This window comes from Stegostoma tigrinum, chromosome 7 (assembly GCF_030684315.1).
Source record: "Stegostoma tigrinum isolate sSteTig4 chromosome 7, sSteTig4.hap1, whole genome shotgun sequence".
Lineage (NCBI taxonomy): Eukaryota > Metazoa > Chordata > Chondrichthyes > Orectolobiformes > Stegostomatidae > Stegostoma > Stegostoma tigrinum.
Window position 1 is genome coordinate 105,854,182 of NC_081360.1, and position 71,794 is coordinate 105,925,975.

The window sequence follows — 71,794 nt, forward strand, 5'->3', positions numbered from 1 at the left end:
GGAGATGGGGGTGGGGTTTGAGGTGGGAGGAATGGTTAGGGAGGCGGGGATAGCTGGGCTGGTTTGGGGATGCGGTCACGGAGGGGAGATTTTGAAGCTTGTGAAGTCCACATTGATATCCTTGGGCTGCAGGGTTCCCAAGCGAAATATGAGATGCTGTTCCTGCATCTTTCAAGTGGCATCGTTGTTGTCTGAGGAGTGGGGGGTGGGGGCTGGGGGGTGCAGTTGAAATTGTCATGACTGAGAGGTGCAGTTGTTCATTATGAACCAAGCGGAGGTGTTCCGCAAAGCAGTCCCCAAGCCTCTGCCTGGTTTCCCCGATGTAGAGGAGGCCACAGCGGGAACAGCGGATGCAGTATACCACATTAACAGATGTGCAGGTGAACACCTGTTTGATGTGGAAAGACTTCTTAGGGCCTGGGATGGAGGTGAGGGGGGAGGTAGAGGGACGGGTGTAGCACTTGCTTCGGTTTCAGGGAAAATGCTGGGTGTGTTGGGGCTGGAGAGGAGTGTGGAGCGGACAAGGGAGCCACAGAGAGAGTGGTCCCTCTAGAAAGCAGATAAGGGTGGGGAGGGAAAAATGCCATCTTTACTTGTCTGACCTACATGTAACTCCAGACCCACAGCAATGTGGTTGACTTTAAACTGCCCTCTGGGTAATTAGGGATGGGCCATAAATGCTGCCCTTAGCCAGCAATGCCCTCATTCTGTGAATGAATATTTTTAAAAGAGCTTTCCACATCTCTGCGTTAAAAGTGTGACCCCTTACTCTGAGGTGATGCCTTCTGGCCTTTTCTTTCACAAGGGGAAGCAACCTCTGCACATCTCCCCTGTTAACTCCTCAAAGATATTTTTCTTTTCAATAACGCTTCCTATCAACAACAAGGCCTGCTTTCCTACTCCATTGTCTTTGTGATAAAAGCCAGCATTCCATTTACCTTCCCAATGGCCCACTGAGCTTGATCATTAACTTTTTGTAATTCATGTGTGTGGATGTCCAGATCCCACTGCCTGCAGCTTTTTGCCATCTTTCCCCAGTTAAATAATATCCAGCTCTTCTATTCTTCCTGCCAATGTGCACAATATGAAATCTAAATATTAAGAACAAAGAACAAAGAAAATTACAGCACAGGAACTGGCCCTTTGGCCCTCCAAACCTGTGCCGATCCAGATACTCGATCTAAACCTGTCGCCTATTTTCCAAGGATCTGTATCCCTCTGCTCCCTGCCCATTCATGTATCTGTCTGGGCACATCTTAAATGATGCTATCGAGTCCTCCTCTACCACCTCCGCTGGCAACGTGTTCCAGGCACCCACCACCCTCTGTGTAAAGAACTTTCCACACATATCTCCCTTAAACTTTCCTCCTCTCACTTTGAACTCATGACCCCTAGTAATTGAGTCCCCCATGCTGGGAAAAAGCTTCTTGCTATCCACCCTGTCTATACCCCTCATGATTTTGTAGACCTCAATCAGGTCCCCCCTCAATCTCCGTCTTTCTAATGAAAATAATCCTAATCTACTCAACCTCTCCTCATAGCTATCACCCTCCATACCAGGCAACATCCTGGTGAACCTCCTCTGTACCCTCTCCAGAGCATCCACATCCTTTTGGTGATGTGGCGACCAGAACTGCACACAGTACTCCAAATGTGGCCGAACCAAAGTCTTATACAACTGCAACATGACCTGCCAACACTTGTACTCAATACCCCGTCCAAAGATGGAAAGCATGCCGTATGCCATCTTGACCACCCTATTGACCTGCGTTGCCACCTTCAGGGTAGAATGGACCTGCACATCCAGATCTTGCTGTGCATCAATTTTCGCCAGGACTTTTCCATTTACCACATAGTTCGCTCGTGAATTGGATCTTCCAAAATGCATCACCTCGCATTTGCCTGGATTGAAATCCATCTGCCATTTCTGCACCCAACTCTCCAATCTACCTATATTCTGCTGCATTCTCCGACAGTCCCCTGTCCTCTGCTACTCCACCAATCTTAGTGCCATCTGTAAACTTGCTGATCAGACCATCTATAGCTTCCTCCAGACCATTTATGTAAATCACAAACAACAGTGGTCCCATCACAGATCCCTGTGGAACACCACTGGTCACAGGTCTCCATTTTGAGAAACTCCCTTCCAATACAACTCTCTGTCTCCTGTTGCCTAGCCAGTTCTCTATCCATCTAGCTAGCACACCCTGGACCCCATGCAACTTCACTTTCTCTATCAGCCTACCATGGGGAACCTTATCAAGCGCCTTACTGAAGTCCATGTATCTGATATCCAACACCTTTCCCTCATCTATCAACTTTGTCACTTCTTCAAAGAGTTCTATCAAGTTGGTAAGACATGACCTTCCCTGCACAAAACCATGCTGCCTATCACTTATAAGCCCATTTTCTTCCAAATGTAAATAGATCCTATCCCTCAGTATTTTCTATAGCAGCTTCCCCACCACTGACGTCAGGCTCACCAGTCAATAATTACCTGGATTATCCTTGCTCCCCTTCTCAGACAAGGGGACAACATTAGCAATTCTCCAGTCCTCCGGGACCTCACCAGTGTCTAAGGATGCTGCAAAGATATCTGTTAAGGACCCAGCTATTTCGTCTCTAACCTCCCTCAGTAACCTGGGATAGATCCCATCCAGACCTGGGGACTTATCCACCCTAATGTCTTTTAGAATACCTAACACTTCCCCCCTCCTTATGCTGACTTGACCTAGAGTAAGCAAACATCTATCCCTAACCTCAACATCCGTCATGTCCCTCTCCTCGTTGAATACCGACACAAAGTACTCGTTAAGAATCTCACCCATTTTCTCTGACTCAGCGCATAACTTCCCTCCTTTGTCCTTGAGTGGGCTAACCCTTTCACTAGTTACCCTCTTGCTCTTTATGTGTGAATAAAAGGCTTTGGGATTTTCCCATCCCTGTTTGCTAAAGATATTTCATGAACACTTTTAGCCCTCTTAATTCCTTGATTCAGATTGGTCCTACTTTCCCGATATTCTTACAAATCTTCGTCTGCTTTCAGACACCTAGACCTTATGTGTGCTTCCTTTTTCCTCTTTGCTAGCCTCACAATTTCACCTGTCATCCATGGCTCCCTAATCTTGCCTTTTCTATTCCTCATTTTCACAGGAACGTGTCTCTCCTGCCCGCTAATCAACCTCTCCTTAAAAGCCTCCCACATATCAAATGTGTATTTACCTTCAAACAGTTTCTCCCAATCTACATTCCTCAGATCCTGCTGAATCTTGGTATAGTCGGCCTTCCCCCAGTTTAGTACTCTTCCTTTAGGACCACTCCTATCCTTGTCCATGAGTATTGTAAAACTTAGGGAATTGTGGTCGCTATTTCCAAAGTAGTCCCCTACTGTAATTTCAACCACCTGGCCGGGTTCATTCCCCAGCACCAGGTCCGGTATGGCCCCTTCCCGAGTTGGACTACATATATACTGCTCTAGAAAGCTCTCCTGGACACACCTTACAAATTCCACTCCATCTTGGTCCCTAACACTGAGTGAATCCCAGTCAATGTTGGGAAAATTAAAATCTCCCAACACCACCACCCTGTTTCTCCTCACCTTTCCATTATCTGTTTACATATTTGTACCTCTGTCTCACACTCGCTGTTGGGAGGCTTGTAGTGCAGCCCCAACATTGTCACCACACCCTTCCTATTTCTGAGATCTGCCCATATTGCCTCATAGCTCAAGTCGTTCCTTCAACACAGCTGTAATATCCTCTTTGACCAGTAATGCAACTCCTCCACCCCTTTTACCTCCCTCTCTATCCTGCCTGAAGCATCGAGATCCTGGGATATTCAGTTGCCAATCTTGCCCTTCCCTCAACCAAGTCTCAGTAATAGCAATAACATCATACTCTCAGGTACTGATCCAAGCCCTAAGCTCATCTGCCTTATCTACTGCACTTCTCACATTAAAACAAATGCAACTCAGACCACCTGTCCCTTTGTGTTCATCATCTGCTCTCTGCCAACTCTTCCCCTTGGTCACACTGACTTAATTATCTAGTTCCCTACAGGCTTTAGTTACTACCTACTTACTGTCCACTGCCCTCCTCATTTGGTTCCCATCCCCCTGCCACATTAGTTTAAAGCCTCCCAAACAGCGTTCGCAAAAGCAGCCCCTAGGACATTGGTTCCAGTCCTTCCCAGGTATAGACCGTCCAATTGGTAATAGTCCCACCTCCCCCAGTACCGGCCGCCATGCCCCAATTGAGTCGATAACACTGTATTGTGACAGATTTAATATTAATGAGAATTCTGCAAGATACAAGTTGAGATGTTTTTGTGATTTTTTTTTCAAATGAGACAGATTACCCCAAGCTCAGCACCAGAAAGGACAAGCATAAACTCAATCATGTTGAACTCCTTCCAACTACTGCGTGTGCACACAGACTGTAGTGATTCAAGAAAGCAGGTCATCACCACCCTCTCAAGGGTCAACTAGGGACGGGCAATAATACTGGTCTTAGGCTTAGAATCCCTTCAGTGAGGTAGCAGGCCATTCAGCCCATCAGGTCACACCAACCCTCTGAAGAGCATCCCACCCAGACCTACCCGTGTAACCCTGCATTTCCCGTGGCGAATCCACCTCGTTTGCACATCCATGGACACGAGGGGCATGGCCAATCCACCCTAGCCTGGAGGTCTATGAAATTTGCGAGGTCCTGAACAATTGAGTTGGGATCCAGTTTACTTTGTGACACATTGGTTTACTGGTATCCACAAAGAGTTAATTATTGAAGGAATTAATAAACACAATTGTGTGAGACTTTAGCTGCATTACATTATAAGGTGCTACTGCCTCTGACTGGTCACCATCATTACTGCAGTTGTTAAAAAAAAAGCTAATGATGAAAGGTTTGCAGGATTTGTTAAATAATGATTTTTAAAAATCTAACATCAGCTATTTTTGAAAAAATCAGAATTTTCTCTGTATTTTTTGGCACCACAGATACCGCCCCCCCCCCCCCCCCCCCACTCAGTCTTGTCTGAGATCAGAGTGTAAGAGAGAATTACAGAAAGATCCTCCTAAATTCTGAATAGCATTTCTTACAACTTGGCCAGAGCTGGTCTGAGGTGTAATTGGATGCATCAGCAACTTTCCAGTCAGGATTTACTACCTGCGGGATAGTGAGGCTGACAGAAAGAGCTGGGAGCAGAGGTGAGAGTCACAATAGGGATCAAATCACTTCTTGGGAACCAAGATAGCAAAGCCCAGGAGGGGAGGATGGGTGACAGCTTCTAAAAGCAGGAGGTGACCAGTAACGAGGATGTGACAAATGGGAGATGTTACAGACAAGAGGAAGAGATTTAGACAGAAACCTGGAGACCTGAGACAAATAGACAAGGCACAGAGTTATAATGAAGTTAACATTTGGAAATAAATGGAGACAGAGAAATGAGAAAGCAGAATGGAGAGTGTGAACAAAAGAACAGATTGGGAAGAGCAGGCCATTTGGCCCCTCAATCCTGCTGCACTGTTCTACCAAGAGAGAATGTCTGACCTGATTATTCCATATTCCCACCTATCCCCTCAAAACAACTGTTTATCATGAATTTACCTCCATCTTCAAAAAATTCAATAAACACTGCCTCCACCTCCAGCCCCCTCCCCACCTCCAAATCCTCCATCATCGCCACTCCCACCTTCAATCCCCCGACCCCACCTCCAACTCCTCCCTCATCGTTACTCCCACCTACGTTCCCCCCCACCCCACCTCCAGCCCCCCACCTCCAACTCCTCCCTCATCACCACTCCCACCTCCATTCCCCATAACCCAGCCTCCACCTCCACCATTCTCTGGGAAAGAGAGTTCCTGCTGGTTATTGAGCTGGGATTGACCCATTAAGTATCAGCAGGGACAATGATAATCGTGCGAGGAAGCCCCAGAATCTTAAACCTCCAGGAAGTTTGGAGGTGAAGAAATGTAAAGGAATGACTAAAAGGAGTTTTTAAGATTCAATACTAATAATTCTGGAAATAGGGTGTACATCAGGGACTGGGGTTTGAGTAGGGGGGGTCGCAGGTTGGGGTGATGCTGCAGCTTCCTGAAGCTCTGATTAAACCCCATCAGGAGTCAATAGGTTCACTTGCAGGGCCCATCCCTCGGGAAGGAGATATCAGCTTTGAAGACAGAGCAGAGCACATTTCTCAGAAAGATCCCGTGGCTGAAAGGGTTAAGTTATGAGGACAGGTTGCACAGGCTGGGCTTGTAATCCCCTGGAGAGGAAGATTAAAGAAAGATCTCATCAAGGTAGATCTCTGGGATCTTGCCCATCCCCCAGAGTGCTTTCAATTGCCAGAGCCCTGAGTTCAGGAAATACCTCCCCTACCCTTTCCAGCTGCCTGTGGTCTCCTCCTTTCAGAGGATCCTTGAAGCCTACCTCTTTATCACCTTCCATGGTTCACTGTCATATTTCAAATGCTGAAATATCCTGGATCATTTTATGATGTTGAATATATACTCAGTTTATAGAATAGAAACTGTACTGTTAACAGGATAAACTACCATGATTATCTGAGTTACTGAGTGGAAATTAATCATTTCTTCTGGTGTTGTTGGTCCAATCTAAGGGGCAGAAGCCTAAAGCTATGAGCCAGGGTCATGGGTGATGTCAGAAAGCACTTTGATTCACAAAAGAGAATTGGAAATCGATGACCATCTCCATCAAAACCTGGAAAAGCTGTAGGTGAATTAATGAACTTCCCAGACTGAAACAGACAGATATAGAAAATACGAGGAGTATGTCATTCAACCCTTCAAGCCTGCTCAGTCATTCAATGTGATCACAGCTAATCATCCAGCTCCCTGCCTGTTTTCTTCCCATTCTCTTTGATGCCTTTAAAATCTAAAAATACACCTGCATCTTTCTTGAATATACCCAGCGACCCAGCTTTCTGTGGCAGAGAATTCCACAGGTTCATTTCCCTCTGAGTGGAGAAAGATTTCTTCATCACAATCCTGAATGCCCTACCCCCATATCCCGGGAGTGGATCTGCTAATTCAAAGTCGTCCCCCCAGGGGCAACATCCTCCCTGCATCTTATCTGCCCAGCCCTGTTAGAATGTTAGACGTTTCAATCAGACCCCCCTCTCACTCCCTGTAATCACTCGAGAATATAAACCCAGTCAAACCTCTCTTCATCAGACAGTCACAGTCAAAAACTCCTCCCATCCCAGTTGTATATCTGTTGGGCAGAAGATATGAACATTTGAACACATGTAAAAATAGTTTCAAAAACTGTATCTTCCTCGAATATTAATGTTGATCTCTCTCTCTGCTCCTTCTCTGCCGCTATAACACTGCACTCAGCACTCTGTTCCGTGACCCTGTTGCACTTTATATGTTCCACCTGTATAGCATTCAAAACAACACTTTTCACAGTATCTTGGTATGTGACACCAGTCAATCAATCAATCCTGCTATCCCCGGTACCAGCCGAATAAACCTCCACTACACTCCCTCTCAGGCAGTTTATCCTTTTTCAGGCAGGGAGAACAAAATTACACACAATGTTCCAGCTATGGTCTCACCAAGGCCCTTACAGCTACATGAAGACACCCCCAGTCCTGAACTCAAATCTTCTTTCAATGATGGCCAATAAGCCATTTGCCTTCCAAACTGCTAGCAGCAGCTTCTTGTCTAGATCCATTGACTGGTGTAGAAGAACACCCAGATCCCCTCTTGCATCCACAATTTCCAGTATTAAATAAACTCTTCCTTTCTGCTTTTCACACCAGAGTGCATAACTTTCCACTTATCTGTACTACATGGCGCTGTATCTGCTGTGTGCATTTGCCCACACACTCAACTTGTTTAATTCACCTTGAGGCCTCCTTGCATCCTCCCAACAACTCACAATCCCAGATAACAAAGTGTGGAGCTGGATGAACACAGCAGGCCAAACAGCATCTCAGGAGCACAAAAGCCGATGTTTGGTCACCAGAAAGCTTGGAAAGGTTGCATTTTGTTCCCTCATCCAGTTCATTAATGTTATAGCGTGAATAGCTGGGGTTTGATCCCTTGTGGTAGCTCACGAGCCTGCAGTTGGAAAATGACCTATTTATTCCCACTTTCTGTTTTCTGTCTGTCACCAAATTCTCATTCCATGCCAATATACTACCCTCATTCCACAGATTTTAATATTCCCCACTGACCTCTTATGGGGGACCCAACAAAAGCTTTCTGCAAACCCAGATATACCACATTCACCGGTCCTCCCCTGCTAATGCTACAGCTAAATTCACACAAAAACTCCAGTAGGTTTGTTAAGCATGATTTGCCTTTTATAAACCCATGCCAACTTTGTCCAATACTGCTAATACTTTCAGTGATAGCGTCCTTTATACCAGACTCCAGCATTTTCCCGAGGTCTCTTCCAGTTCCTGTGCTAGCAGTGAAAGTGGGGTAAATGAGCTCTGTAACAAATGGGGACAGCAGGATTCAGTCACTGCATTGGACCAGCAGTAACCCTTCGATATATAAATTCACTGCTAATGGGTCCAGCCTCCAGCCTCCAATGGCTGGACTGTCTTACCTGCTGTCTCCCTCAGGGCATCACTGCTTCTCTGTGTATTTGTCTGTGTCTCCCACGGCTGTGTGTGTGTGTGTGTGTGTCTGTGTCTGTGTGTGGGAGAGAGAGAGAGAGTGTGTGTGTGTGTGTGTGTCTGTGTGTGTGTGTGTCTGTGTGTGTGTGAGAGAGAGTGTGTGTGTCTGTGTGTGTGTGAGAGAGTGTGTGTGTGTGTGTCTGTGTGTCTGTGTGTGTGTGTGAGAGAGAGTGTGTGTGTCTGTGTGTGTGTGTGCAATTGCTGCTCTTTTTTCTATTTCAAAAATGTACTTTATTCATAAAAATGTCTGTATATATACAGTCACAGCTGCAGTTCGGTTCTGCTTCTGTCTGGTTTACCATCTATGTTTGCCTCTGTGTGTGTCTCTCTCTCTCTCTCTTTGTGCCTGTGTGTGTCTGACCACTTCTGTGTGTCTCTTCCCCCCCTCTCTGACCATTTGTGTATCTGTGCCTCTCTCCTGTCTATTTCTCTTTATCTTCGTCTTGTTGACCCGCTTTCTCTCTCTCCCCCCCCAAACCCCACTGTCTCTCCCTTTCTGACTCCCTCCCTCTGCCTCAGTTTCTGCCCCCTTTATTCCCCTTTGCTGTCAGATGTACGCTCTCTGGGAGAATGAGAAAAGAGTGAGGGCTAAATCGCCCTCTTCGCTGGTTACGGTAAATAATACGTTGGTTCAAATTTTCAAATGGGTGTCACCTTTCAGACTGGAACTGAGTGTATGTTGGGCTGGTTTACAGCTGGGAGCTGGATTTGCAAATAAGCCTCGCTCCGGGAGGAGTGATTAATTCAAAGCAGGGATGTCTATTTAAAAAGGGGAGTGGGCAGTGAGGGAACAGATTGTGAAGCAGACAGGGGACGGAGACTCCGGCTCGTTCTCTCTCACTGATAGTCCAGGATCGGCAGGTTTTACAGCTTTTTTTTCCAGCAGAGAACTTTGAGAACTGTATTTGCAATTTTGCAAATAAAGTGTTTTTAAAAGGAAGGAGAAAATAAAAGGAGCAATTTGAAAGCTTTTGTTTGGATGCAAAGTTTTGGAGAAGTTTTTGGAAAGTTGGCGAATACTTCTGTTGTGTTGCTTGCTGTGTGTTCAAGAGGTTTGGTGCCGGTCTCCGGGAGGTGCTGGGACTGGTCATGTTATTCTGGGCTCTCTTGCTGTTCTCCCTGGCTGTGTACAGCCGCTGCCAGGCGCTGGGGCCGATGGTGAACTGTGAACCGTGTGATGAGAAGACAGAGTCCCTGTGCCAGGCGCAGCCTGTAGGGTGCCAGCTGGTAAAGGAGCCACGCTGCGGCTGCTGCCTGACCTGTGCCCTGACCGAGGGCCACAGCTGCGGCGTCTACACCGAGGTCTGCGGCACCGGCCTCAAGTGCCTGCCCAAACCGGACGAGGAGAAGCCGCTTCATGCACTGCTGCACGGCCGTGGGATCTGCCTGCCGGCCAGGAGTTACCGACACAGCCAGGAGGAGGCAGCCTCTGCCCCGCAGCCAGGTGAGTGCCGCCTCCCCGCGACTCCCTCTACAGGTGACCCACCTGCCCCCTCCCTCTCCCACTCCCTGTACAGGTGGCCCACCTGCCCCCTCCCTCTCCGACCCCCTGTACAGGTGGCCCACCTGCCCCCTCCCTCTCCCACTCCCTGTACAGGTGACCCACCTGCCCCCTCCCTCTCCCACCCCCTGTACAGGTGACCCACCTGCCCCCTCCCTCTCCGACCCCCTGTACAGGTGGCCCACCTGCCCCCTCCCTCTCCCACTCCCTGTACAGGTGACCCACCTGCCCCCTCCCTCTCCCACTCCCTGTACAGGTGACCCACCTGCCCCCTCCCTCTCCGACCCCCTGTACAGGTGACCCACCTGCCCCCTCCCTCTCCCACTCCCTGTACAGGTGACCCACCTGCTCCATCCCTTTCCCACTCCCTGTACAGGTGACCCACCTGTCCCCTCCCTCTCCTACCTCCTCTACAGGTGACCCACCTGCTCCCTCCTTCTCCCACTCACTGTACAGGTGGCCCACCTGCTTCCCCCCTCTCCCATTCCCTCTACAGATGACCCACCTGCTCTCTCCCTCTCCCACTCCCTCTACAGATGACCCATCTGCCTCCTCCCTCTCCCACCCCCTGTACAGGTGACCCACCTGCCCAGTCCCTCTCCCACCCCCTGTACAGGTGACCCACCTGCCCCCTCCCTCTCCCACCCCCTGTACATGTGACCCACCTGCTCCCTCCCTCTCCCACACCCTGTACAGGTGACCCACCCGCTCCCCTCCCTCTCCCACCCCCTGTACAGGTGACCCACCTGCTCCCTCCCTCTTCCACCCCCTTTACAGGTGACCCACCTGCTCCCTCCCTCTCCCATTCCATCTACAGGTGACCCACCTGCCCCCTCCCTCCCTCACCCCCTGTACAGGTGACCCACCTGCTCAGTCCCTCTCCCACACCCTGTAGAGGTGACCCACCTGCCCCCTCCCTCTCCCATCCCCTCTACAGGTGGCCTACCTGCCCCCCCCAACCCCTGCACAAGTGATCCACCTGCCACTGGAGTTCTGCCTGCTCCCCAGGTAACCTTGCTTCGCCTGCTTGCTTCCTCACCCCCCCTCCCCTCGGAATCAACATACCTCTGGAGTTCCACCTGCCCCATAGGTAATCCCCCGGCTGCCCCTGGCTCCGGCGTCCCCCTGCCCCCGGCTCTCCCTGCCCCTGTTTACCTGTCAATCCATTCAGTGCTGTTATTACATATGGAGCTGAATACTTTGAGCAGGAGAGGGAAAAGGGTGAGACAGTCAGAGAGGGCCATTGGCAGGGCGAGGGAAAGGAAGCGAGAGGGACACAGAGAAGACCATAAGATAGAGGAGAAACTTTAGACTATTCAGTCTACTCCAATATTCAATCATGACTGATATGTTTCTTAAACCCACTCTCCTGCCTTTTCCCCATAACCCTTGATCCCCCTTACAAACCAAAAAACCTGCCCATTTCTGCCTTAAATACACTCAGTGATCTGGCCTCCACTGCCCTCTGAGACAATGAGTTCCACAGATTCAGCTCCCTCTGGCTGAAGAAATTTCTCCTCATCTCAGTTTGAAAGGTTTGTCCCTTCCCTCTGAGAGTGAACCCTCAGGTCCTAGTCTCTTCTATGAGTAGAAACATTTTCTCCACGTACGCTCTGTCCAGGCCCCTCAATATTCTGTAAGCTTCAATCAGCTCCTCCCTGATCCTTCTAAATTCCAATCAGTGTAGAGTCACAATCCTCAACCACTCCTCATATGACAAGCTCCTCATCCCTGGGATCATTCTCGTAAACCTCCTCTGGGCCCTCTCCAATGCCACGCATCCTTCCTTAGATACGGGGCCCGAAACTGCGCACAATATTCCAAAGAGAGAGAGAGAGAGAGAGAGAGAGATACTGTTGTGGGGTGGGGTGGGGGACACACCGAGACAACAGAGAGACTAATGAAGGTAGAAACAGACCAAAACAGGGTGAGAGAAGTAAAGTGGGAGAGAGACGTAGACAACGGCAGAGAGAGTGATGGGGAGGAACAGAGACAGCTACACAGTGAGCATGACAGAAAAAAAACAGAGAGCGAGTGTGATGTGGTGAAGGAGGGAGAGAGAGAGACAATCACAATGGGAAAGAAAAATTTGAGCAAGGACTGAGAGCTGAATGCCGATGTTGAATCCAATAATTCATTGATGGTATCTCCACAGTGTGGGAACTGGTCTTTCAGCCTGACTAGCCCACTCTGACCCTCAGGGCATCCTACCCAGACCCGTCCCTGAACACTACAGGCAATCCACCTAGCCTGCACATCTTTGAACTGTGGGAGGAAACCCATGCAGAGAGAATGTGCAAACTCTACACAGATAGTCACCCAAGGGTAGAATTGAACCTGGGTCCCTGAGGCAGCTTTGCTAACTACTGAGCCACCATACAGCCTGCACCTAATGATACCGTTTGCAGGCAAATGAGAGAGAGAGAGAGAGAGAGACCCCCAGGGCAGAGAGAAGCTTTCTTTATTTATTTGCAGGATGTGGGCATTGTTGGTTCAGAACACATTTATTGCCCGTCCCTAGTTGCCCCCTTGAGAAGGTGGGGGTGAGTTGTCTTCTCGAAACCGCTGCAGTCCATGTGCTGTGGGTTGACCCACAATGTCCCTTAGGGAGGGAATTCCAGGATTCAGACCCAGCGACAGTGAAGGAACAGGGATATATTTCCAAGTCAGGATGGTGAGTGGCTCGGAGGGGAACTTGCAGGGGGTGGTGTTCCCATGTATCTGCTGCCCCTTGTACTTCTAGATGGAAGTGGCTGTGGGTTTGGAAGGTGCTGTCTGAGGATCTTTGGTGAATTTCTGCTGTGCATCTTGTGGATGGTACACACTGCTGCGACTGAGCATCCAGGCAAGTGGGCAGTACTCCATCGTCCTACTGAATTGTGCCTTGTAGATAGACTTTGGGGAGTCAGGAGGTGAGTTACTCTCCGCAGTATTCCCAGCTTCTGACCTGCTTTTGTAGCCAGTGGCAGAGAAAGTGATAGTGACTGTCATGTGAAAGAAAGGTGGGGGGGGGGGGGGGGGGGGAGAGAGAGAGAGAGAGCGAGAGAGAGAGAGAGAGAAACTTACAGAGAGAGAGAAACACAGAATGACCCAGGGCAGAGGGGGAGCTGGGGGGAGGGAGGGAGAGCGGGGGGGGGAGAGAGAGAGAGAGAGAGAGAGAGAGAGAGAGACAGAGAGAGAGACAGAGAAGGGGGTTGTGGAAGGGAGGAAGAGGAGGCAGGCAGAGATGGGGCTGGGGGGTGGGAGGAGAGAGGTTGGTTAAAATCAAGCTGCAGTATCCCAGTCACGTGAGGATAGGGGTTATGTGGGCAAAGGGCTTGCAAGGGATAGAGCTGTTTGTAGCGGAGTAAAGCAGGAGAGGAGGGGACCTCTCTGTAGGTGAGAAACTGGATTATGTTTTGACAAATGAACCCTGGGCTGAAGACGGATTGGGAGAAACACAGAGAAAGAGCATGAGAGGGAGAGAGAGGCAGAGAGTGAATTCCAGGCAATAAACTGCTGCAGAACCTCCCAGCGTCTGAACACGTGCTCAGCAAATTTGTCAGTTCAGAGTTAAACTTGCACCGTGCGATTGTAGCCAGCCATAACTCACAGGAAACGAATCGGAAGTGTGTCCTTGTTCCGCACACTTGTGATGCTGCCTGTGTTTCCAGCTCACACCCTGACAGCTGCTCCCATCCTACAGATGTGCAGTAAGCCAGCCAGATGTTACTGCCCTCCATCCAGCTGCTCCTATAGCATTGCAGCTGTCAGAGGGAGACACAACAGCTGAGGTTCACAAGGCCCCCAACGCAGGATTCTCAGGAATGCTTGTGAAATCTGGATCAGCTGTTTGGCAAGAGGCAGAGACTTGATTGCAAGGGAAGAGGCTCAGGACAGTCTTTGACAAACAGAATCCAGGAAGAGGGTCAGGAATCTTAAACTCAACAAACTGGGAGGTGGACAATAGACAAAGCCTGGGAAATTCCCTTGGCCAGGGGACAGTCACACTGGCTCTACTCTGTAAGCAGGCTGAATGGGAACTCACAGGAACATAAATGTTTACAGCACAGAAGGTAACCATTTGGCCCATTCTGGCCACTCTGGTCAGCAAGGATTTGACGACTGTAATCCTATTTTCCAGTTCTGAGCCCATATCCCTGGGGGCTGTGACAACACAATGCTGTTCCAGACTCATCCACCCCGACAGATAGTGAATCCCAGACTCGCCCCACCCCCACTCCACCCTGTGGGTGAAAAACAGCCCCCTCAATTCTCTTCTTAGCCTTCCGTCTCTTCCATTAAATCCTCCCACCATCCCCAATTATTGATCTTTTTAAAAATGGAAAATGTACCTTCCTACCCTCCCTATTGATGCCCCTCATTATGTTAATCATTTCTCTCAGGATCCCCACCAACATTCAGTGCTCCAAGGAAAACAATCCTAGCCAATCCAGTCTTTCCTGGTAGTCCAAACCTTCCATCCCTGGCAGCTTCGTGGTAAATCTCCTCTTACTGTCTCTAGTGCAATCACACCCTTCCTACAGTGTGGTGACCAGGACTAAACACAGTGCTCCAGCTGTGGTCTGACAGTGTTTTATACAGCTCCAGCTGAACCTCTTGCCCTGAATTCATGGCCTAGACTCATAAAGACAAGTCTTAATGACCTTGTCTATTGACCTTCTACCTTCAGGAACCTGTGGATATTTATGCCAAGATCCCTCTGATCATCAGAACTTTCCAAGATCCTACTGTTCTCAGTGTGACCCCTTCTGAGTCTGTCATCTCTCAGTGTGCTACCTCACACTTTACTGAGCGAATTCCATTGGCCACTGCTCTGCCCAGCTGACCAGTCTGTCAATACCCTTCCTGCAGTTTATGGCTGTCCTCATCACTATTTACCACTTGAACAATGTCTGTGTCATTCACAAATGACTTTATCATCTCCCTAGTGTAAGTCCAAATCATTACAGTAAGGGTCCCAGCACTGAGGTCTGTGGAACAGATTCCCAGTCAGAGAAACATCCCTGTACCATCATCCTCTGCTTCCTGCCTCATGGCCAATTTTTATCCAATGAGCCACTTTGTCTTGGATCCAATGGCCTCCAGTCTGCATGAGGGACCTCATCAAAACAGTCATTAAAGTCCATGGAGATCACATCAAATTAACTTCCCTCATCAATGGCATTTCTCAACACAAAAGTCTCTTTCAGATTCCAAGATGATGATCCCTGATATCACTTCGCGACAAATAAATCATGTTCCACAAAAATGTTCCCAAAAAGTCCCACATCACCAAGGTTAGACTGACCAGCCTGTAAATAAAGTGTCAACCACAATGCTGTGAGTCTGGAGTCAATTTTAAGCCAGGGTTACATCACATTTGGGTCCATAGACAAACTGAAGAAAAACATGTCAACCACCACTGGTCAAATACATGACAATACAACATAACCTAATACTGGAGAGATAGCAGCCAAATACTTTCCAAAAAGGTCTGAGAGTGACCTGAGTGCAGCACTGTCGGAAGGTCAGTACTGAGGGAGTGCCGCACTGTCAGAGGGTCAGTACTGAGGGAGTGCCGCACTGTCGGAAGGTCAGTACTGAGGGAGTGCCGCACTGTCAGAGGGTCAGTACTGAGGGAGTGCCACACTGTCAGAGGGTCAGTGCTGAGGGAGTGCCGCACTGTCAGAGGGTCAGTACTGAGGGAGTGCCGCACTGTCGGAAGGTCAGTACTGAGGGAGTGCCGCACTGTCAGAGGGTCAGTGCTGAGGGAGTGCCGCACTGTCAGAGGGTCAGTACTGAGGGAGTGCCGCACTGTCAGAGGGTCAGTACTGAGGGAGTGCCGCACTGTCGGAAGGTCAGTACTGAGGGAGTGCTGCACTGTCAGAGGGTCAGTACTGAGGGAGTGCTGCACTGTCAGAGGGTCAGTACTGAGGGAGTGCCGCACTGTCGGAGGGTCAGTACTGAGGGAGTGCCGCACTGTCGGAGGGTCAGTGCTGAGGGAGTGCCGCACTGTCAGAGGGTCAGTGCTGAGGGAGTGCCGCACTGTCAGAGGGTCAGTGCTGAGGGAGTGCCGCACTGTCAGAGGGTCAGTGCTGAGGGAGTGCCGCACTGTCAGAGGGTCAGTGCTGAGGGAGTGCCGCACTGTCAGAGGGTCAGTGCTGATGGAGTGCCGCACTGTCAGAGGGTCAGTGCTGAGGGAGTGCCGCACTGTCGGAGGGACAGTACTGAGGGAGTGCCGCACTGTCAGAGGGTCAGTACTGAGGGAGTGCCGCACTGTCGGAAGGTCAGTGCTGAGGGAGTGCCGCACTGTCAGAGGGTCAGTACTGAGGGAGTGCCGCACTGTCGGAGGGTCAGTGCTGAGGGAGTGCCGCACTGTCGGAGGGTCAGTGCTGAGACAGTGCCGCACTGTTGGAGGGTCAGTGCTGAGGGAGTGCCGCACTGTCGGAGGGTCAGTGCTGAGGGAGTGCCGCACTGTCGGAGGGTCAGTGCTGAGGGAGTGCTGCACTGTCGGAGGGTCAGTGCTGAGGGAGTGCTGCACTGTCGGAGGGTCAGTGCTGAGGGAGTGCCGCACTGTTGGAGGGTCAGTGCTGAGGGAGTGCCGCACTGTTGGAGGGTTAGTGCTGAGGGAGTGCCGCACTGTCGGAGGGTCAGTGCTGAGGGAGTGCCGTACTGTTGGAGGGTCAGTACTGAGGGAGTGCCGCACTGTTGGAGGGTCAGTGCTGAGGGAGTGCCGCACTGTTGGAGGGTTAGTGCTGAGGGAGTGCTGCACTGTCGGAGGGTCAGTGCTGAGGGAGTGCCGCACTGTTGGAGGGTTAGTGCTGAGGGAGTGCTGCACTGTCGGAGGGTCAGTGCTGAGGGAGTGCTGCACTGTTGGAGGGTTAGTGCTGAGGGAGTGTGGAGGTCTCCAGCAGGTGGATTGTTTATCCAAAAAGCCATGTACTATGTGGGTCTAAATTTTAAACCGAAAGTCAGCAATCACATTTCTGGGAGCATACAATTGGTCTCCAACAGTCCAAAAGAAATAGAAAGGCAGCTATGTCGGCAAATTTTGGAAATGTAAAGGAACAGGATAGCAATAGTGGAGATTTCATCCTCCCCAGTGTTAACTTGGGTGGTCATTGTGTGAAAGGTTTAGAAGGGGCAACATTGTTAAAATGCATCCAGGAGAGCCTTTTTAAGCAGCGCATCGAAGGTCCTGGGTAGTTCTGGGCTTAATTTTAGCCATTGATGCTGGGCAAGTATTTGAGTTACTGTGGGAAATCAGTGATATTAACTGGATTAGATTCAATAAAAACTGTAATAAAAAAAACAGCGGATACAGTAAATCAGGATCGAAACTGAAGTTGCTGGAAAACTCAGCAGGTCTGGCAGCATCGGTGAAGAAACATTCAAAGTTAATGTTTTGGGTCTGGTGACCCTTCCTGAGAACTGTTCACCAGGCCCAAAATGTTAACTTCACAGATGCTGCCAGATCTGATGAACTTTTCCAGCAAGTTCTGTTTTTGTTCATGCAATAGATTCAAGATGGTTATGGGAAAGGACTAGGACGGTGGTTATTGTGGGGGCGGGGTGTGAGGGATGAGTTGCGGGAAACACAGCCGAGGGTGTTCTCGACCACTGCGGGGGCAAAGTTGTGGTCCTTGAAAAACAAGGACATCTGAGATGTACAGGAGTGGAAGGTCTCATCCTGAGAGCGTATGTGGCGGATGCAAAGAAATTGTGAATAGGGGATGGAACTGCCAAAAGAGAACCCCCCCTCATCCTCACATACCACCCCAATAACCTCCGGATACAACGCATCATCCTCCGACACTTCCGCCATCTACAATCCGACCCCACCACCAAAGACATTTTTCCATCCCCACCCTTGTCTGCCTTCCGGAGAGACCATTCTCTCCACGACTCCCTTGTCCGCTCCACACTCCCCTCCAACCCCACCACACCCGGCACCTTCCCCTGCAACAGCAGGAAGTGCTACACTTGCCCCCACACCTCCTCCCTCACCCCCATCCCAGGCCCCAAGATGACTTTCCACATTAAGCAGAGGTTTACCGGCACATCTGCTAATGTGGTATACTACATCCGCTGTACCCATTGTGGCTTCCTCTACATTGGGGAAACCAAGCGGAGGCTTGGGGACCGCTTTGCAGAACACCACCGCTCGGTTCACAATAAACAACTGCACCTCCCAGTCGCAAACCATTTCCACTCCCCCCTCCCATTCTTTAGACGACATGTCCATCCTGGGCCTCCTGCAGTGCCACAATGATGCCACCCGAAGGTTGCAGGAACAGCAACTCATATTCTGCTCGGGAACCCTGCAGCCCAATGGTATCAATGTGGACTTCACCAGCTTCAAAGTCTCCCCTCCTCCACCGCATCCCAAAACCAGCCCAGCTCGTCCCCGCCTCCCTAACCTGTTCTTCCTCTCACCTATCCCCTCCTCCCACCTATCCCCTCCTCCCACCTCAAGCCACACCTCTATTTCCTACCTACTAACCTCATCCGCCCCCTTGACCTGTCCATCCTCCCTGGGCTGACCTATCCCCTCCCCACTCCCCACCTATACTCTCCTCTCCACCTATCTTCTCCTCTGTCCATCTTCAATCCGCCTCCCCCTCGCTCCCTATTTATTTCAGAACCCCCTTCCCTTCCCCCTTTTCCAATGAAGGGTCTATGCCCGAAACGTCAGCTTTTGTGCTCCTGCGATGCTGCTAGGCCTGCTGTGTTCATCCAGCTCCACACTTTGTTATCTCGGATTCTCCAGCATCTGCAGTTCCCATTATCACTGACAGTTCCCATATGTCTGCTTTGACTAGGAGCCTGTTTAAATGGAGCCTGTGGTTATTAGGGTCACTCTGTGGGGGAAAGAAAAATGTCCAGATTGCAGCGAATGCTTTAACAAATCTTTCAATTCCAAGCTGCAACTTGACCAAATGCACCAATGATCTCACAGAGTCATACAGCATAGAAACAGACTCTTTCGTCCAACCAGTCCGTGCTGAAGGTAATCCAGTCCCACCTGCCTGCGCTTGGCTATGTCCGTCCAAACATTTCTTATTCATGTCCTTATCCAAATATCTTTTCAACATTGTAACCGTACCAGTATCCACCACTTCCTCTGGAAGCTCACTCACACATGAACCATTCTCTGTGTCAAAAAAATGTTTTGCTAATGTCTTTTTAAGCCTGGCTTCTCCTCACCTTAAAAATATATCCCCCTAGTCTCGAAATACCACAGTCTAGAGTAAAGACACCTGCCACTCACCATATCTACCCCTCGCATTATTTTATAAACCTCTTTAAGGTTTACAAAACCTCCTCAACTTCCTCCACTCCAGTGAAAAAACTCCCAGCCTATACTGTCTCTCCTTATAACTCAAACCCTCCATTCCCAGCTACATCCTGGTAAATCTCTTTAGAACACTCTCCAAATTAATAATATATTCACTGGGCCAACGCCCTGGAATCCCCTGCCTAAGGGCACTATGAACACACAGCAGGAGGACTGCAGCGGTTCAAGAAGGCAGCTCACCCCCACATTCTCAAGGGGCAACTAGGGCTGGGAAAGAAATGCTGGCCAGCCATCTATGCCCCGATTCCACAAATGAATAGGAAAAGAAATGTTTCATAAAACAGGGCAGCCAGACCTTCACACAGTGCTCCAGAAGAGGCCTCACCAATGTCCTGTACAACCTTAACATAACACCCCAATTCCTACACTCGAAAGTCTCAGCAATGAAGGTAAGCATGCTAAACACCTTCCTAAACCAACTGCTGTTGCAACCACTATGATGTACATGAACCCCTAGGTCTCTCTGTTCTATACCATCGCCCAAGGCCTTACTTTTAATTCTATAAGTCCTGCCCTTGAACATTCCACATGGAACATAGAACATAGAATATTGAACAGTACAGCACAGCAATGTTGTCCCGACCTAATTTCCAACTCTAAGATCAACTACCCCGCATACCCTACATTTTACTATCCTCCATGTGCCTATCTAAGAGTCGCTTAAATCTCCCAAATGTATCTGACTCCACTACCACTGCCGGCAGCACATTCCACACACACCAACCTTTCTCTGTGTGAAGAACCTACCTCTGGCATCTCCCCTATCCCTTCCACCAATCACTTTAAGATTATGCCCCTCATGATATTCATTTCCGCCCGGGGAAAAGTCTCTGACTATAGAACCTAGAACAGCACAGTACAGGCCCTTCGGCCCGTGATGTTGTGCTGAACTTTTACCCTAAACCTAAAGTCTATCTAACCTCCACCCCTACCTAATATTATCATCCATTTGCCTATCTAATAGACGCTTAAATGCCCCTCATTAGGCCAACTCCACTACCCTCTCCGGCAGCGCATTCCACACCCCGACCACTCTGAGTAAAGAACCTACCCCAGACATCTCCCCTATACCTTCTCCAATCACCTTAAAATTATGCCCCCTCGTAATAGTCATTTCTGCCCTGGGGAAAAGCCTCTAACTATCCACTCTATCTATGCCTCACATCGTCTTGTACACCTTGGTTTACCAAAATGCAATACCTTGCATTTATCCAAATTAAACTAATTGAGTCCCATTTGCCAGCACATGGCCCATGTCCCTCAAAACTCTATCCATTCAAAGCCTTTTAAATTTGTATTTGTACCGGCTTCACCCCTTCCTCTGGAAGCTCATTCCATACATACACCACACTCTGTGTGGAAAAGTTGCCCCTCAGGTCCCCTAAAACTTTTATCCTTCCGAACTTAAGCCTATGCCTTCCAGTTTCAGATTCCCTGTCCTTGGAGAAACGGCCAGGATTATGCACCCTCTCCAGGCCCATCATGATTTTATAAAATCCCAGAAGGTCACTCCTCATCCTCCAACAATCTCAGGGAAATAATCCACATTAAACACTACCTACTGCTCCCCACCCAACTTTCCAGCTGATCCCTATCCTGTCATATCCTTGGACAAATTTCCTCACTGTTGACAACTCCATCCATTCCCGTCATTACAAACTTACTAATCAGACAATCAAACACTGAGTATATATGTGCAGCGTTAGTGTTTATTCAGAATAGGCGTCGTTCACATCAGTGCTTATTCACAGGAAGGACCACTTGGTGTATATTCAGCAGGGTAAGGGTCACTCACTGTGTATCTGTACAGGGTCAGTGTTTATTCAGCAGGGTAAGGGTCACTCACTGTGTAACTGTACAGGGTCAGTGTTTATTCAGCAGGGTAAGGGTCACTCACTGTGTATCTGTACAGGGTCAGTGTTTATTCAGCAGGGTAAGGGTCACTCACTGTGTATCTGTACAGGGTCAGTGTTTATTCAGCAGGGTAAGGGTCATTCACTGTGTAACTGTACAGGGTCAGTGTTTATTCAGCAGGGTTAGGGTCACTCACTGTGTAACTGTACAGAGTCAGTGTTTATTCAGCAGGGTAAGGGTCACTCACTGTGTAACTGTACAGGGTCAGTGTTTATTCAGCAGGGTAAGGGTCACTCACTGTGTAACTGTACAGAGTCAGTGTTTATTCAGCAGGGTTGGGGTCACTCACTGTGTAACTGTACAGGGTCAGTGTTTATTCAGCAGGGTAAGGGTCACTCACTGTGTAACTGTACAGGGTCAGTGTTTATTCAGCAGGGTAAGGGTCACTCACTGTGTGACTGTACTGGGACAGTGTTTATTCAGCAGGGTAAGGGTCACTCACTGTGTAACTGTACAGGGTCAGTGTTTATTCAGCAGGGTAAGGATCACTCTGTGCAAAGAAATCCTGCCTCTCACATCTCCTGTCAACTAATCCTCTTTTATCTTATCTCCAATTCATAGAATCATTGAGTCCTACAGCACAGAGACAGGCCCTTTGGCCCAAACATGCCCATGCTGACCAAAATGTCAGTCCATGCTGAGCCCATTTCCCTGCACTTGGCCCCTATACATCTAAACCTTTGCTAGTCATCTATTTTTCCAAATGCTTTTTAAATATTAATCTACCACCTCAACCACTTCCGCTTGCAGCTCATTCCATATGCGTACCACCCTCTGTGTAAAAAAGTTGCCCCTCAGGTTCCCATGTATTCTTTCCCCTCTGACCTTAAACTGATGCTCTCTGGTCCTCAATTTCCCAACCCTGGGAAAAATACTGAGTGCATTCACCCTCTCCATGTCTGTCATGATCTTATACATTTCTATAAGATCCCCCACCTGTCTCCTATGCTGTAAAGAAAAATGTCCTAGCTTATCCAACATCTCCCTATAACTCAATCCCTAGAATCCTGTTAACGTCCTTGTAAATTTCTTCTGCACTCTTTCCAGTTTAATAACACCCTTCCTACAGCAAGGCGGCCAAAACAGAACACAATACTCCAAGTGTGGCCTCACCAACATCCTGTACAACTGTAACATAACTTCCCAACTTCTACACTCAGTGCCCTGACTGATGACGGCCAGTGTGCCAAAAGCCTTCTTCACTGCCCTGCCTACCTGTGACTCCACTTTCAGAGAACTGTTCACCAGAGCTCAAGGGCCCCTCTGTTCCACTACACTCCTTAAGGCCCTACCATTCACCATGAAACTCCTACCTTGATTTGACTTGCCAAAATGCAACACCTCACACTTATTTCTCTTAAACTCCATTTGCCACTTCTTGGCCCACTGCCCCAGCTAATCAAAATCTTCCTGCAAATTCTGATAGCCTTCCTCTCTGTCCACAATTTGCAGCCCTTCTTGATTAAAGGGACAACATTCACTACCCTTCAATCTTTCATGACGTGACCTATGGTTAATGATGATGCAAATTAACATTCCTAACCTGGGAAAAAGTCTCCAACTATCCATTCTTCCCAGGCCTCAACATTTTGTAAACTTTAATCAGATGTCAGAGGTAGTTTCTTTACTCAGAGAGTAGTAAGGGTATGGAAAGCTTTGCCTGCAACGGTAGTAGATTCGCCAACTTTAGGTACATTTAAGTCGTCATTGGATAAGCATATGGACGTACATGGAATAGTGTAGGTTAGATGGGCTTCAGATTGGTATGACAGGTCGGCACAACATCGAGGGCCGAAGGGCCTGTACTGTGCTGTAATGTTCTATGTTCTATGTTCTATGTAGAACGCCCCTCACCCTCCGATATTGAAGTTATAACATGCCTAGTTATTCCAATCTTTCCGCATAGCCAATCCTCTCCAAACGAGGCAACATCCTGGTGAATTGCTTCTATCTCCTCTGTCAAGCCTCCATAATTCTTCCAGTGGCGTAGCAACCAAATGTGTACACCGTATTCTAAATGTGGACCTGTGCACTTAGATCCTTCCTCATGTTAATGCTATTAAAGGTTGTGCCATGTACCATATGCTTCCTCCTGCATTACACCTTCGAGATGCAATGCCTTGCATTTGTCCGGATTAAATCTCTACCATTTCTCCATCCAAAGTCTCCAGCCTATGTATATCTTGCTGTATCCTTTGGCAATCCTCCTAACGATCTGCAGTTCCCTTAGTCTTTGTTAATCCACAAATTTACTAATCTGACCACCTACATTCTCCTCCAAATAATTTTTTATGTGTTAAAAACAACAGGGGTCCCAGCACTGATTCTGCAGAATACAACGGGCCACAGACCTCCAATGTGAACAGTAGCCTTCCACCTCTAATCTGCCTTCTATGACAAAGCCAGTTCCATGTCCATTTACCACCTGACTGCAGATCCAATGTGACTTCACCTATTGTATCAGGTGACGGACCAGGTCAAAGGCCTTGCTAAGGTCCACATCAACAACACCCACTGCCCTGCCCTTATCCATTACCTTAGTCACTCCGTCAAAAATCTCAATCAAGTTTGTGAGACATATCCTTCCCCAAACAAAGTCATGCTGCCCCTTGCTAATACAACTATATTTTTCCATAATTGAACAAACGCTATCCCTAAGAAACTTCTCCAATAATTTTATGTAAATGCACATAAGATTTGCCAATGTTTAATATCCTGCATTATCCCTGTTGCCCATCTTAAACAAAAGAACAATGTTGGTTATTTTCAGGTCCACTGGGATTAGTCCCGTGACTAAAGAGGTGACAAAGACTTCATACAAGGCTCCAACAATTTCCCCACCTCACTCAACCAGTATTCTGGGATAGATCCCATCAGGTACTGGGGATTTGTCGACTGTAAAGCTTTTCAAAGCACCAAACGCCTTCGACATTTTTATATCAGAATCCCCAGGAATTATCAACATACTCTTCCCAGATTTCCCATCCACATTGTGTCACCATTGTGAATGCTGGTGCAAAATACCTGACCCACTTCCTCCAGACTCAGTGTTTATTCACCAGGGTAAGGGTCTCTCAGTGTATCTGTACAGGGTCAGTGTTTATTGAACAGGGTAAGGGTCACTCACTGTGTAACTGTACAGGGTCAGTGTTTATTCAGCAGGGTAAGGGTCACTCACTGTGTAACCGTACAGAGTCAGTGTTTATTCAGGGTAAGGGTCACTCACTGTGTAACTGTACAGGGTCAGTGTTTATTCAGCAGGGTAAGGGTCACTCACTGTGTAACTGTACAGAGTCAGTGTTTATTCAACAGGGTAAGGGTCACTCACTGTGTAACTGTACTGGGACAGTGTTTATTCAGCAGGGTAAGGGTCACTCACTGTGTAACTGTACAGAGTCAGTGTTTATTCAACAGGGTAAGGGTCACTCACTGTGTAACTGTACAGAGTCAGTGTTTATTCAGCAGGGTAAGGGTCACTCACTGTGTAACTGTACAGGGTCAGTGTTTATTCAGCAGGGTAAGGGTCACTCACTGTGTAACTGTACATGGTCAGTGTTTATTCAGCAGGGTAAGGGTCACTCACTGTGTAACTGTACATGGTCAGTGTTTATTCAACAGGGTAAGGGTCACTTGCTGTGTAACTGTACAGAGTCAGTGTTTATTCAGCAGGGTAAGGGTCACTCACTGTAACTGTACAGAGTCAGTGTTTATTCAGCAGGGTAAGGGTCACTCACTGTGTAACCGTACAGGGTCAGTGTTTATTCAGCAGGGTAAGGGTCACTCACTGTGTAACTATACAGGGTCAGTGTTTATTCAGCAGGGTAAGGGTCACTCACTGTAACTGTACAGAGTCAGTGTTTCTTCAACAGGGTAAGGGTCACTCACTGTGTAACTGTACAGAGTCAGTGTTTATTCAGCAGGGTAAGGGTCACTCACTGTGTAACTGTACAGAGTCAGTGTTTATTCAGCAGGGTAAGGGTCACTCACTGTGTGACTGTACAGGGTCAGTGTTTATTCAGGGTAAGGGTCACTCACTGTGTAACTGTACAGAGTCAGTGTTTATTCAGCAGGGTAAGGGTCACTCACTGTGTAACTGTACAGGGTCAGTGTTTATTCAGCAGGGTAAGGGTCACTCACTGTGTAACTGTACAGAGTCAGTGTTTATTCAGCAGGGTGAGGGTCACTCACTGTGTAACTGTACAGAGTCAGTGTTTATTCAGCAGGGTAAGGGTCACTCACTGTGTAACTGTACAGGGTCAGTGTTTATTCAGCAGGGTAAGGGTCACTCACTGTAACTGTACAGAGTCAGTGTTTCTTCAACAGGGTAAGGGTCACTCACTGTGTAACTGTACAGGGTCAGTGTTTATTCAGCAGGGTAAGGGTCACTCACTGTGTAACTGTACAGAGTCAGTGTTTATTCAGCAGGGTTAGGGTCACTCACTGTGTAACTGTACAGAGTCAGTGTTTATTCAGCAGGGTAAGGGTCACTCACTGTGTAACTGTACAGAGTCAGTGTTTATTCAGCAGGGTAAGGGTCACTCACTGTGTAACTGTACAGAGTCAGTGTTCATTCAGCAGGGTAAGGGTCACTCACTGTGTAACTGTACAGAGTCAGTGTTTATTCAGCAGGGTAAGGGTCACTCACTGTGTAACTGTACAGAGTCAGTGTTTATTCAGCAGGGTAAGGGTCACTCACTGTGTAACTGTACAGGGTCAGTGTTTATTCAGCAGGGTAAGGGTCACTCACTGTCTAACTGTACAGAGTCAGTGTTTATTCAGCAGGGTAAGGGTCACTCACTGTGTAACTGTACAGAGTCAGTGTTTATTCAGCAGGGTAAGGGTCACTCGATGTGTAACTGTACAGAGTCAGTGTTTATTCAGCAGGGTAAGGGTCACTCACTGTGTAACTGTACAGAGTCAGTGTTTATTCAGCAGGGTAAGGGTCACTCACTGTGTAACTGTACAGGGTCAGTGTTTATTCAGCAGGGTAAGGGTCACTCACTGTGTAACTGTACAGGGTCAGTGTTTATTCAGCAGGGTAAAGGTCACTCACTGTGTAACTGTACAGGGTCAGTGTTTATTCAGCAGGGTAAGGGTCACTCACTGTGTAACTGTACAGGGTCAGTGTTTATTCAGCAGGGTAAGGGTCACCCACTGTGTGACCATACAGGCTCAGTGTTTATTCAGCAGGGTAAGGGTCATTCGCTGTGTAACTGTACTGGGACAGTGTTTATTCAACAGGGTAAGGGTCACTCACTGTGTAACCATATAGTGTCAGTGTTTATTCAACAGGATAAGGGTCACTCACTGTGTAACTGTACTGGGACAGTGTTTATTCAACAGGATAAGGGTCACTCACTGTGTAACCATATAGTGTCAGTGTTTATTCAACAGGATAAGGGTCACTCACTGTGTAACTGTACAGGGTCAGTGTTTATTCAGCAGGGTAAGGGTCTCTCAGTGTATCTGTACAGGGTCAGTGTTTATTCAGCAGGGTGAGGGTCACTCACTGTGTAACTGTACAGAGTCAGTGTTTATTCAGCAGGGTAAGGGTCACTCGATGTGTAACTGTACAGGGTCAATTTTTATTCAGCAGGGTAAGGGTCACTCACTGTGTAACTGTACAGAGTCAGTGTTTATTCAGCAGGGTAAGGGTCACTCGATGTGTAACTGTACAGGGTCAGTATTTATTCATCATGGTAAGCATCACTCATTTTGTAACTGTACAGAGTCAGTGTTTATTCAGCAGGGTAAGGGTCACTCACTGTGTAACTGTACAGAGTCAGTGTTTATTCAGCAGGGTAAGGGTCACTCACTGTGTAACTGTACAGAGTCAGTGTTTATTCAGCAGGGTAAGGGTCACTCACTGTGTGACTGTACAGGGTCAGTGTTTATTCAGCAGGGTAAGGGTCACTCGCTGCGTAACTGTACAGGGTCAGTGTTTATTCAGCAGGGTAAGGGTCACTCACTGTGTAACTGTACAGAGTCAGTGTTTATTCAGCAGGGTAAGGGTCACTCGATGTGTAACTGTACAGGGTCAATTTTTATTCAGCAGGGTAAGGGTCACTCACTGTGTAACTGTACAGAGTCAGTGTTTATTCAGCAGGGTAAGGGTCACTCGATGTGTAACTGTACAGGGTCAGTATTTATTCATCATGGTAAGCATCACTCATTTTGTAACTGTACAGAGTCACTGTTTATTCAGCAGGGTAAGGGTCACTTGATGTGTAACTGCACAGGGTCAGTATTTATTCATCATGGTAAGCATCACTCATTTTGTAACTGTACAGAGTCAGTGTTTATTCAGCAGGGTAAGGGTCACTCACTGTGTAACTGTACTGGGACAGTGTTTATTCAGCAGGGTAAGGGTCACTCACTGTGTAACTGTACAGAGTCAGTGTTTATTCAGCAGGGTAAGGGTCACTCACTGTGTGACTGTACAGGGTCAGTGTTTATTCAGCAGGGTAAGGGTCACTCACTGTGTAACAGCACAGGGTCAGTGTTTATTCAGCAGGGTAAGGGTCACTCACTGTGTAACTGTGCAGAGTCAGTGTTTATTCGTCATGGTAAGCATCACTCACTGTGTAACTGTACAGAGTCAGTGTTTATTCAGCAGGGTAAGGGTCACTCACTGTGTAACTGTACAGAGTCAGTGTTTATTCAGCAAGGTAAGGGTCACTCACTGTGTAACTGTACAGGGTCAGTGTTTATTCAGCAGGGTAAGGGTCACTCACTGTGTAACTGTACAGGGTCAGTGTTTATTCAGCAGGGTAAGGGTCACTCGATGTGTAACTGTACAGAGTCAGTGTTTATTCAGCAGGGTAAGGGTCACTCACTGTGTAACTGTACAGGGTCAGTGTTTATTCAGCAGGGTAAGGGTCACTCACTGTGTAACTGTACAGGGTCAGTGTTTATTCAGCAGGGTAAGGGTCACTCACTGTGTGACTGTACAGGGACAGTGTTTATTCAGCAGGGTAAGGGTCACTCACTGTGTAACTGTACAGAGTCAGTGTTTATTCAGCAGGGTAAGGGTCACTCACTGTGTAACTGTACTGGGACAGTGTTTATTCAGCAGGGTAAGGGTCACTCACTGTGTAACTGTACAGAGTCAGTGTTTATTCAGCAGGGTAAGGGTCACTCACTGTGTAACTGTACAGGGTCAGTGTTTATTCAGCAGGGTAAGGGTCACTCACTGTGTGACTGTACAGGGACAGTGTTTATTCAGCAGGGTAAGGGTCACTCACTGTGTAACTGTACAGAGTCAGTGTTTATTCAGCAGGGTAAGGGTCACTCACTGTGTAACTGTACTGGGACAGTGTTTATTCAGCAGGGTAAGGGTCACTCACTGTGTAACTGTACAGAGTCAGTGTTTATTCAGCAGGGTAAGGGTCACTCACTGTGTAACTGTACAGAGTCAGTGTTTATTCAGCAGGGTAAGGGTCACTCACTGTGTAACTGTACAGAGTCAGTGTTTATTCAGCAGGGTAAGGGTCACTCACTGTGTAACTGTACAGGGTCAGTGTTTATTCAGCAGGGTAAGGGTCACTCGATGTGTAACTGTACAGAGTCAGTGTTTATTCAGCAGGGTAAGGGTCACTCACTGTGTAACTGTACAGGGTCAGTGCTTATTCAGCAGGGTAAGGGTCACTCACTGTGTAACAGCACAGGGTCAGTGTTTATTCAGCAGGGTAAGGGTCACTCACTGTGTAACTGTACAGGGTCAGTGTTTATTCAGCAGGGTAAGGGTCACTCGATGTGTAACTGTACAGAGTCAGTGTTTATTCAGCAGGGTAAGGGTCACTCACTGTGTAACTGTACAGGGTCAGTGCTTATTCAGCAGGGTAAGGGTCATTCACTGTGTAACAGCACAGGGTCAGTGTTTATTCAGCAGGGTAAGGGTCTTTTGCTGTGTAACTGCACAGGGTGCAGTGTTTATTCAGCAGGGTAAGAGCCTCTCAGTGTATCTGTACAGGGTCAGTGTTTATTCGGCAGGGTAAGGGTCACTCGATGTGTAACTGTACAGGGTCAGTGTTTATTCAGCAGGGTAAGGGTCACTCACTGTGTAACTGTACAGGGTCAGTGTTTATTCAGCAGGGTAAGGGTCACTCAAAGTGTAACTATACAGGGTCAGTGTTTATTCAGCAGGGTAAGGGTCACTCGCTGAGTAACTGTACACAGTCAGTGTTTATTCAGCAGGGTAAGGGTCACTCGATGTGTAACTGTACAGGGTCAGTGTTTATTCAGCAGGGTAAGGGTCACTCACTGTGTAACTGTACAGAGTCAGTGTTTATTCAGCAGGGTAAGGGTCACTCACTGTGTAACTGTGCAGAGTCAGTGTTTATTCATCATGGTAAGCATCACTCACTGTGTAACTGTACAGACTCAGTGTTTATTCAGCAGGGTAAGGGTCACTCACTGTGTAACTGTGCAGAGTCAGTGTTTATTCATCATGGTAAGCATCACTCACTGTGTAACTGTACAGACTCAGTGTTTATTCAGCAGGGTAAGGGTCACTCATTTTGTAACTGTACAGAGTCAGTGTTTATTCAGCAGGGTAAGGGTCACTCACTGTGTAACTGTACAGGGTCAGTGTTTATTCAGCAGGGTAAGGGTCACTCACTGTGTAACTGTACAGAGTCAGTGTTTATTCAGCAGGGTAAGGGTCACTCACTGTGTAACTGTGCAGAGTCAGTGTTTATTCATCATGGTAAGCATCACTCACTCTGTAACTGTACAGAGTCAGTGTTTATTCAGCAGGGTAAGGGTCACTCACTGTGTAACTGTGCAGAGTCAGTGTTTATTCATCATGGTAAGCATCACTCACTCTGTAACTGTACAGAGTCAGTGTTTATTCAGCAGGGTAAGGGTCACTCACTGTGTAACTGTACAGAGTCAGTGTTTATTCAGCAGGGTAAGGGTCACTCACTGTGTAACTGTACTGGGACAGTGTTTATTCAGCAGGGTAAGGGTCACTCACTGTGTAACTGTACAGAGTCAGTGTTTATTCAGCAGGGTAAGGGTCACTCACTGTGTGACTGCACTGGGACAGTGTTTATTCAGCAGGGTAAGGGTCACTCACTGTGTAACTGTACAGAGTCAGTGTTTATTCAGCAGGGTAAGGGTCACTCACTGTGTGACTGCACTGGGACAGTGTTTATTCAGCAGGGTAAGGGTCACTCACTGTGTAACTGCGCAGGGTCAGTGTTTATTCAGCAGGGTAAGGGTCACTCGCTGCGTAACTGTACACAGTCAGTGTTTATTCAGCAGGGTAAGGGTCACTCGATGTGTAACTGTACAGGGTCAGTGTTTATTCAGCAGGGTAAGGGTCACTCGCTGCGTAACTGTACACAGTCAGTGTTTATTCAGCAGGGTAAGGGTCACTCGATGTGTAACTGTACAGGGTCAGTGTTTATTCAGCAGGGTAAGGGTCACTCACTGTGTAACTGTACAGAGTCAGTGTTTATTCAGCAGGGTAAGGGTCACTCACTGTGTAACTGTGCAGAGTCAGTGTTTATTCATCATGGTAAGCATCACTCACTGTGTAACTGTACAGACTCAGTGTTTATTCAGCAGGGTAAGGGTCACTCACTGTGTAACTGTACAGGGTCAGTGTTTATTCAGCAGGGTTGGGGTCACTCACTGTGTAACTGTACAGGGTCAGTGTTTATTCAGCAGGGTAAGGGTCACTCACTGTGTGACTGCACTGGGACAGTGTTTATTCAGCAGGGTAAGGGTCACTCACTGTGTAACTGTACAGAGTCAGTGTTTATTCAGCAGGGTAAGGGTCACTCACTGTGTAACTGTACAGGGTCAGTGTTTATTCAGCAGGGTAAGGGTCACTCGATGTGTAACTGTACAGGGTCAGTGTTTATTCAGCAGGGTAAGGGTCACTCACTGTGTAACTGTGCAGAGTCAGTGTTTATTCATCATGGTACGCATCACTCACTGTGTAACTGTACAGGGTCAGTGTTTATTCAGCAGGGTAAGGGTCACTCGATGTGTAACTGTACAGAGTCAGTGTTTATTCAGCAGGGTAAGGGTCACTCACTGTGTAACTGTACAGGGTCAGTGTTTATTCAGCAGGGTAAGGGTCACTCACTGCGTAACTGTACAGAGTCAGTGTTTATTCAGCAGGGTAAGGGTCACTCATTTTGTAACTGTACAGAGTCAGTGTTTATTCAGCAGAGTAAGGGTCACTCACTGTGTAACTGTACAGAGTCAGTGTTTATTCAGCAGGGTAAGGGTCACTCACTGTGTAACTGTACAGAGTCAGTGTTTATTCAGCAGGGTAAGGGTCACTCACTGTGTAACTGTACAGAGTCAGTGTTTATTCAGCAGGGTAAGGGTCACTCACTGTGTAACTGTACAGAGTCAGTGTTTATTCAGCAGGGTAAGGGTCACTCATTTTGTAACTGTACAGAGTCAGTGTTTATTCAGCAGGGTAAGGGCCACTCATTTTGTAACTGTACAGAGTCACTGTTTATTCAGCAGGGTAAGGGTCACTCACTGTGTAACTGTACAGAGTCAGTGTTTATTCAGCAGGGTAAGGGTCACTCATTTTGTAACTGTACAGAGTCAGTGTTTATTGAGCAGAGTAAGGGTCACTCACTGTGTAACTGTACAGAGTCAGTGTTTATTCAGCAGGGTAAGGGTCACTCGCTGCGTAACTGTACACAGTCAGTGTTTATTCAGCAGGGTAAGGGTCACTCGATGTGTAACTGTACAGGGTCAGTGTTTATTCAGCAGGGTAAGGGTCACTCACTGTGTAACTGTACAGAGTCAGTGTTTATTCAGCAGGGTAAGGGTCACTCACTGTGTAACTGTGCAGAGTCAGTGTTTATTCATCATGGTAAGCATCACTCACTGTGTAACTGTACAGACTCAGTGTTTATTCAGCAGGGTAAGGGTCACTCATTTTGTAACTGTACAGAGTCAGTGTTTATTCAGCAGGGTAAGGGTCACTCATTTTGTAACTGTACAGAGTCAGTGTTTATTCAGCAGGGTAAGGGTCACTCACTGTGTAACTGTACAGAGTCAGTGTTTATTCAGCAGGGTAAGGGTCACTCACTGTGTAACTGTACAGAGTCAGTGTTTATTCAGCAGGGTAAGGGTCACTCACTGTGTAACTGTACAGGGTCAGTGTTTATTCAGCAGGGTAAGGGTCACTCACTGTGTAACTGTACAGAGTCAGTGTTTATTCAGCAGGGTAAGGGTCACTCACTGTGTAACTGTACAGGGTCAGTGCTTATTCAGCAGGGTAAGGGTCACTCACTGTGTAACAGCACAGGGTCAGTGTTTATTCAGCAGGGTAAGGGTCACTCGATGTGTAACTGTACAGGGTCAGTGTTTATTCAGCAGGGTAAGGGTCACTCACTATGTAACTGTACAGAGTCAGTGTTTATTCAGCAGGGTAAGGGTCACTCGCTGCGTAACTGTACAGAGTCAGTGTTTATTCAGCAGGGTAAGGGTCACTCATTTTGTAACTGTACAGAGTCAGTGTTTATTCAGCAGGGTAAGGGTCACTCGCTGCGTAACTGTACACAGTCAGTGTTTATTCAGCAGGGTAAGGGTCACTCGATGTGTAACTGTACAGGGTCAGTGTTTATTCAGCAGGGTAAGGGTCACTCACTGTGTAACTGTACAGAGTCAGTGTTTATTCAGCAGGGTAAGGGTCTTTTGCTGTGTAACTGCACAGGGTGCAGTGTTTATTCAGCAGGGTAAGAGCCTCTCAGTGTATCTGTACAGGGTCAGTGTTTATTCAGCAGGGTAAGGGTCACTCGCTGTGTAACTGTACACAGTCAGTGTTTATTCAGCAGGGTAAGGGTCACTCGATGTGTAACTGTACAGGGTCAGTGTTTATTCAGCAGGGTTGGGGTCACTCACTGTGTAACTGTACAGGATCAGTGTTTATTCAGCAGGGTTGGGGTCACTCACTGTGTAACTGTACAGAGTCAGTGTTTATTCAGCAGGGTAAGGGTCACTCACTGTGTAACTGTACAGAGTCAGTGTTTATTCAGCAGGGTAAGGGTCACTCACTGTGTAACTGTACAGAGTCAGTGTTTATTCAGCAGGGTAATGGTCACTCACTGTGTAACTGTACTGGGACAGTGTTTATTCAGCAGGGTAAGGGTCACTCGATGTGTAAATGTACAGAGTCAGTGTTTATTCAGCAGGGTTGGGGTCACTCACTGTGTAACTGTACAGGGTCAGTGTTTATTCAGCAGGGTTGGGGTCACTCACTGTGTGACTGTACAGAGTCAGTGTTTATTCAGCAGGGTAAGGGTCACTCACTGTGTAACTGTACAGAGTCAGTGTTTATTCAGCAGGGTAAGGGTCACTCACTGTGTAACTGTACAGAGTCAGTGTTTATTCAGCAGGGTAAGGGTCACTTGCTGTGTAACTGTACAGAGTCAGTGTTTATTCAGCAGGGTAAGGGTCACTCACTCTGTAACTGTACAGAGTCAGTGTTTATTCAGCAGGGTAAGGGTCACTCACTGTGTAACTGTACAGAGTCGGTGTTTATTCAGCAGGGTAAGGGTCACTCACTGTGTAACTGTACAGGGTCAGTGTTTATTCAGCAGGGTAAGGGTCACTCAGTGTGTAACTGCACAGGGTCAGTTTTTATTCAGCAGGGTAAGGGTCACTCACTGTGTAACTGTACAGGGTCAGTGCTTATTCAGCAGGGTAAGGGTCACTCACTGTGTAACAGCACAGGGTCAGTGTTTATTCAGCAGGGTAAGGGTCACTCACTGTGTAACTGTACAGAGTCAGTGTTTATTCAGCAGGGTAAGGGTCACTCAAAGTGTAATGTACAGGGTCAGTGTTTATTCAGCAGGGTAAGGGTCACTCACTGTGTAACAGCACAGGGTCAGTGTTTATTCAGCAGGGTAAGGGTCACTCACTGTGTAACTGTACAGGGTCAGTGTTTATTCAGCAGGGTAAGGGTCACTCACTGTGTAACTGTACTGGGACAGTGTTTATTCAGCAGGGTAAGGGTCACTCACTGTGTAACTGTACAGAGTCAGTGTTTATTCAGCAGGGTAAGGGTCACTCACTGTGTAACTGTACTGGGACAGTGTTTATTCAGCAGGGTAATGGTCACTCACTGTGTAACTGTACTGGGACAGTGTTTATTCAGCAGGGTAAGGGTCACTCGATGTGTAACTGTACAGAGTCAGTGTTTATTCAGCAGGGTTGGGGTCACTCACTGTGTAACTGTACAGGGTCAGTGTTTATTCAGCAGGGTTGGGGTCACTCACTGTGTGACTGTACAGAGTCAGTGTTTATTCAGCAGGATAAGGGTCACTCACTGTGTAACTGTACAGAGTCAGTGTTTATTCAGCAGGGTAAGGGTCACTCACTGTGTAACTGTACAGAGTCAGTGTTTATTCAGCAGGGTAAGGGTCACTTGCTGTGTAACTGTACAGAGTCAGTGTTTATTCAGCAGGGTAAGGGTCACTCACTGTGTAACTGTACAGAGTCGGTGTTTATTCAGCAGGGTAAGGGTCACTCACTATGTATCTGTACAGAGTCAGTGTTTATTCAGCAGGGTTAGGGTCACTCACTGTGTAACTGTACAGGGTCAGTGTTTATTCAGCAGGGTAAGGGTCACTCACTGTGTAACTGTACAGAGTCAGTGTTTATTCAGCAGGGTAAGGGTCACTCACTGTGTAACTGTACAGAGTCAGTGTTTATTCAGCAGGGTAAGGGTCACTCACTGTGTGACTGTACAGAGTCAGTGTTTATTCAGCAGGGTAAGGGTCACTCACTGTGTAACTGTACAGAGTCGGTGTTTATTCAGCAGGGTAAGGGTCACTCACTGTGTAACTGTACAGAGTCAGTGTTTATTCAGCAGGGTAAGGGTCACTCACTGTGTGACTGTACAGAGTCAGTGTTTATTCAGCAGGGTAAGGGTCACTCACTGTGTAACTGCACAGGGTCAGTTTTTATTCAGCAGGGTAAGGGTCACTCACTGTGTAACTGTACAGGGTCAGTGCTTATTCAGCAGGGTAAGGGTCACTCACTGTGTAACAGCACAGGGTCAGTGTTTATTCAGCAGGGTAAGGGTCTCTCAGTGTATCTGTACAGGGTCAGTGTTTATTCAGCAGGGTAAGGGTCACTCGATGTGTAACTGTACAGGGTCAGTGTTTATTCAGCAGGGTAAGGGTCACTCGATGTGTAACTGTACAGGGTCAGTGTTTATTCAGCAGGGTAAGGGTCACTCACTGTGTAACTGTACAGAGTCAGTGTTTATTCAGCAGGGTAAGGGTCACTCACTGTGTAACTGTACAGAGTCAGTGTTTATTCAGCAGGGTAAGGGTCACTCACTGTGTAACAGCACAGGGTCAGTGCTTATTCAGCAGGGTAAGGGTCACTCACTGTGTAACAGCACAGGGTCAGTGTTTATTCAGCAGGGTAAGGGTCTCTCAGTGTATCTGTACAGGGTCAGTGTTTATTCAGCAGGGTAAGGGTCACTCACTGTGTAACTGTACAGAGTCAGTGTTTATTCAGCAGGGTAAGGGTCACTCACTGTGTAACTGTGCAGAGTCAGTGTTTATTCATCATGGTAAGCATCACTCACTGTGTAACTGTACAGAGTCAGTGTTTATTCAGCAGGGTAAGGGTCACTCATTTTGTAACTGTACCGAGTCAGTGTTTATTCAGCAGGGTAAGGGTCACTCACTGTGTAACTGTACAGAGTCAGTGTTTATTCAGCAGGGTAAGGGTCACTCACTGTGTAACTGTACAGAGTCAGTGTTTATTCAGCAGGGTAAGGGTCACTCACTGTGTGACTGTACTGGGACAGTGTTTATTCAGCAGGGTAAGGGTCACTCACTGTGTAACTATACAGGGTCAGTGTTTATTCAGCAGGGTAAGGGTCACTCGCTGTGTAACTGTACACAGTCAGTGTTTATTCAGCAGGGTAAGGGTCACTCGATGTGTAACTGTACAGGGTCAGTGTTTATTCAGCAGGGTAAGGGTCACTCACTGTGTAACTGTACAGAGTCAGTGTTTATTCAGCAGGGTAAGGGTCACTCACTGTCTAACTGTGCAGAGTCAGTGTTTATTCATCATGGTAAGCATCACTCACTGTGTAAGTGTACAGAGTCAGTGTTTATTCAGCAGGGTAAGGGTCACTCATTTTGTAACTGTACAGAGTCAGTGTTTATTCAGCAGGGTAAGGGTCACTCACTGTGTAACTGTACAGAGTCAGTGTTTATTCAGCAGGGTAAGGGTCACTCACTGTGTAACTGTACAGGGTCAGTGTTTATTCAGCAGCGTAAGGGTCACTCACTGTGTAACTGTACAGAGTCAGTGTTTATTCAGCAGGGTAAGGGTCACTCACTGTGTAACTGTTCAGGGTCAGTGCTTATTCAGCAGGGTAAGGGTCACTCACTGTGTAACAGCACAGGGTCAGTGTTTATTCAGCAGGGTAAGGGTCTCTCAGTGTATCTGTACAGGGTCAGTGTTTATTCAGCAGGGTAAGGGTCACTCGATGTGTAACTGTACAGGGTCAGTGTTTATTCAGCAGGGTAAGGGTCTTTTGCTGTGTAACTGCACAGGGTGCAGTGTTTATTCAGCAGGGTAAGAGCCTCTCAGTGTATCTGTACAGGGTCAGTGTTTATTCAGCAGGGTAAGGGTCACTCGATGTGTAACTGTACAGGGTCAGTGTTTATTCAGCAGGGTAAGGGTCACTCACTGTGTAACTGTACACAGTCAGTGTTTATTCAGCAGGGTAAGGGTCACTCGATGTGTAACTGTACAGGGTCAGTGTTTATTCAGCAGGGTAAGGGTCACTCACTGTGTAACTGTACAGAGTCAGTGTTTATTCAGCAGGGTAAGGGTCACTCACTGTGTAACTGTGCAGAGTCAGTGTTTATTCATCATGGTAAGCATCACTCACTCTGTAACTTTACAGAGTCAGTGTTTATTCAGCAGGGTAAGGGTCACTTGCTGTGTAACTGTACAGAGTCAGTGTTTATTCAGCAGGGTAAGGGTCACTCACTGTGTAACTGTACAGAGTCAGTGTTTATTCAGCAGGGTAAGGGTCACTCACTGTGTAACTGTACAGAGTCAGTGTTTATTCAGCAGGGTAAGGGTCACTCACTGTGTGACTGCACTGGGACATTGTTTATTCAGCAGGGTAAGGGTCACTCACTGTGTAACTATACAGGGTCAGTGTTTATTCAGCAGGGTAAGGGTCACTCGCTGCGTAACTGTACACAGTCAGTGTTTATTCAGCAGGGTAAGGGTCACTCGATGTGTAACTGTACAGGGTCAGTGTTTATTCAGCAGGGTAAGGGTCACTCACTGTGTAACTGTACAGAGTCAGTGTTTATTCAGCAGGGTAAGGGTCACTCACTGTGTAACTGTGCAGAGTCAGTGTTTATTCAGCAGGGTAAGGGTCACTCACTGTGTAACTGTACAGAGTCAGTGTTTATTCAGCAGGGTAAAGGTCACCCACTGTGTAACCGTACAGAGTCAGTGTTTATTCAGCAGGGTAAGCATCACTCACTGTGTAACTGTACAGACTCAGTGTTTATTCAGCAGGGTAAGGGTCACTCACTGTGTAACTGTACAGAGTCAGTGTTTATTCAGCAGGGTAAGGGTCACTCATTTTGTAACTGTACAGAGTCAGTGTTTATTCAGCAGGGTAAGGGTCACTCGCTGCGTAACTGTACACAGTCAGTGTTTATTCAGCAGGGTAAGGGTCACTCGATGTGTAACTGTACAGGGTCAGTGTTTATTCAGCAGGGTAAGGGTCACTCACTGTGTAACTGTACAGAGTCAGTGTTTATTCAGCAGGGTAAGGGTCTTTTGCTGTGTAACTGCACAGGGTGCAGTGTTTATTCAGCAGGGTAAGAGCCTCTCAGTGTATCTGTACAGGGTCAGTGTTTATTCAGCAGGGTAAGGGTCACTCGATGTGTAACTGTACAGGGTCAGTGTTTATTCAGCAAGGTAAGGGTCACTCACTGTGTAACGATACAGGGTCAGTGTTTATTCAGCAGGGTAAGGGTCACTCGCTGTGTAACTGTACACAGTCAGTGTTTATTCAGCAGGGTAAGGGTCACTCGATGTGTAACTGTACAGGGTCAGTGTTTATTCAGCAGGGTTGGGGTCACTCACTGTGTAACTGTACAGGATCAGTGTTTATTCAGCAGGGTTGGGGTCACTCACTGTGTAACTGTACAGAGTCAGTGTTTATTCAGCAGGGTAAGGGTCACTCACTGTGTAACTGTACAGAGTCAGTGTTTATTCAGCAGGGTAAGGGTCACTCACTGTGTAACTGTACAGAGTCAGTGTTTATTCAGCAGGGTAATGGTCACTCACTGTGTAACTGTACTGGGACAGTGTTTATTCAGCAGGGTAAGGGTCACTCGATGTGTAACTGTACAGAGTCAGTGTTTATTCAGCAGGGTTGGGGTCACTCACTGTGTAACTGTACAGGGTCAGTGTTTATTCAGCAGGGTTGGGGTCACTCACTGTGTGACTGTACAGAGTCAGTGTTTATTCAGCAGGGTAAGGGTCACTCACTGTGTAACTGTACAGAGTCAGTGTTTATTCAGCAGGGTAAGGGTCACTCACTGTGTAACTGTACAGAGTCAGTGTTTATTCAGCAGGGTAAGGGTCACTTGCTGTGTAACTGTACAGAGTCAGTGTTTATTCAGCAGGGTAAGGGTCACTCACTGTGTGACTGTACAGAGTCAGTGTTTATTCAGCAGGGTAAGGGTCACTCACTGTGTAACTGTACAGAGTCGGTGTTTATTCAGCAGGGTAAGGGTCACTCACTGTGTAACTGTACAGAGTCAGTGTTTATTCAGCAGGGTAAGGGTCACTCACTGTGTGACTGTACAGAGTCAGTGTTTATTCAGCAGGGTAAGGGTCACTCACTGTGTAACTGCACAGTGTCAGTTTTTATTCAGCAGGGTAAGGGTCACTCACTGTGTAACTGTACAGGGTCAGTGCTTATTCAGCAGGGTAAGGGTCACTCACTGTGTAACAGCACAGGGTCAGTGTTTATTCAGCAGGGTAAGGGTCTCTCAGTGTATCTGTACAGGGTCAGTGTTTATTCAGCAGGGTAAGGGTCACTCACTGTGTAACTGTACAGAGTCAGTGTTTATTCAGCAGGGTAAGGGTCACTCACTGTGTAACTGTACAGAGTCAGTGTTTATTCAGCAGGGTAATGGTCACTCACTGTGTAACTGTACTGGGACAGTGTTTATTCAGCAGGGTTGGGGTCACTCACTGTGTAACTGTACAGGGTCAGTGTTTATTCAGCAGGGTTGGGGTCACTCACTGTGTGACTGTACAGAGTCAGTGTTTATTCAGCAGGGTAAGGGTCACTCACTGTGTAACTGTACAGAGTCAGTGTTTATTCAGCAGGGTAAGGGTCACTCACTGTGTAACTGTACAGAGTCAGTGTTAATTCAGCAGGGTAAGGGTCACTTGCTGTGTAACTGTACAGAGTCAGTGTTTATTCAGCAGGGTAAGGGTCACTCACTGTGTGACTGTACAGAGTCAGTGTTTATTCAGCAGGGTAAGGGTCACTCACTGTGTAACTGTACAGAGTCGGTGTTTATTCAGCAGGGTAAGGGTCACTCACTGTGTAACTGTACAGAGTCAGTGTTTATTCAGCAGGGTAAGGGTCACTCACTGTGTGACTGTACAGAGTCAGTGTTTATTCAGCAGGGTAAGGGTCACTCAGTGTGTAACTGCACAGGGTCAGTTTTTATTCAGCAGGGTAAGGGTCACTCACTGTGTAACTGTACAGGGTCAGTGCTTATTCAGCAGGGTAAGGGTCACACACTGTGTAACAGCACAGGGTCAGTGTTTATTCAGCAGGGTCAGGGTCTCTCAGTGTATCTGTACAGGGTCAGTGTTTATTCAGCAGGGTAAGGGTCACTCGATGTGTAACTGTACAGGGTCAGTGTTTATTCAGCAGGGTAAGGGTCACTCGCTGTGTAACTGTACACAGCCAGTGTTTATTCAGCAGGGTAAGGGTCACTCGATGTGTAACTGTACAGTATCAGTGTTTATTCAGCAGGGTAAGGGTCACTCACTGTGTAACTGTACAGAGTCAGTGTTTATTCAGCAGGGTAAGGGTCACTCACTGTGTAACTATACAGGGTCAGTGTTTATTCAGCAGGGTAAGGGTCACTCGCTGTGTAACTGTACACAGTCAGTGTTTATTCAGCAGGGTAAGGGTCACTCGATGTGTAACTGTACAGGGTCAGTGTTTATTCAGCAGGATAAGGGTCACTCACTGTGTAACTGTACAGAGTCAGTGTTTATTCAGCAGGGTAAGGGTCACTCACTGTCTAACTGTGCAGAGTCAGTGTTTATTCAGCAGGGTAAGCATCACTCACTGTGTAACTGTACAGGGTCAGTGTTTATTCAGCAGCGTAAGGGTCACTCACTGTGTAACTGTACAGAGTCAGTGTTTATTCAGCAGGGTAAGGGTCACTCACTGTGTAACGATACAGGGTCAGTGTTTATTCAGCAGGGTAAGGGTCACTCGCTGTGTAACTGTACACAGTCAGTGTTTATTCAGCAGGGTAAGGGTCACTCGATGTGTAACTGTACAGGGTCAGTGTTTATTCCGCAGGGTTGGGGTCACTCACTGTGTTACTGTACAGGGTCAGTGTTTATTCAGCAGGGTTGGGGTCACTCACTGTGTAACTGTACAGAGTCAGTGTTTATTCAGCAGGGTAAGGGTCACTCACTGTGTAACTGTACAGAGTCAGTGTTTATTCAGCAGGGTAAGGGTCACTCACTGTGTAACTGTACAGAGTCAGTGTTTATTCAGCAGGGTAAGGGTCACTCACTGTGTAACTGTACAGAGTCAGTGTTTATTCAGCAGGATAATGGTCACTCACTGTGTAACTGTACTGGGACAGTGTTTATTCAGCAGGGTAAGGGTCACTCGATGTGTAACTGTACAGAGTCAGTGTTTATTCAGCAGGGTTGGGGTCACTCACTGTGTAACTGTACAGGGTCAGTGTTTATTCAGCAGGGTAAGGGTCACTCACTGTGTAACTGTACAGGGTCAGTGTTTATTCAGTGTAAGGGTCACTCACTGTGTGACTGTACAGAGTCAGTGTTTATTCAGCAGGGTTGGGGTCACTCACTGTGTAACTGTACAGAGTCAGTGTTTATTCAGCAGGGTAAGGGTCACTCACTGTGTAACTGTACAGAGTCAGTGTTTATTCAGCAGGGTAAGGGTCACTTGCTGTGTAACTGTACAGAGTCAGTGTTTATTCAGCAGGGTAAGGGTCACTCACTGTGTGACTGTACAGAGTCAGTGTTTATTCAGCAGGGTAAGGGTCACTCACTGTGTGACTGCACTGGGACAGTGTTTATTCAGCAGGGTAAGGGTCACTCACTGTGTAACTATACAGGGTCAGTGTTTATTCAGCAGGGTAAGGGTCACTCGCTGCGTAACTGTACTCAGTCAGTGTTTATTCAGCAGGGTAAGGGTCACTCGATGAGTAACTGTACAGGGTCAGTGTTTATTCAGCAGGGTAAGAGTCACTCACTGTGTAACTGTACAGGGTCAGTGTTTATTCAGGGTAAGGGTCACTCACTGTGTAACTGTACAGGGTCAGTGTTTATTCAGCAGGGTAAGGGTCACTCGATGTGTAACCGTACAGGGTCAGTGTTTATTCAGCAGGGTAAGGGTCACTCACTGTGTGACTGCACTGGGACAGTGTTTATTCAGCAGGGTAAGGGTCATTCACTGTGTAACTGTACAGGGTCAGTGTTTATTCAGCAGGGTAAGGGTCACTTGCTGTGTAACTGTACAGAGTCAGTGTTTATTCAGCAGGGTAAGGGTCACTCACTGTGTGACTGTACAGAGTCAGTGTTTATTCAGCAGGGTAAGGGTCACTCACTGTGTAACTGTACAGAGTCGGTGTTTATTCAGCAGGGTAAGGGTCACTCACTCTGTATCTGTACAGGGTCAGTGTTTATTCAGCAGGGTAAGGGTCATTCACTGTGTAACTGTACAGGGTCAGTGTTTATTCAGCAGGGTAAGGGTCACTCACTGTGTAACTGTACAGGGTCAGTGTTTATTCAGCAGGGTAAGGGTCATTCACTGTGTAACTGTACAGGGTCAGTGTTTATTCAGCAGGGTAAGGGTCACTTGCTGTGTAACTGTACAGAGTCAGTGTTTATTCAGCAGGGTAAGGGTCACTCACTGTGTAACTGTACAGAGTCAGTGTTTATTCAGCAGGGTAAGGGTCACTCACTGTGTGACTGTACAGAGTCAGTGTTTATTCAGCAGGGTAAGGGTCACTCACTGTGTAACTGCACAGGGTCAGTTTTTATTCAGCAGGGTAAGGGTCACTCACTGTGTAACTGCACAGGGTACAGTGTTTATTCAGCAGGGTAAGGGTCACTCACTGTGTAACTGCACAGGGCACAGTGTTTATTCAGCAGGGTAAGGGTCACTCACTGTGTAACTGTACAGGGTCAGTGCTTATTCAGCAGGGTAAGGGTCACTCACTGTGTAACTGCGCAGGGTACAGTGCTTACTCAGCAGGGTAAGGGTCACTCACTGTGTAACTGTACACGGTCAGTGTTTCTTCAGCAGGGTAAGGGTCACTCACTGTGTAACGGTACAGGGTCAGTGTTTATTCAGCAGGGTAAGAGTCACTCACTGTGTAACTGTACAGAGTCAGTGTTTATTAAGCAGGGTAAGGGTCACTCACTGTGTAACTGTACAAGGTCGGTGTTTATTCAACAAGAGTTAGTGTCACTCACTGTGTAACTGCGCAGAGTCAGTGTTTATTCAGCAGGGTAAGGGTCACTCACTGTGTAACTGCGCAGAGTCAGTGTTTATTCAGCAGGGTAAGGGTCACTCACTGTGTAACTGCGCAGAGTCAGTGTTTATTCAGCATGCTCTTGTTCATGTGCTTTTTCTGGATCTTCTAATGTAATTTTTGACAGAAGGCCAAAACTTTTTAAAATATATATGTATTATTTTTAAACTACTCTATACTGGTTTATTTTTACTGCAGCGTTTCCACATTCACTCTCTCACCCAAAAAATCCTTGATGTGTACTGTGTAAGATATGGGAAGACAGGCCTGTTGGAACTGCGCTGAATCCTTTAGCCCTGTGTGACTGTCCACCCTCTGATCCTGTTGTGTCTCCTGTTGCATTCTGCAATCAGGTAACGACCAGGAGAACGTCAGTAAAACCACAGTCAGGACCCACACTGCAGTGATGTGCCCAGCAGCCTGTTTGGCAGACAGCGATCCCCAGTCTGACTCTCGAAAGCCAGAATAATGTTTGGTCACATTCCGGACTTGGGAATTGAAGGAGGAAAATGTGCTCAAAATGCAATTGAAGTTATGCAGGTGGCTACTGCCTTCTAGTTTCTGTAATTAATTAATTTGCATAATGACAATCATGGAACTGCCCATGACGCATCGCAGTTAGGCAGAGCAACAGAATGATCCTGTTGATGTAACTAGGAGAGGTAACACAAATGTTTTTCAGCGAGTTGAAAGTGTCTGCATAATTTTCAGGCAAGCTGCTCTTCTGAAAATCTGCAGTTTTAGAATTACTGAGAAAACCCAATCCATCATAGGTCCCACACACAATATCTCTCACTGGGGTACGGTCCCACACACACTGTCTCTCACTGGGGTACAGTCCCACACACACGGACTCTCACTGGGGTACAGTCCCACACACAATATCTCTCACTGGGGTACGGTCCCACACACACTGTCTCTCACTGGGGTACAGTCCCACACACACGGACTCTCACTGGGGTACAGTCCCACACACACTGACTCTCACTGGGGTACAGTCCCACACATACTGACTCTCACTGGGGTACAGTCCCACACACACTGTCTCTCACTGGGGTACAGTCCCACACACACGGACTCTCACTGGGGTACAGTCCCACACACACTGACTCTCACTGGGGTACAGTCCCACACACACTGACTCTCACTGGGGTACAGTCCCACACACACGGACTCTCACTGGGGTACAGTCCCACACACACGGACTCTCACTGGGGTACAGTCCCACACACACGGACTCTCACTGGGGTACAGTCCCACACACACTGACTCTCACTGGGGTTCACTCCCACACACACTGAGTCTCACTGGGATGGTGTTGCAGTGAAGTGAGTTTCTGGTGTAACCTGACACCAAACCTTTCGATATATTTAAAGTCCGCAAGGCAGTTGTTGGCATCATTGCTCAGTGTTGATTTGGAGCCAGATTCTACTGCTGCCTGTTTTATTCGTCGCCAGAATTTGAGGATGTAGCAAAACCATCCTCCTTCAACTTTCCCTTCCTCTCATCCCTGTCTGCTGCACTGACCACTCATACCCCGCCCCTCTTCTCCATTCCCACCAGTCCTTCACCCAGAGACAGAGGCCTTTCCCTGAACTGTAATACCTTCCATCCCTGTCCCTCTGGTGACTGACTGTCCTGCCCCTGGGAGCAGCTTTTCTTTACTTGCTTGATTGAAATACTTCCTGAAATTTAAACATCTCCATCAAAATACCAGCATTTGATTTTGAACAACACCTTCAGTGTCTCCCTGGTCTCTGGGCCCATTTGAGTGAATCTGCTCATGGCCTGACATCCTTCCTAAAGGGTGGAGACTGAATCAGTCACAACTCGAACACCGAGGCCTGAACTAGAGATTTGGAAAGGGTTTAGTGTAACAGTCTTGCTTTGGTAGTCTCTGGCTGTTGTAACGGGATCCAAGCAAGTTCCTGCTCCTCGCTGCAGCTTTTTAAAGTGAACTGCAAGTGACAAGGCCATCTGCACATGATTCAATCCAGAGTTCATTTACATCCAATAAAACTGCGATCAAGGCCCAGGCTGAAATTCTCCTGCAGCACCGACAGCAAGCCAATGACCAGAGTGTTTTTGTCATGTTAAAGATAGAGACAGATCAGGGAGGCTACTTGTTTTCCATTCTAAGCGCTGCCTGTTCAGACATTGCCATTCTTCTGTTTTTGAAAAGCTAAGATTTTGAATGTTGGCGGTTCTTGTTGAGAGAGAGTGCTCGGTGCAGTGTGTAACCATCTCAAACCGGTACAGGCCAGCCCTGCAGGCTGACATAAACTCAGGCTCAGCTCACTGCTGTAACATGTCCAATTTAAAATCCCCACTCTCCAGTTCACATTCTGTTATTGCTTCCAGCTGCCCACCTGCACCTTCAGCTGCCCAGGGCCCAAACTTTGGAATTTGCTGCCTGAAATCTCTACCTCTCTCTCTCTTCCCCCCACCCCCTCAAATGATCCTAAAATTACATTAAAAATGATAAGATCTGAAGGGTTTTGCTGGGGTAAATGTGATGGTATTTCTCTAAGCAGAAGAATCTAGGTCTTGAGCTCACCGTTTAAAAGTCAAGCGTCATCCATTTAAAGGCTCACTGAAATTTGCCTTTGCCTCAGCTGGTCTGACCTAAATGTGACTCCAGACCCACAGCAATCTGGTTGACTCTCAGTTGCCCTCTGAAATGGCCGAGCAAGCCCCTCAGTTGTATCAATCGCTACAATCTCTCAAAGAAATGGAACTGGATGGATCACCTGGCATTGACCCAGGCACCAGAAAAGACAACGGCAGAAACAGCCCAATGGACCCTGCACTGTCCTCCTCACTAACATCTGGGGGTTAGTGCCCACATTGGGAGAGCTGTCTCACCAACTAGTCACGATACAGCCTGACACAGTCACACTCACAGAATCATATCAGAACCACCAACACACTAAAACAGCAGCTAATGAACTTAAAAGACGCTACACAGACAACAAGCAAAACGAATGTCATCTATAAAATACCTTGCAAGAACTGTGACACACTACATTGGACAAACTGGCAGAAAGCTAGCCACCAGGATACATCACCATCCCTGGGTATGTTCTGTCCCACCTGCAGGAAAGACCCAGCAAAGGGGGTGACACAGTGTGACACAGTCGGGAGGGAGTTACTCTGGGAATCCTCAATATTGACTCCAGACCCCATGAAGTCTCATGGCTTCAGGTTAAACATGGGCAAGGAAACCTCCTGCTGATTACCACACACTGTCCTCCTCCAGCTGATGGATCATTGCGTCTCCATGTTGATCAACACTTAGAGGAAGCACTGAGGATGGTAAGGGCACAAAATGTACTCTGGGTGGGGGATTTCAGTGTTCGCCACCAAGAGTGGCTCGGCAGCAGTAATACTGATCGGGCTGGTCGGGTCCTACAGGACATAGCTGTTAGACTGGGTCTGCGGCAGGTGGTGAGGGAACCAAAAAGAGGGGAAACATATCTGACCTCATCCTTACCAACCTGCCAGCTGCAGTTACATCTGTCCATGACAGTATCAGTAAGAGGGACCTTTGCACAGTCCTTGTGGAGACAAAGTCCCACCTTCACATTGAGAACAACCGTGTTGTGTGGCACTATCCCCGTGCTCAATGGGACAGACTTCACACAGATCAAGCAACTCAAGACGAGACGTCCACGAGGCGCTGTGGGCCAACAACAGCAGCAGAACTGTACTCCAGTACAGTCTGTAACCTCATGGCTTGACATATTCCCCACTCAGCCATTACCATCAGGCCAGGGGGTCAACCCTGGTTCAATGGAGAGTGCAGGAGGGCATGCCAGGAGCAGCACCAGGCTTACCTGAAGGTGAGGTACCAACCTGGTGAAGCCCCCAAACAGGACTACTTGCCAAATAGCGAAAGCAGTAAGTGATAGAGAGAGCTAAGCGATCCCACAACCAATGGATCAGATCTAAGCTCTGCAGTCCTGCCACATCCAGGTGTGAATGGTGGTGGGCAATTAAACAACTCACTGGAGGAGGAGGCTCCAAACTCAGAGTAGTAAGGGAATGGAACGCTTTGCCTGCAACGGTAGTAGATTCGCCAACTTTAGGTACATTTAAGTCGTCATTGGACAAGCATATGGACGTACATGGAACAGTGTAGGTTAGATGGGCTTGAGATCGGTATGACAGGTCGGCACAACATTGAGGGCCGAAGGGCCTGTACTGTGCTGTAATGTTCTATGTTCTATGTTCTATATCCCCGTCCTCAGTGATGGAAGAGCCCAGCACATCAGTGCAAAGGATAAGACTAAACATTCGCAGCAATCTTCAGCCAGAAGTGCTGAGTGGATGATCCATCTCGGCCTCTTCCAGTGGTCCCCAGCGTCACAGATACTGGTCTTCAGCCAATTCGACTCACTCCACGTGATATCAAGAAATGGTTGGAGACACTGGATACTGCAAAGGCTGTGGGCCCTGACAATATTCCAGCAATAGTACTGAAGGCTTGTGCTCCAGAACTTGCCCCTCCCCTAGCCAAGCTGTTCCAGTACAGTTACAGCACTGGGATCTACCCGACAATGTGGAAAATTCCCCAGGTATGCCCTGTACACAAAAAGCAGGACAAATCCAACCCGGCCAATCACCGCCCCATCAGTCTCCTCTCGACCATCAGTAAAGTGACAGAAGGTGTCAGTAACAGGGCTATTAAGCAGCACCTGTTCAGCAATTACCTGCTCAGCGACGCCCAGTTTGGGTTCTGCCAGGGCCACTCAGCTCCTGACCTCATTACAGCTTTGGTTCACACATGGACAAAAGAGCTGAATTCCAGAGTTGAGGTGAGAGTGACAGCCCTTGATATCAAGCCTTCATTCGACCGCATGTGGCATCAAGGAGCCCGAGCAAAACTGGAATCAATGGGTATCGGGGGCAAACTCTCCAGCGGTTATAATCATACCTGACACATAGGAAGATGGTTGTGTTTTTTGGAAGTCATTTTGGACATCTGTTCAAGAAGGCAGCTCACCATCACCTTCTTAGAGGGCAACAGTTGGCAATAAATGCTGGCCTGGCTAGTAATGCACACATCTCATGAATTAATTCAAAAGAACAGGGATGAGGCTAATGTCTCCCCTCAGAAGCTCATGAGCCTTGGTGGAAGCAGAATCCTTGAGAATTTCCAAGTCAGGTGTGGAGAGATCCCTGATGGACAAGGGGGTAAAGGTTATCAGGGACAGGCCAGAACGTGGGGTGATCAGATCAGATCAGCCGTCGTCTTATGGGCCTTCTCTGACTCCAAATTCACTTGTTTATAATTCTTGACTCATCCTCCAACAGTGCACTTCACAAGCACCTTGTGTTGTTAAAGGCTCTACTTAAATGAAAGTTGTTGCTGTCCTACCTGGGATGTTCGGTGACAAAACTGCATTTGATAAAGAGAAGGGAGTTCTCCTGGTCTTGAAAGGTCAACTAAGATTCATTACTGCTTCCCAATTAGCAGTGAGATTGCAGAGAGCTGTGAGGGACATTGGAGATTGGGTGTGGGCATGTAGGGACGGAAAGTTGGCAGGGTAGCAAGTTGAGGTGGGTCGGGAGTGTGGGTGAGAGGCAGTGAAAGAGAGAGAGAGAGAGAGAGTTGACCTGACTGCAGCCTAATCTTTGTCCATCCCAAACAGTCTGCAGGAAATGGGAGGCAGCATTACTCAGCTTGGAGACAGTAAGGACTGCAGACACTGGAAGCTAGAGTCAATAAATATGGAGCTGGTAAAGCACAGCAGGTCAGACAGCATCTGAGGAGCAGGGAAGTCAATGCATTGGCCAAAACCCTTCGTCAGGACTGGGGAGGGGAGAGGGGCCCAGAGATAAATAAACAGAGGAGGATGGGGGCTGGGTGAAAGGTAGGTGGAATGGAGATAAGTGGATGCACGTAGGGGGTTATTGTGGTTTGTCAGTGGGAAGGGTGGAGCAGATAGGTGAGTAGGAAGATGGACAGTTGGGGGGGGGGGTGGATTTTGAAGCTGGTGAAGTCAACACTGAGACCATTGGGCTGTAAGCTCCTCAGGCAAAAAAATCAGGTGTTGTTCCTCCAATTAGTGTTTAGCCTCACTCTGACAGTGAGGAATGCCGAGGATGGACATGTCACCAGTGGTGTGGGAGGGGGAGGGGGACGGGTAGTGGGAATGGGAGCGGGTGGGGGAGTGGGAGTGGGTGTGGGAGTAAAGTGTATGGAAACCGGAAGTTCTGGTTGGTTGATGTGTGCAGAGCACAGATGCTCCATGAACCGCTCCCCAAGTCTGCATTTGGTCTCCCTGATAAAGAGGGGACCGCATCGGGAGCAATGGATACAGTTGATGAGTTTAGATGAAGTGCAGGTGAATCTCTGCTGGACCTGGGAGGATTGTTTGGGGTCTTGGAAGGAGGTGAGAGGGGAGCTGCAGGGGCAGGATTGGCAGCTACAGGGAAAGGGAGCAGGTTTGGTGGAGGGGTTGGTGGGGAGTGTGGAGCTGATGAGGGAGTCACAGAGTGAACGGCCCCTGCGGAATGGAGACGGGTTTGGGGAAGGAAATATCTTTTTGGTGGGGGGGGGGTCTGATTGTAGGTGGTGGAAATGTTGGAGGAAGATGCGTTGTATTCAAAGGTTGGTGGGGTGGTATGTGAGGACCAGGGATTCTATCCTTATTATTGTTGGGGATTGGAGAGGGTTTGAGGGCAGATTTGTGGGAAATGTGGGGGCGATGCAGTTGAGGGCATCCTTAATAACAAAGGAGGGGAAACTACAGTCTCGAAAGCAGGAGAATGTTTGGGAAGTCTCAGAGTAGAACACCTCATCCTGGGAGCAGATACGGTGGAGGCAGAGGAATTGAGAGGAGAGAATAGCATTTTTACAGAAGGTGAGTGAGAGGAGCTGTGGCCGAGGTAGTTGTGGGAGTCAGTGGGTTTGAAATGGATATCAGTAGGGAGTCGGTTTCCGGGGATGGAGACAGAGAGGTCGAGGAAGGGAGGGAGGTGTCAGAAATAGTCCCAGTGAACTTGAGGGCATTGTGGACGATGTTAGGGAAGTTGGTGAATTGCCGGAGAGTGGGTGAGAGAAGCCGTAGTCAAGGTAATTGTGAGAATCAGTGGGGTTGATTGAGTTGTTAAGTTACGCCATTTGCTGGCAGTGACCAGACACAGGCCCTGAAATAAAAACAGAAATGGCGACAGAAACTCAGCTAGTCTGGCAGCATCTGTGGGACAAGAGATAAGCTGATATTTTGGGTTCTGAGCTTGATGGACAGGTTTGAGATTCTGGCTCCCTGTGTGGATGAGAGTGGGGGCTGTAAGGAGAATGAGGAAACTGACCACAGTGCGGGGACAGAGGGTGAGAGAAAAGAGACATGTAGGTGTAACTGGGGATAGTGTAATGGGCGGAATAGACACTGCTCTCTACGGCCAGGATTGAGAGTCCCCAGGGCTGTGTTTCCTGCCTGGGGCCCGAGTTCAGGAAAGCTCATCTGGGCTGCAGAGGAACTTGGATTGGGAGGGGAAAGATCCAATTGTTGTGGTCCATGTGGGCACCGACGATATTGTTGGAAAAAGGAAAGAGGTTCTGCTGAGGGAATATGAGCAGCTTAGGGGCTAAATTCTAAAACAGAGCCAAAAAGGTAATTATCCCTGGATTACTGCCTGAGCCACAAGCAAATTGACCCAGGGCCAACAAGGTTAAAGGGGTAAACATGTGGCGCAAGGATTGGTGTGGGAGTGAATTTATGGGGCACTGCACCCAGCACTGGGGAAGGAGGGAGCTGTTCCAATGGGATGGGCACCACCTGAATCATGCTGGGACCAGGGTCCTGGTGAAGCGTAGAACTAGGGATGTGGAGATGGTGTTAAAATAAATTTGTGGGGGAGGGGGAGGGATAGGGAACACTAGGGTTGTACTGACTTCCAGTCTGCTCTCCTCCACGTGTCAGACTGTAACACTCCCTCAGTACTGACTGTTTAAGGAGGAAAGTTTAAGGGAGATATGCTTGGAAAGTTCTTTACACAGAGGGTGGTGGGTGCCTGGAACGCGTTGCCAGCGGAGGTGGTAGACGCAGACACGTTAGCGTCTTTTAAGATATATTTGGACAGGTACATGGATGGGCAGGGAGCAAATGGACACAGACCGTTAGAAAATAGATGACAGGTGAGACAGAGGATCTGGATCGGCGCAGGCTTGGAGGGCCGAAGGGCCTATTCCTGTGCTGTAGGTTTCTTTGTTGATCTGCTCAGCATGATGATAAATCAATGCTTGTTTGGGGTTTTGTTTTTGTAGTGAAGGAGCCTCCTGAGAGCGAGCAGGCGATTTCTCTGGACACGGCTGAGGAAGGTTACAGTTCCAATCCACTGCCCAAAAAGCACAGTCGCTTGTCCAATCAGAAGGTGGAAGCATTGAAGAAGGATCGGAAGAAGAGGCTGCATCTTTCCAAAATCATCTCCTCCTCTGAGAACATGTCCCATGACCGACGTCTCCCTGGTCACAAGCACGAATCAGAACTTGTAAGTCCTTAAGTGTTGTGGTGTCTCTGTGGAGCACAATAACACTGTCACCAGGCTACACCCTCTGGCTTTACCATTCCCTCTGTGTCCAGCTGAAACATGCAGCCAATCAGCCCCCTGCCCATATATTTATAGATAGAGCTCTTTCTTTATCCGGCTTTAATTATCTTCTTTATGACTGTTTGTCCAATTTCCCTTTAAAAGTTCCACAGGCCCCTTCACACGTCACATCCCAGATCCTAACAAGTTACTGCAGCAAAAAATCACCCTCATCTCCCTCTTGAATTCTTTTGGTGTCACCTTACTTTGTAACTCTTCTGTCTCCTGACCCTTCTACCCCTGGAAACTATTTGATCATAGAATTCCTACAGTGTGGAAGTCCACACCAAACCTTGGAGCATCCCCACCCAGAACCACCTAATCTACACATCCCTGAACACTACAGGCATTTTCCCATGGCCGATCCACCTAACCTGCACATCTTTGGACAGTGGGAGGAAACTGGAGCACCCGGAGGAAACCCACGCAGACACAGGGAGAATGTGCAAACTCCACACAGACAGTTACCCGAGGGTAGAATTGAACCTGGGTCCCTGGTGCTGTGAGACAGCAGCGCGAACCACTGAGCCACTGTGCCACCCCATGGTTATATGGTCTTAGTTACTCTATCAGTACAGTTATCATTTTGAAAACCTCAATTAAATCTTCCCATCGAACTTCATTTGCTCAAAAGTGAACAGTCCCAGCTTCTCCAGTCTCTACACACTCAATGAGCTTTGTCATTGCTTTGTCTCTGTGTAATCTTCACTGTATTCTCCCCAAAGCCATAACATCCTTCCTAAAGGTCAGAGCCTGTAACTCAACACAGTTCTCATTGGAGGATGTTATATGATTAAAATCAAAAGCTTGTATAGTCACCAGTAATTATGAAAAACTGAGGAATGGGAAATTCTTGGAATGCAGCAAATCAAAGCAGAACATAATCAACTATGAATGCAATGTAACAAAAACATAGCAATGACCATAAAAGCTCCTATAATAAGGAAATGTTTAGCTAAATGAATGTAAATCCATTAGAGCAGAGTCAGGAGATTTTCTAATAGGGAAAGGAGAAATGACAAAGAAATTAAATGATTACTTTGTGTCTGTTTTCACTGAGGAAGATTTTAGAAATCTTCCAGAACTAGAAATCCAAGTGACTGAGAATGAGGAGTTGAATGAAATTAGAATGAGTGAGAAGATTTAACTGGAGAAATGAATGGGGCTGAAAGTTGATAAATCCCCAGAACCTGATGGTCTACATCTTAGAGGGTTGAAGGAGGCAGCAAAGAGATTGTCAATATCTTGGTGATTATTTTCCAAAATTCTACCGATTCTGTACTGATTCCTGTGAGTTGGGAGGTGAGAAACATCACCCGCTGTTTAAGAAGGGAGTGAGAGAGCCTCAGCGTACCTCCACCCACAGTCACCTCTACAGCCGTCAGATTGACCTTCCTGAGGGTGAACCTACAGAAAGCCACAGGCCCAAATGGAGTCCCCAGCCATGCACTCAGAACCTGTGGGGTCCAGCTTGGGTGGGGGGGGGGGGAGCGCAAGGGGTATTCACAGACACCTTTAACCCCTCCTTATTCCAGTGGGAGGGTCCCAACTGCTTGAAGAAGATCACCACGATCCCAGTTCTAAAGAAAAACCAGAAAACGTGCCTTCCTGACAACTGCCCTGTGGCTCTGACACCCAGCATTAGGAAGTGCATCGCACACATTAACTCCAACCTCCCAGATTTCCTGGGTCCACTACAATTTGCCCACTAGTGCAACAGATCCACAGCTGGCACCATCTCCCGGCTCTGCACACATTCCTGGAACATCTGGATGACAAGCACACCTACAACCAGGCTCCTATTTATTAACTGCAACTCTACCTCCAGTACCGTAATTCCAAACAATTTCATCTCCAAACTCTGAGACCTCGGGCTCGGCCCCCCCCCCCCCCCCCCCCCCCCCAGTAACTGGATCCTTGACTTGCTGGCACAGAGACCACAAGCAGTGAGGACTGGCACAACACTCCCCCACAATAATCCTCAGCGCTGGTGCCCTGCAAAGATGTGTGCTCCGCCCCTTACGATACCCCTTACACACGCACCACTGTGGGGTCAAATTCTGCTCTAACTCCATTTCCTAGTTTGCTGAGGACACCCCCGTAGTGGGTCAGATCTGAAACAGCGACGAGACAGAATACAGGAACGAGATAGTGTGTTTAGCAGCATGTTGTGAAGACATCAATCTCACCCTCAGTGTCAGTAAATGAAGGAGCTGGCCATTGACTTTTGGAAGCAGAGTGGAGGACCTGCCCCTGTCTGTAGCAGTGGTGCTGAGGCGGGGGTGGGGGGCAGGTGGAGACCGTCAGTGGGAGTATATATCACTGACAATCTGCCCTGGTCCATCCACATCAACACGATGGCCAGGAAAGCACAGCAACACCTCTACTCCCTCAGGGGGCTAACGCTGTTCAGCATGTCCACACCGACTTGCAGTAATTTTTATAGATGCACCATAGAAAGCATCCTCTCGGGATGCACCATAGTGTAGCATGGCAACTCTTCTACCGAACACCGTGAGAAATTACTGAGAGTTGTGAACACAGCCCTGTCGACCTCGCAAACCAACCTTCCTTCCATTGGCTCTGTCTATATATCCTGCTGCTTCAGGAAAGCAGCTAACATGATTAAATACATCCTCCCACCCCAGTTATACTCTCTTCCATCGGGCAGAAGATACAAAAGTTCAAAAAAACTTGCCAACAGATTGAAGAACAACTTCTTACCTGCTGTATCAGGTTTATGAACAGACCTGTCATATATTAGAGTTGATCTTTCTCTACACTTTCTCTGTAGCTGCTCTGTTCTATTACCCTGATGTATTTATGAAAGGTATGATTTGTCTGAATAGCACGCAAAACACTGCTTTTCACTGTACCTCAGTACATGTGACAATAATAAATCAAACAAAGCTCTAAAAAGAAGGAAAATAGGTAACTACAGCCCCGTTAGCCTTCCTTCAGGAGCAGGGAAAATGTTAGAATTGATTGTAAAGGATGGGATACACGGACACTCTGATGATAATGATCCAATTGGGCAGAATCAGTATGGATTTGAGAATGGGACATTGTGTTTGAAGATCTCGTTGGGGTTTTTTTCGAAAATGTCACAAACAGAAATGATAAAAGAGAACTGATGGTCATTGTATATTTAGATTTTCAGACAGCCTTTGATGAAGTGCCCCACGGGAGTTTGGTTAGAAACAGTTAAAATACATGGGAGAGGAGGGAACGTACTGGCATGGATTCATGGCTGGCTAAGAGGTAGAAAACAGAAATTGCTGGAAAAGCTCACCAGGTCTGGCAGCATCTGTGAAGAGAAATCAGAGTTGACTTTTCAGGTCCAGTGACCCTTCCTCAGAATGTTCTCAACCCAAAATGTTACCTCTAAAAACTCCCCACAGATGCTGCCAGCCCTGGTGAGCTTTTCCAGCAGTTTCTGATTTACAGCATCCGCAGTTCTTTCAGTTTCAGAAAACAGAATTTGATAGATTTCCAATAACCATCTGGGCATGTGGCAGGTAAAATGCATTAAAGTGCTTGGTCAAGCAGGAACATTTAGAATGGCAAGGCAGGTTTGATGGGCTGAATGGCCTGCTCCTATTCTTTTGGCCCTATGGAGCCTAGCCTATGGTTACACTGCCTTGCTTTTCAACTCTGTGCTTCCATTTACTAACCTAAAGACCTGTATCTTTTCGTTTAAACAACTTTTTCATCTTCTCCTACCATAGAAAATGGGACAGTACGGCACAAGAATGGACCCTTCAGCCCACAATGTTGTGCCAAACATAACACCAAATGAAACTAATCCCCTCTGCCTGCCCTTAGTTCATATCCATCCATTCCTTGCATATTCATGTGCTTATCTAAAAGTCCCTTAAATGCCCTATTGTATCTGCCTCCACCACCAACCTTGGCAGTGTGTTCCACGCTCCTACCACCCTCTGTAAAATAAAACTTGCCCGTCTAGCCTCCCCCCTCACCTTAAATGCATGTTGAACAATATGTGTACAGACACCCCTACGTGTTATTTCCCGTTGCCTGTTTTATTGGGTATTGCCGTTCCTCATTCTTCCTAGCAGTAAGAATTGTGATTCTCTGCATTAAACCTCACCTGCCATAGGCCTGCCCACCTGACCAGCTCATCTTTTCTGTCAAGGGTCCTTCTCTTGTGCAGAAACCAAAGCACCATGTATAAATCTGAGCAGGAATTTCAGAGAAATGTTTTCACTGACAGTGGAGTCGTAACATGGATCTGGCTACCACATTCCAGGGCAGTGTGGATTGGGCAATTAATGCTGGCCTAGCGAAAATCCTGTGAATAAATTATTAACAGTGACCACTGTCCATTCATAGGATTAAACACAGAGAAGTATGGAGATCATGGGGTGATGGGAAGAGACGAAGCGAGGGGGTCAGCTGGAAGTTCAGAAATGCTGCCCTGGTTACAGATGGCCTACAAATGGCCAATGGAATCTGTAGACTGTGCTTTCCTGTTCCCTTGTGGACATGTAACTGACCGGTTGCCTTGACCTATAGGGTCCATGCCGTCGACAAATGGAAGTGGTGTTACAGAATCTGAAGAAAGCTGCCTACCTGAGCCCACATGAGGTTTATATTCCAAACTGTGACCGCAAAGGCCTGTACAAAAGGAAGCAGGTATGTGTGTATTTCTGGAGCTCGCTAGACCTGCTAACACTGTCCCTTCACACAGAATCATTGTAACTGTGCCAGCCTCCACCACTCCCTCTGGCAGCTGCAGATCCACCTCCCTCTGTGTGAAAAAGTTACCCCTCAGGTCCCTTTTCAATCTTTCCCTTCTCACCTTAAGCCTATGCCCCTCTAATTTTGAACTCCCCGTACCCTGGGGAAAAGACCTTGGCTATTCGCCCTATCGATATCCCTCATGATTTTATAAACAATTTTTTCAGCCAGAGGGTGGAGAATCTATGGAACTCATTGTCACAAAGGGCTGTAGAAGCCACGTCATTGAGTCTGTTTAAGACGGAGATAGATAGGCTGTTGATTAGTAAGGGGATTGAGGGTCACGGGGTGAAGGCAGGAGAATGGGGGTGAGAAACATATCAGCCATGATTGAATGGCAGAGCAGCCTCAAAGGGCTGAATGACCTCATTTGCTCCTATAACCTATGGAACCATTCTGGTAAATCACTTCTGCACTCTCTCCAATACATTAACATCTTTCCTGTCATGTGATGCCTACAGCTGTACACACTACCCCAGGTGAGGTTTAATAACTGTGTTATAGAAATGAATGATCATTTTCTTTCCCTTGTACATTGTGTATATGTTTAGAAAACCCTGCATTGTGAATGTTCGTTTCACCTGATACCCCACTCATCCTACCACCTTCAAAAATTTGTGCACATGTATGCCCAGGTCCCTCTGCTCCCACACACACCACTACTCCACCCTCATTAGATTGTAACCATTTCCTTTCCAACAGTGTCTCCTTCTTCATCCACCTCACACTCCTATGCATTACCTGTCACTTATCTGCCCATTCGACCAGCTTGTCTGGGAAATACTTCACTGCCCTTCCTCACACTTCCAACTGTCCCTGCACAGCAGGCTCGAAAGGCAGAGTGGCCTCCTTCCCGTTCCTGTGTAACAGGCTTGAGGAGGGGCTGAATGGCCTCCTGCTGTTCCTGTGTAACAGACTCACGTAGTGGGCTGAATGGCCTCATTCTGTTCCTGTGTAACAGGCTCACGTAGGGGGCTGAATGGATTCCTTCCCGTTCCTGTGTAACAGGCTCACGTAGGCAGCTGAATGGCCTCCTGCTGTTCCGGTGTAACAGGCTCATGTAAGGGGCTGAATGGCCTCCTGCTGTTCCTGTGTAACAGGCTCAAGGGGCAAAATCATGAGGCTGCCTGGGCCCAGCATTTATTACCCATTCCTAGTTGCCCCTTGATAAGGTGGGTGTGAGCTGCCTTCTTGAACCACTGCAGATCTCCTGCTGCGGGTTGACCCACAATGCCGTTAGGGAGGGAATTCCAGGATTCTGACCCAGCGACAGTGAAGGAACGGTGATATATTTCCAGGTCAGGATGGGGAGTGGCTGGGAGGGGAACTTGCAGGGGGTTCCCATGTATTTGCTGCTCCTTGTCCTTCCAGATGGAAATGTTCGCGGGTTTGGAAGGAGCTGCCTGAGGATCTTCCATGAATTTCTATATTTATGATGCTCTGCTGGCACTGAGTTTTCGTGGTGTTTGTGTGGAAGGAGGCCGTTTGGCACGTTGTGTCTGTGAAAGCCCTCTGCATGATCAATTCAATCAGAGCCATTCTCCTACCTTCCCCAGTAACCCTGCATAGACACAGGGCAGCAGAAGTCGGCCACTTGGCCATTGAGACTGCTCCACCGTTCAATGTGATCTTGACTGTTCATCCAACTCAGTCCCTGTTCCTGTTTTGTCTCCATACTCTTTGATCCCTCTAACTCTAAGATCTGCATCTAATTCCTTTTTGAGTACAATCAATGTTTCAGCATCAATTGCCTTCTGTGATAGTGAATTCCATGGGACAATTATCCTTTTCTGATAACGATCCACTCCCGTTTGAAAGCCCCTATTTAACGTTCCCTTGTCACACTGGGGAGGAGATGGCCTAGTGGTATTATCACTGGACAGTTAATCAGGGAGCTTGGGAATGTTCACGGGACCTGGGTTGAAATCACACTATGGGCAACTGGTGGAATTTGAAACCATTAAAATCTGCAACTAAGAGTCTAATGACCACGAAACCATTGTTGGAAAAACTCACCTGATTCGCTGATGCTCTTTGGGGAAGGAAAATGCCTGACTGGAGATTGCAGGTTCATACGGCAGATGGTTAAATTTGAATTCAATAAAAATCTGGAATTAAGGGTCGAATGATGACCATGAATCAATTGTTGGAAAAACCCATCTGAATCATTAATGTCCTTTAGGGAAGGAATCCTTACCTGGTCTCCAGACCCACAGCAATGGGGTTGCTTCTTCACTCCCCCCGGGTATTTAGGGATGGGCAATAAATGCTGGCCAGTCAATGACACTCTCATTCTCTCAGAATTGTTTAATAACCCGGTTGGATTTTAAATTAACTTGAGATTTTCTTTCCTCTCGACAGTGCAAACCCTCGAAGGGGAAACGGCGGGGTCTCTGCTGGTGTGTGAATAAGTATGGATTGAAGTTACCTGGCTCTGATTTCAAGCACCGCGACTTTCAGTGTCACAGCTTTGAGAGTGACTGATGTCGTTGTGTTTTTTTTAAAACCCGCAACACCACATCTGTCTCCTCTCTAACCAACTCAGCATCTACTCGCCAGCCGATTGGCTAACTACAGACTCTAAACTTTTTGGCAGTGAGTGCATCAAAGTATAATAATTTAAACAAAAATTGTATGTTATGATTTTTCGGGGCATCGGATTGGTTGAACCTGCGTGAGCTTCTGTTTTTTGGCTTTACAATCTCTACCAAAGAAACACGTTTCGATTCTGATTGGTTTTGGAAAGAAAATGCTGGAGGATGGGGCACTAGTGTCATGTTTTTATACCACGTGCCCTTTTTTTAAATCACGATTTAAGGAGATCTTCACCCATCCAAGAAATGCACATAAGGAAAGCTCCTGGACGTTCATCCTGATTTTTCACAAGATGCTGCAATCCAACACATCCATCCTATTGAGCTGCAGAGATCTGGATTGGATGAGGGACTGGGGACATCCATTATCTAGACCGACCTCCTCCTTACTTTCATCTGATGGCCTGCAGGAGCTGGGAGCAAGGCAAGGATGAGGATGTCTTTGAGTGGGGGTGGGGGGAGGTGGAGGGAAGCTGGCATGGCGATGAGGGGATCCGAGGGAGCAGGAGCAGGGTAAGGGTGAGGGGGTCTTTGGGCAGTAGCGGGGGGAGGTGGAGGGAAGCTGGCATGGCGATGAGGGGATCCGAGGGAGCTGGAGCAGGGCAGGGATGAGGGGGTCTTTGGGCAGTGGTGGGGGGAGGTGGGGGGAAGCTGGCATGGCGATGAGGGGATCCGAGGGAGCTGGAGCAGGGTAAGGGTGAGTGTGTCTTTGGGCAGTGGTGGGGGGAGGTGGAGGGAAGCTGGCATGGCGATGAGGGGATCTGAGGGAGCTGGAGCAGGGTAAGGGTGAGTGTGTCTTTGGGCAGTTGGGGGGGAGGTGGAGGGAAGCTGGCATGACGATGAGGGGATCCGAGGGAGCTGGAGCAGGGTAGGGATGAGTGTGTCTTTGGGCAGTGGAGAGGGGGAGGTGGGGGAAGCTGGCATGGCGATGAGTGGATCCAAGGGAACTGGAGCGGGGTATGGATGAGGGGGTCTTTGGGCAGTGGAGGGGGGGGAGGTGGGGGGAAGCTGGCATGGCAATGAGGGGATCCGAGGGAACTGGAGTAGAATGAAAGGGTGATGGGATGCATTGAGGGGTAGCTGGGGTTGAGGGTGAGGGGGCGTTGGAGCTGGTGATGAAGGAGTTGGGGTGGGTGGGGTGGGGGATGCTGGGAGCTTGCTTGGGCTAGGATAAATGACCAAGTGGTGTTTGATGCTCTATCATGCCCTGACATGAGAAGCTAACCTAGGAGTCCACAGATCCTGACACATTAACATGAGGGGATCCTACATTCGAGGGGCAGGCTTGGACTGAGCTGGGTTCGGCAAAGTATTCTAGGGTGAGGGGGGGGAGAGGGGTTGGAGGGGGGAGAGTGGGGTTGGAGGGGGGAAGAGGGGTTGGGGGGGGGAAGAGGGGTTGGGGGAGGGGTGTGTAGGGTAGAGGAGCTGGTAAATGGATGAATTTGTTAGTTCAGAGTTACTGACCTCCCACTGGACATCACAACAACAGCCAGAGCCCAGTGCCAAGGCACATTGATCCCCCCCTTCTAGACCGTGCTGCAGTACCCGATTGCCACCAGTGGAGGGTGGGGGGGTGCCCCCTGGTGACTGAAGGCATGTAGTGCACAGAGAAGTTCTCCAATGCTCATCCAATACCACCCAATGGGTTAGGGTCCCAAGCCATTATTTACTGTTTGCAATCACTTTATCAGCCCCCCACCCCACCCTAGGCTGACACAATGGCTGGTGTTATCAGCCCCCCACCCCTCCACAACCCAGAACATACTGATACCCCTCCCACCCCCACATGCTGTTCACTTACTTCAGACATGGGCTCCCTTGGCCTCGAAGGAGTGGGAGTTGGTGGGGGGGGGGGGGTGGGTGCAGTGTAGCTGGGGGTGGGGGGTGGGGGTGGTTTTCTTGCTTTTATCTTCTGCCCTGTGGGCTCCAGATGCCTCCCAGTCCTTCCAGTTTCTTTGAGCTATTTACTTTGTCTGGCAACGCACCCAGTCTAACAATCTTCTTCCACTCCCTGCCCAGCATCCTCACCAGGCCCACCAGCCGTGACTGAGGCAAGAGTACAACGCCTGCCTTTCTTTGCCCCCCGCGTCCCCCCCCCCCCAACCAATGTTGGGGGACGGGTAGTCAGGCCTGGGCCTGTTAGACTGAGTTCCCATTTCGACATTCCCAATTCAGGAATGTTCTTTTGGAACTCTGGCTAGTGGATTCAGTCATCTGGAGGTTGGCGGTGGGGGGGGGGTCATGCGGTGGAGTGGAGGTTGGAGTGGTGGGGGTGGGTTTGGGGGATAGGAGGGGAGGAATGTGGAATCGATTGTGTTGACAGAGAGAAAAAATGTCAAAAGGGCAATAAAGTGTGAAGAAGTGTTTAGCTGACGGGGAGCTGCATTAATCGATATGGGGGCAATGTACAAGTGAAATACACGGGGGGGGCGGGGGGGGAATTGTGGGAAAATCCACGAAACACAACCCGTAAAGAGAGGTCTCCTTCCTTACGGACTTTGTGTGGAATTTAAGATGGCAAATGCTGAATGAATATTATTTTCTGTGTTTGAATTTCTTGTGACACTGTTTGCTGAGCTTTGTACATGGTTTCTCCTGGACACTCAGACCATTACTGTTTTGCTTTGAATGTCTTCACCTCGAGCTCCCTGTTGGGACTGTCCAATCCTCAATCAATTCATTGGATTCGGGAAATGCAAAGACTGAATTGTCCCCCCAACGCTGTGCTCCTTTTTGGGGAAGCGTCTCTCACAAACTGACGGGTAGTTGCCTCTCAGTCCAGGCCAGGATAGAAATCGAGAGGGGGGCTGTTAAGGGAACGAGAGACCGAGCAAAGCCTTGGGGGCTGAGATGAGGAGGAATGTCTTCACTCAGAAGCGAGAGAACCTTTGCAATTCTCCCCCTCCGAGGGTTACAGACGCTGCATTGTTGAAAGCTTGGAAGACTGGCACAGACAAAGCTTCATTCTCTCGGGGAATTGGAGGATGCGGAAGGTGACGGGGGTGAGGGAAGATAGCAGGAGTTGAATTCAATATCAGCCACAATCATATTGAATGGTGGAGCAGCATTGAAGGGCTAAATAGCTTATTCCTGCTCCTGTTGCTTATACTCTGACTTGCTGGTTAGGGTAATTCTTATTGTCCCTGTGGGGGTCTGCTGGGGTGACAGTGGGGTGGCACGGTGGCTCAGTGGTTAACACTGCAGCCTCACAGCACCAGGGACCCAGGTTCGATTCCAGCCTCGGGCGACTGTCTGTGTGGAGTTTGCACATTCTCCCCGTGTCTGCGTGGGTTTACTCCGGGTGCTGCAGTTTCCTCCCACAGTCCAAAGATGTGCAGGTTAGGGTGGATTGGCCATGCTAAATTGCCTGTAGTGTTCATGGGTGTGTAGATTAGGTAGGTTATAGGGAGATGCTCTGAGGGTCGGTGTGGACTTGTTGGGCCGAAGGGGCTGTTTACACACTGTAGGAATTCTATGAGGAGGAGACCATGGTTAGAGTCTCTGATGTAGGTTTTTAGGACATTTGGAACTACAGTCCCTTCATCAACAGAAAGCACCACTGGCTGGGGTAGGGTCAATGTTCCTGTTGACCGTGGAATAAATGCCACAGTTGCTCCCTGGCTGGACAGCTACCCAGGGAGAACTGGTTCACAGGAGCTCTGCCCGCTGTTGGGCCAGTCATCCACAGAAGGCGTGTTCAAATCTCTGCCAGGACCAGGCCATGTGGGGTTACAGCTGCAGTGGTAATGGCTTTGTGGTGAATTAAACTGAAAGCTGAAAACCATGTCACCATTATCCATAAAAAGCCATGTGCATCACTAATGTCGTTCAGGGAAGGAAACGGCTGTCCTCACCTGGTCTGGCCTACACGTGACTCCACACCCGCAGTGATGTGGCTGGGCAGTGATGCCAATTGGTGCTTCAGGAAGCACTGCACTTTCTCCAGGAACCAGCATCCACTTCCTGACAATCAGTTTACAAACAGCTGACCACTGCCACCTCCAGCAGATCCACGGACTCTATGCCAGTGCCCCCTGGGGAGGGGGTACCCAGTGAATGCCCTGAGAGGATGACACCCCAGTGCCCCCCACACTCTGTGGGTCTTCCAAGGTACATGGTGTCCTCTCTGCATAGGCTGTTGACTGAGCTGTGAACGAGCACGGGGCTATCATCTCTAGAAAGGGGCTGACTGTTTTCATTGCTGGTGAATGGTTTATGCAGGGATTTCGAAGACCGGGTAAGGTTTTTGGAGAGGATTTTCAGGAAGTTGGATGATGATTTAGTGATCGGTGTGAGGAGTTGGAGATGTGTGAGTGGCTCAGGGAGAAAGCAGGATTCTTGAGGGGCACAGGATGGGAGGGGTGGAACTCACTTTGACCCAGTGATGCTGGGGTTGTGGCGGGGGGGAAAGAGTGAGACGTTAAAACAGGATCTCAGGCCAATCTGCAGTGTCCCCCCATCAAACAGCGCCTCACTGTATAACCTTGCAGACCGCCTCGCCAAGTTGTCAGAGCCTGTGAAACCCCAAACTTAGCAATGGTGCAACTCGAGGAGAAACCTTCTATAATGTCCAATAAAACAAGACCTTTATCAAATATTCTGGTTAAAGTTTTGTACAAAATATATTTGTAACATTTCTGGTGAACACTGTATGCTATTTATTCAATTTGTAATTTATCTACTACTCAACCTTTGTCTTATGGTAATGACAAAGCATTTATTTAAATAAAGATTCATACACATCAATGAGATGGTGTCCCTGGATTTCATACAGGAACATTTAAACTCAACGCAGGGCAACCTGACTCTCCCAAGAAGGAACACAACCCCAAAGCTTCCACTACACCAGGGAGGTGAGCGCAGATAAGAGGAGGCAGATAGGGACAGGGGATACCAGGGAGAGAGAGGGAGGGATATGGGGGCAATATAGCAAGAGACGGATATACTCGGAGGAGGGATATGAGAGGAGATATGGGGGGGATACAGAGGGAGAGGGAGATAAAGGGATACAGTTGGATACAGCTGGATCAACAATCAGCAGAGATCATTGCAGTCAGTAATAGAGGGCTCTGGAATGAGCGAGGTTACTGAGTTACAGTGAGAGGGAGCTGGGCTAACGCCAGTACAGAGAGAGCCAGTAACACAGGGTGTAATGGACATGATTGGCGGGTCAGTAGATTTTTGATGCGCTGTATTTACTGACAATGTGGTTAATTGTGTGTTGGTTGTGGTTAGTTACGTGAGAGAGCGATGTATTGTCAGACAGGTTGAGTTTGAAGAAAGTCAACACACTGTGGAAGTGTGTGTGTAGGGGCTTGTTAATCAGGATCATGATATCAGGCAATGCTCTGTCAACTGAATGAGTTCAGATTCTGGTGTTACCCACCATACTGCTGGCCAACCACAAGCCTGACAATCCAGCCCTACCTGGAGGTTCTGAAGCTCTCAGTGCTTGAGCAGGCCATTCAGCCCACTGTCCCCAAGAGAGATCCATCCAATTGAATCCATTTCAACCACATTTTCTGCACCGCTGCAATTTTTGTCATTGTCAAAAATCTCCAAGTTCCTGTTAAATCTGCTCCCATGACCCTTTCCTGCAGGATGTTTCAGATCACAGCAAGTCACTGAGGGAAACATCTTCCACATGTCAGAGATAGTAGGAACTGCAGACGCCGGACAATCTGAGATAAGGTATAGAGCTGGATGAACACAGCAGGCCAAGCAGCATTTAAGGAGCAGGAAGGCTGACGTTTCAGGCCTAGACCCTTCTTTAGAAACATTTCTGAAGAAGGGTGTAGGCCCAAAATGTCAGCCTTCCTGCTCTTCTGATGCTGCTGGGCCTGCAGTGTTCATCCAGCTCTACACCTTGTTATCTCATCTTCCTCATGTCCCCTGCTTCAGTCTGTGCTCCTCCAGTCACTGACAGTCCTGTCCCTGCAAGCACTTCCTTCTAATCCACCAGACAGTCCACAATTTCAAATCTTCAGTTCAAGCACTTCCTTAACCTTCTCCACTCAAAGGAGTATAATCTCAGTGTGTCCAGTCTCTCCACAATCACTGACCTCCCTCATCTCTACTCTCAGTCTCTTCCACACTCTCTCCAGACCCTGGCATCCTAAAGTTCAGGGTTCGGAACAGGGCACAATCCTCATGCAGGAGCCTGACCAGGTTCCCATATGACACAATCATAGGAGCAGAAATAGGCCATTCAGCCCATCCAGTCAGCTCTGCCATTCAGTGTGATCATGGCTGATCTGGTGATCCTCACCTCCATTTTCCAGTCTTTTCCCCAGAACCCTCAATTCCCCTCACTGATTAAAAAGCCTTAAACATACTGAATGACCCAGCCTTGGCAGCCGTCTGTGGTAAAGAAATTTCTCCTCAGAAATGAACCTTCTGTAGACTGTCTCCAACGTCAGTTTATCTTTCCTTAGATAATGGACCCTAAACTGTTCACAATGTGCACCATTTTTAAAATCAGAAGTCTTGGCTTGTCCCTCGACCTTCAATGGTTTTGTGTACCAATACCCCCCTATGTCCCTCCACTCCTGCACCCCTTTTCAAACGGTACTATTTATACCAAATTGATTCACTCCCACTGCCCAATGTATTGGTTCAGACCTCATCAGTGTAAACGTCTCCCATTATGTGTTTGCTATCTTTCAGCTGTAATTTATACCCATGGGTTGAGAGCTCCTTCATTGGGTTCAGTTTGCCGGCAAGTATTTAACCAACAACATCACAAATTCAGCTTCAGTGGTTAGCGCTGCTCCCTCACAGTGCCAGGGATCCAGGATAACAAAATGTGAGGCTGGATGAACACAGCAGGCCAAGCAGCATCTCAGGAGCACAAAAGCTGACGTTTCAGGCCTCAGCCCCTTCATCAGAGAGGGATCCAGGCTCGATTCCACCCTCGGGCGACTGTCTGTGTGGAGTTTGCACATTCTCCTCATGTCTGCGTGGGTTTCCTCTGGTTTTCTCTCTCAGTCCAAAAGGCTAGGTGGATTAGCCATTCTAGATTGTCCATAGTGTTCAGAGAAGTGCAGGCTGGGTGCATTAGCTCATACAGGGTTCCAAGTGTAGGGTAGGGAGGATCGGGATGGGCCGAATTGCCTGTTTCCACTCTGATACTATGGATAATACACAACCTTTCTTTTCAATGCACTTGTGTCAGCATTTATTGCCCATTCCTAGTTGCCCCTTGAGAAGGTGGAGGTGAGCTGCCTTCTTGAACCTCTGCAGCCCATGTTCTGTAGATAGACCTCCAATGTTCTTAGGGAGGGAATTCCAAAAAGAAGGTTTCGGAGATCTTGCTGTGCATTAGCTGACTGGTGTGTCCAGAAATGAAAGACAATATGCAAATGCCTTTTTTGGTTGATCTTTCTTTCACAAGTGAGGACAGGATCTGCAGCAGAATCATTACACCAAAGAGGAAGGACAGGTTTCTTCAATAAGTGTGAAGCTGGAAAAGCACAGCAGGTCAGGCTACATCCGAGCAGCAGGGAAGTCAGCGTTTCGGGCTGGAACCCTTCATCAGGCTTCACTTCCCTGCTCTGCAGATTTTGCCTGATCTGCTGTGCTTTTCCAGCTCCACATTTATTGTCCCTAGCTTCCAGCATCTGCAGTCCTTACTGTCTCTGGAGGCAAGGGATTATTGCCCATTCTCTGCAGATTCAGAGTAAACAGCAAGTCACGTGTACCCACAACCTCCTGTACCTGCTGTGCCAACCCCCCGACCCCCGGCTTTGAGGCTGAGGACGTAGGCCGGTTCTTTATGTTGTAGCTCCTGCTGGGATGGTTTAGCACTGGGTCAGGCTCCTCCAACTCCTCCCCTGATACAGGCAGCATGTAACTCGCCCCTTAAACCTGAAGTGTCTCGGAAGAAATTCATTCTCTTCTTCAGGTGGCAAACACATCAAGCTGGTGAAATCTGCTGTGTCCACCTCACATTCCGATGTGTCTTCACTACCTGGCAGAGAGGGAGAATGCACAGCTTGTGGCATGGTGGGAAAGGCAGTCGATGAGCAGGGCACCTTTTGCCCCTGCGCCATTTGAAGGTTTGCAGCTTTCATATGTTCCACGTGCTTGTTCTGTACAATCGCACCTACCCAAACCAATACACCACTGGACCTGCCCTCTCGTCAACCAGGGCTCTCACCCACGCAGGGCCATTCCTACAGCTCCTTCCCCAAACTTTGTGCCCTTACGAGAACTGTGTCTCTCACTCAGAGGTGTTTTGCTTCCCTCATTGGCATTCCTGATGTCATTTCACCCTCACCAAACCCACCCCCAGGTCCAGGAAGACCAGGTTTAACCTGGTGTGGAGGCTTCTCCCCATTAGCAACTGTGCTGGAGCTATCTCTGTAGTTGCATGAGGGCTGGTCCTATAATCAAACAGGAGCTGGGACAGTTTGGTATTGAGTGAAGCTGTAGGCTGTTTCAAGTCTATGGAACCTGCCTTCAAAGTTTGGACTGCTCTTTCTGCCAGACCATTGGATGATGGGTTGTACACAGCTGTCCTTATATGTCAAATACCATTTAACTTTAGGAAATATTCTAATTTCCTATGGGTAAACAATAGCCTGTTGTTTGTGACCAACATTTCTGGGAGCCTGTGTATTGTAATCGATATGCACAAGTTTTCGATCATAATCCCTGTGTTTCATGAATGAATGCTTTATATGTCCATCCACTTTGAGTGGGCATTCACAATGACCAAGAACATTATGCCAGTCCTTTCATGGGCTCAGTCAACATGTAACCAAGCCCAGGGTACATCTGGTCATTCCCATAGATATGGGGGAAAATGCTGGTGATAACTTGTGTCCTTGTTGGCACTCTGGGCAAACTGTCCCACCAACGCACTCATGATAATAAAATGTGAGGCTGGATGAACACAGCAGGCCCAGCAGCATCTCAGGAGCACAAAAGTTGACGTTTCGGGCCTAGACCCTTCATCAGAGAGGGGGATGGGGTGAGGGTTCTGGAATAAATAGGGAGAGAGGGGGAGGTGGACAGAAGATGGAGAGTAAAGAAGATAGGTGGAGAGAGTGTAGGTGGGGAGGTAGGGAGGGGATAGGTCAGTCCAGGGAAGACGGACAGGTCAAGGAGGTGGGATGAGGTTAGTAGGTAGGAGATGGAGGTGCAGCTTGGGGTGGGAGGAAGGAATGGGTGAGAGGAAGAACAGGGCCTGCTGTGTTCATCCAGCCTCACATTTTATTATCTTGGATTCTCCAGCATCTGCAGTTCCCATTATCACCACCAACGCACTCAGTCTGCATCCAGTCCTGGCCACTAGACAAAATGTCTCATCAACATCTTCATTTTGGAAATCCCTGGGTGACCCTGCTGGAGTTAAGCCAGTATCTGGCCGCAACCTTTGCTTGATCCCCATAATAACATGTCACCCTTGACTGTGACCCAATCTTTCCGGGTCCAAATTCCGGTTGTGATAGCCTTTCATTCCCTCATCGTCACCAGCTGTTTCTGTTTTGCCAGGATCGGACCTTCCTGTGTCCAAAGTCTGATATTGTCAGCTGTGGCTGGAAGTGTGTGCAGAAAATGTAAAACCATTCCAAACCCTTCCAATGATAGCACCACTGAGGGTGTATCTTCAGCAGGACATTCCTCAACACTTGTCCTCCTGGACAGTGCTCCAGCTTGTAATTATATGCACTTAATATTCGAGCCCACTGCTGAATTTGGTCAGAAACTAGGGGTGGCACTGCCTTGTCCACTTTAAGTAGACCCAGGAAGGGTGTGTGGTTTGTTATTGTTACAAATTTATGTCTGTCAAGGTTTTAGTGGAATTTCCTAACTCCCAATATCACCACCGAACCCTCCTTCTCTATCTGGGTGTGTTTACACTCTGCATTAACCAAAGTTCCGGATGCACATGCTCTGGGGCGTTCCTCTCCATGGGGCCACCTATGAGCTAATACTACCCCGAAGCCACGGTTGGGGGGAGGGGGGAGGCATCACACGTCAACACCAGATCTCAATTGGGATCATAGTGTACCAACACCTTGGTGCATAATAGTGGTTTCTGAAAGTGATGGCTTGGCTATATGACTATTTCCATGGCTGACACTTTAAGAGTTAATGCCAAAGGTTCCAGAATGGAGGTCAGGTTATGTATGAGCTTCCTGTAATAATTCACAAGCCCAAAGAAAGAACTAAGCTCTGGTGCAGACATGGGAGACTGGGCACTTTGATTGCCACCCTTTATCTTCCAGTGGGTGTAACCTGGTCTTGTTGAATCTGTAGGGCTGTGAACCTGTGGAATTCCCTGCCCAGTGAAGGACAAAGATAGATTTTTGAACACTAAAGGAATTAAGGGTTCATGGTGAGTGGGGGGGGGTGTGGAGCTGAGTCCATAAAATGATTAGTCATGATCTTACTAAATGGCTGAGCAGGCTAGATGGGCCAGATGGCCTACTCCTGTTTCTTATGTAGCCCAAATAGGTCACCTGGGGTACCGGGAACACGGTTTTCCCCTCTAAGGTGTACGTCCACCTGGCAGAAATGGCTCAGGACTATGTCACATTTTCCAAGTGCTCCTTATTGGTCTTCCCTGTTATGAGTATATTATCCAGATAAATGGTGACCTGCGGTAGTCCTTGTGAAATGGTTCTCCATTACCCACTGAAAAATGGCACAGGCTGACGATACCCCAGATGCTAGTCCTGTACATCGGTAAGACCCTTATAGGGCATTAATTGTAGCACACCTCTGGGAATCCTCAGCTAACTGTAACTGCAGGTACACATGGCTCATGTGCAGCTTCATGAAGGACAGTCCCCCTGACAGCTTTATGTCTAAATCCTCCTGGAGTTGGGTGTTTATCCAGCTGTGAAAGGCAGTTTACCATTTGTTTAAAATTCCCACAAAAGCGAATGGAACTATTGGGCTTCACATTTGGAAGTACCGACGATGCGAATTCTGCAAGTTGGGCTGGTTTCAGGACTGCTTCACTTTCCAGGCTCCTGATTTCTGCCTCTACTTTTTGCCCATAATGCAAACGACACTGGCCGGGTCATGCAGAACTGTGGATTTGCTTCCTGGTCAACATGCAAGGTAGCCTTGTCTACAAAGAAGACGAAAGGAGGCTGGAAGGACACAGCAGGCCAGGCAGCGTGTGGAGAAAAGGAGAAATCAACATTTCGGGTACTACCCTCCTTCAGGACTGGTGAGGGTCGGGGGAGCCGCAGGTGAAGAGGGCAGGGAGGCGGAATGGTGGTGATAGACACTAGTAGGTTTGACCTGGAACAAAAACAGAAGTTGCTGGAAAAGCTCAGCAGGTCTGGCAGCGTCTGTGAAGGTAAAAAACAGAGCTAACATTTTGGAGTTGCGAAGAAGGGTCACTGGATCCGAAATGTTAACTCTTTTTTCTCCTTCACAGATGCTGCCAGACCTGCTGAGCTTTTCCAGCAACTTCTGTTTATGTTTCTGATTGACAGTTCTTTCGATTTTTATTTAGCGGGTTTGACCTGGTTGGGTGATGGGAGGGAATAATCTTGGCTCCTTTGATAGTCCCTAGACCTTCCTGAAAAACTTCCAGTTATTTAATTAAGACTGTATTTAGGCAGCTATTTTCCAATCGAAAATTGTTGAGAAAGAGTCACCTACATTGGGTCAACAATTTCGCTCCATCAGGCTTGGGCCTGAGCCTTTCACTATAACCAGTGGTAACTGATCCAGCTGCTTCTCATGAGAGACCAGACCCAAAGCTGTGCCGTTAATCTGTAAAGGTTCCCAGGTGTAGGTTCTCAGTCTGGTCAAGGTCTTACACAAACCTAAGGGTGGAATCCAGAGCGAAGTTTTTGTAACGGCTGGTTCTGTGATCACTGATACAGCCGCAGCAGTATCGAGCTCCATCAGAATCAGGTGACCATTTAACAAAACGTTTATTTTGATTGGGATAATAAAATGTGAGGCTGGATGAACACAGCAGGCCCAGCAGCATCTCAGGAGCACAAAAGCTGGCGTTTCGGGCCTAGACCCTTCATCAGAGAGGGGGATGGGGTGAGGCTTCTGGAATAAATAGGGAGAGAGGGGGAGGCGGACCGAAGATGGAGAGAAAACAAGATAGGTGGAGAGGAGCGTATAGGTGGGGAGGGAGGGAGGGGATAGGTCAGTCCAGGGAAGATGGACAGGTCAAGGAGGTGGGATGAGGTTAGTAGGTAGGAGATGGAGGTGCGGCTTGGGGTGGGAGGAATGGATGGGTGAGATGAAGAACAGGTTAGGGAGGCAGAGACAGGTTGGACTGGTTTTGGGATGCAGTGGGTGGAGGGGAAGAGCTGGGCTGGTTGTGTGGTGCAGTGGAGGGAGGGGACGAACTGGGCTGGTTTTGGGATGCGGTGGGGGAAGGGGAGATTTTGAAGCTTGTGAAGTACACATTGATACCATTGGGCTGCAGGGTTCCCATGCGGAATATGAGTTGCTGTTCCTGCAACCTTCGGGTGGCATCATTGTGGCACTGCAGGAGGCCCATGATGGACATGTCATCTAAAGAATGTGAGGGGGAGTGGAAATGGTTTGCGACAGGAAGGTGCAGTTGTTTATTGCGAACCGAGCGGAGGTGTTCTGCAAAGCGGTCCCCAAGCCTCCGCTTGG

The 71,794-nt window shown here is 48.1% G+C and overlaps 1 protein-coding gene across 1 annotated transcript; it reads left to right on the forward strand.

Annotated features, from left to right (window-relative positions):
* The first annotated feature begins 9,388 nt into the window (after positions 1 to 9,388).
* LOC125454182 (insulin-like growth factor-binding protein 5) lies at positions 9,389 to 59,624 on the forward strand. The gene is made up of 4 exons (XM_048534679.2): positions 9,389 to 10,094; positions 51,502 to 51,725; positions 56,361 to 56,480; positions 58,947 to 59,624. Exons 1-4 carry the CDS (start codon positions 9,740 to 9,742, stop codon positions 59,067 to 59,069), a joined length of 822 nt encoding a protein of 273 aa, XP_048390636.1. The 5' UTR covers positions 9,389 to 9,739; the 3' UTR covers positions 59,070 to 59,624.
* The last annotated feature ends 12,170 nt before the right edge of the window (positions 59,625 to 71,794 follow it).

Coding starts and splice junctions, on each gene's coding strand:
- LOC125454182 (XM_048534679.2), top strand. CDS start 9,740: ATGTTATTCTGGGCTCTCTTGCTGTTCTCCCTGGCTGTGTACAGCCGC. Junction 51,726..56,360: donor ACAAGCACGAATCAGAACTT/GTAAGTCCTTAA, acceptor CTTGACCTATAG/GGTCCATGCCGTCGACAAAT. Junction 56,481..58,946: donor GCCTGTACAAAAGGAAGCAG/GTATGTGTGTAT, acceptor TCCTCTCGACAG/TGCAAACCCTCGAAGGGGAA.